Source organism: Nymphaea colorata, chromosome 7, assembly GCF_008831285.2.
Source record: "Nymphaea colorata isolate Beijing-Zhang1983 chromosome 7, ASM883128v2, whole genome shotgun sequence".
Classification (NCBI taxonomy): Eukaryota; Viridiplantae; Streptophyta; class Magnoliopsida; order Nymphaeales; family Nymphaeaceae; genus Nymphaea; species Nymphaea colorata.
The window spans coordinates 17,341,571-17,396,587 of NC_045144.1; the positions used below are offsets into that span (position 1 = coordinate 17,341,571).

Below are 55,017 nucleotides of genomic sequence, written 5' to 3' on the forward strand. Positions count from 1 at the left end.
CAAAAGCCCACATTTCCGCCGAAAATCCATTGCCTGCTGCGAGTTCTGTGATCACAAATGCCTGGACCAATACATAACACGAGATACATCAGTGAGGGGTTGCAGTTAACATGGAGATCATAGAGGCCATGGAGGCACTAGTACTTTAAGGACAGGCTTGCTGAAAATGGCCTGCATTGCTTGAATGGTTGTGACGATAAAAGACAGTAACTGAATAGAAGTCTTGATCCTTTTCAATTCAACGGGTACTTTAGTCAATGATGAGCCCCACGGCGCTGCCCACATCGTCCAAAAGGGTCCCTACGGATGGCCAAACAATGAATCATATCCAGCCAGAAGGAATCATGGTTAAATGTTTCTTCTGCTTGCTTGGGGAGAAAAAGGATTAACCGAGTAGCAGTGATCCGCAACCACACCCTCTTTCTTTTGCCTATAAAAGGGGCTCCGGAGCTCACATTGAAAGCAAGGGATCTGAACATTCCTTGGGTGGTGCACTGGTGGTACTAAGCCTTTCTTTCTTTCCCCTTTTCTTTTCATGGGTAACCTCCTTTTTTATCTCTTTCATCTAACATACGTGTGTCTGCAACCCTTTGTTTCTTCTACCAGGTTAGGCGAAATGAAGCAAAAAATGGCATCTGCTCTCACTGTCATGTTCTTGGGCTTGTTTGTTCTGCCTTCTGTCATCGATGCCTTCGTTCCTCGGAGGCCTATCGATGTGCCATTTCAAAAAAATTATGTGCCAACTTGGGCGCAGGACCATATCAAGTACATCAATGGGGGTTCTGAAGTGCAACTCATGCTAGACAAGTACACAGGTGAAAGGGGGTTGACTGCATGAAAACAACAAATCTCAGCTTCAAATCAGTCGACTTTGCTCATTGGCGCTTACTAGTCTTCTCTCATTTTCCCACTTGAACAACAGGTACCGGTTTCCAGTCTAGGGGCTCATACTTGTTCGGCCACTTCAGTATGCAAATAAAGCTGGTCCCCGGGGACTCTGCAGGAACAGTTACTGCTTTCTATGTGAGTGAATGTCTTCCCATGCCAGATTTCTTCTCAAGCCTTGCCACATTTTTCTCCATCCTGCAGTGCCTAATGTTTGTATGCGCGTCTCTTCTGTAGCTCTCCTCTCAAAACTCGGAGCACGATGAGATAGACTTCGAGTTCTTGGGGAACAGGACCAATCAGCCATACATATTACAGACCAACGTCTTCACTGGTGGCAAGGGAGATAGAGAACAGAGGATCTACCTCTGGTTTGACCCCACCAAAGACTACCACTCTTACTCTGTTTTGTGGAACACGTACCAGATTGTGTATGCTATCTCTCTCAAATACCATCTTCTCCAAACCCTTCTTTGTCCATTGCTTTCTTTTTGTTTTAACCTTCGGTGTTGAAGCAAGTGAATGACTAGTGATGCTTCCGCTGCATCAGTTTCTTTGTAGATGATGTGCCCATCAGGATATTCAAGAACTGCAAGGACATAGGAGTCAGATTCCCCTTCGAGCAACCAATGAAAATATACTCCAGCCTCTGGAACGCCGATGACTGGGCAACAAGAGGTGGGCTGGAGAAGACGGATTGGAGTAAGGCACCATTTGTGGCATCGTACAGGAGTTTCCACATCGATGGCTGTGAAGCATCTGTAAACGAGAAGGTCTGCGCGACACAGGGCATGAGGTGGTGGGACCAAAAGGAGTTTCAGGATCTTGATGGCTTGCAGTATAGGAAGCTAAGCTGGGTCAGGCAGAAATACACCATCTACAATTACTGCACAGACAGGGCCAGGATTCATACAATGCCACCAGAGTGTGCCAGGGATAAGGATGTGTAGCAATGTGATGCTCTCCTCAAGCTGTCCTTTTCTACAATATACGTTACATCCTATTGGTTTGTGGGTCTTTCAATAGAGGGCCTTATGTGCCGTGTTGTATTATGATTTTATGAAGGTGGGTGTGGTTCGCAGCCTCTGTTTGGCTCTTGTGTCGACGGAAAACTGTCTTTGGATCTTCCTAATGCAAATAGCATGTGGTTATCCTATTCATGTGCCATTTACAGTAAAGCTTTTAGTGTATTGTTTCTCTGTCACGCAACTCCTTTGAACGGGACCTCAGATTCTAATTTCTAGGATTCTCAATGGGCTCTACAAGATCCTGTACTAGTGGCTGTTTGGTACTCTGTAATAAAGTTGAATGATGTCACAAAAATGTTGAACAATTCTCGGGGATGAGATATCGATGGTTCATCCTTTTTAATAATCAGGAAAGTGCTAACACTCACAACAGAGAGCAGATCGGACCCAATCTAATCGGTGAGGTAAATGCGCACATAGAAGAAAGGAGTGCTAAGAGGTCTGGTCTCTAAAGGGGTGTGGGACCGCAAGGTGCTCCTTTTCTTTATGATCGGACGAGCCATGGCCGTGCCTTTGATTTTCTTGACAAGTTAGGAATTAGGACAATTGAGATATTGAACCAAGCTTGAGGCTTCGGTGGGAGGCTCCTCCTCCTAGCCTTGAATCATCTTGTTTCTGCTTTGAGCTTTGATGGTCGATGTCCTGGTTCATAAATTAAATTAAATATCTGTTAATCTAAAAGCTTTCCTGTAGGAGCTCAACCTTTAACCAAGTCTCCAAAATATGTTTGGCTTTTTGAGACTTTCTTATATAGGTTACAGTTTTGCTGACCTGAGGTTCATATTAAAAAATGTGCAAAGTTTTACACATTATGTAAGGTTCTTCCTTGAAAAAGGAAAGCCTTTGTAGTTTTTTGCTAGCCAAAAATTTCTAGCTGAAAGGGCCATATACATTTAAATTTAAAAATTTTAAGGGGTACTAATATGCAAATGAAAAGAATAGTCCCGATGTATCAATATAGAAATAAACATTTTTGTGAATCTATGCCCTTCACCAAATAGCTACTAGAGCTTTCCGTTTGTTTGTGCGGTCCATATAATACCTTGCAGGGTGAGTGTTAAGTTTTTAATTAACTCAGAACTAACTAATGGTTGGGAGATCGTCTTTTTTGTGTGGGCAACTTTATAACTTGAAAGAATGCTTCATAAGAATTAAACCCCTCCTTTTTATGACTTCAGCCATCTTGCCTTCTCTCTCTCTCTTCCCAGTCGTTCCAGCAACGTCTTCCAACGCATGCAATTTAGTGGCACCAATTTGTGATGACGGGCTGAATCAAGTAAACGGGCCCAATGGTGGACCTAGTTGATTAAAGCACCACATACATAGACTTGATTGAACTGCACGGGCATTTAATTGTCTTAGATACTGAAGTCTGAAAGGGATAGAAACTGCAGTGTATTTGTCATGGGCAGCCACTCTGTATGTAAGTATTCATGATGGTGAAAGACCACCTAAGAGCCACCTCTCTTCGATTGTGCTATGCAGAGGCTTTTCTAGTAGAAAGGACGTGAAACAACAGGTGGTGGGCCGGGTATTGAATTTCCCATCTCTAGAAGATATGCCATTTTTGAACAATCACGGGCACGCCAGCGAGAAAGCAGGTAAAGCGAAAGCTCGTTCATTAGAGAGCTGCAAAACAAGTATTTGTCGATGCACATCTAGTGGGCCAGAGGAAAGGATCTAGTAAACGAACTGACTATTCAATATCGTTCATTTTTCTTTTTTTCTTATAAAAAACAGTACGATTAGTCGATGGGCGAAGAATGATTAACCGAGCGCACATACTCTTGTTTGATTCGCACGATTTTCAAGTACACTGATTTTCAAAGACAACCTCGTCGTTTATAATCAGCTGTTTCTACCTTCTATTAACAACAGTTTATGATTGCATGGTAAAAAAATGTTTACTTGGCCTAATGGCCCTATTTTACAATGTGGGGATGTTTTTCAAAATCTGTCATAATCGGGGGGTGTTTGCTATCAACTCTAAGATGTCATGCCAGGAGTAAACGATCTGAGTTCCTGTAGGAAAGCCAAATCAAGATTGCCGAGGTGAGAGCCAATTTCTTCACATTTTCTACCTTCTGGACAATACAGTACTTGCTGTTGCTGCTGCTGCTGTGACTACAATTTAATAATCCATCCACTTTGATTAAAGAAACAAGCATTTATTTTGTCTGAATTTTTTTTTTAGCTTCCCTGACTTGCAGTGCGTGATAACTGCACGTCGCTGCTGCTTCCAGACTTGCATATACCTAGCAGTATAACAACTCGCCTTGCATAAGACACTTGCCAATTAATGCAAGCCATAAAAAGCGGGGATCCATTATTCAAATGGGGGGTTGGCCATTGAATTCAAGGTTACTGGAACTTCCTTTTTGTTTGTGTGTTTGTGTGCGCGGGCGCACGCTCATGTGTGTGCAAAAGTTTTTATATTTATCGGCTTTTCCTGCTTTGCCAAAGGAAAGAACCAAAAACCAAAAACAACTGAAAAGGTCGAGCGCTCGATAGGTAACCAGCTGAACTACATTGTAGATAGTTAATAACGTCTACATGTTCCAACAACTGAGCATAACATAGAATTGATCCAACTAGTTCGTGGCTTAAATTACTTCAACTTGTGCCATGCCCATCTGATCAACTCAGTTCAACAAGTTAATGGGTTAAACGTAATCAATCAACTCAAGAGAACTAGTGAATTGGGCACAAAAATGTTCCCTTTGTTCAAACATAGATTATTTAAGCTCGTTGCTTACTTGAGTTACTAATAAGTTGCTTGATTGTGTGTATTTTTTGTGTGTAAACATAGAGCCCAAAGATTATGTGTTCATGTTACATGTTCTGCACTAGTACATGCTTTTATTTGTTAGATCAATAATTTTTGTCAATTCGCATAAAGTCAAAAGCCAACCTAAAATTTTATATAAGATTTGAATTGTACGTATTGTACAAAAGCTTCAATCGAGTTTTAGCTCCACTCATTGTATTAATCAAGCAGTTTGCAGGCCAAGCTTGAGGGAAGCTATACGATGGCTAATCCAATTGAAACCCTGCCAGCAGCGGAAGCACTTCGCTAACGTGGACCTTTGAGGAGTCCCACCGGGTTCTTAATATAAACGTTTATGAAAATTTTTGAACGCTAAAAGTAGGACCAGTTCCAAAAGATGAACACATTTTGGACCATAATTGTTGTAGTTCTTTAAATGTCGGCATATAAAACCAATTAAATCACACCACTTAATCTATATTAACGGAAAAAAGGCATTATTCTCTATGTTTTAGGCTTAACTGAAGGTCATATTTTCCCTTGGTCATTGGTTGCTTCTACCATTTAATGTCTTAGATTTCTCACCTGTCCCCTTCAATCTGTAATTTATGAGCCAAAGTAGCTTACATTTGTCAAGTTGTGATATCAGCTGCGTCAGAAAGCACGCCTTAATGAAAGCTCAACCAACCGACAAGCAAATTCGAAACACCTAATATTCCAATCAAGATTTCCGTCTGCAGGAAGAAAACACGTCGAATTGACTAAGATCGACAAATGCAGGTATGTTACTACACATGCCTCTTTTGTTCTGGGGGATGCCACAAGTGTAATGCAATTAAGCTGCTCATGAATGTCCAGTAGGTAAGATAAAAGCAGGAGCAGAAGTGAAAAAAAAGCTTGGAGGATAGTTCATACAGTCACCTTCCCCACATCACACCCAAAATCTGCATGGCATAATCTGATTAAAACCCTTCTTAAAACAAAGGAGCAAGCCAGTCATACGGCATTAAAATAACAAAAAACCAGGTTCATGTTTGCAGTAATGTATAATTATGTGCAGGCTTACACCTCTCTGACAGAGACTTTAGAATGCTTCCATGCGTCTTGACTTTGTGCCGCAGATGTTACCTTCCCCACAGTGAGCTACAGCGTTGAGTACCAACTCCTTATAAAGTACGCCATCTGCAGCTCCTTAAATTCATGATAGATCATACAAAAGCTTCTTCTACATTCTCCCTCCTCCTTGTTTGCTCCCACTTTTCACTCCTGCTCAACTGATGGCTCAGATGATCAGGGGGGCCTACTGTTATGCCAAACTCGAAGGAAACCACGAGGATGAAGAGGAGAAGAGGCACCGTCGGGCACAGTACTTGATATACAAGACCATGGAAAAAGCAGACTCCTTGCTTCGCAAGAGGCCGCTACCCCTGAGGATAAGAGTCTGCAGACGGAAAATGAGTAAGAAAATGAAGCGGCTGAGGAGCAGACTACAGTTTGCTGTTTCCTTCCTCAAAGTTGGTTTCTACGGGCAGCTCACGGAGGCAATAGCTAGCCTTAACCCTGCATGCTACTAGTCTTTCCTAGATACACTTAAAATCGAGAGTAAGCACTTTGCTTTATGGAAAAGTATGTTAAATGTTTTACGAAAGAATGAAATGTGCAGGAGAACTGGAAAATAAACGAGCATCTGACGAACTTCAAGAGTTGTGCAGTGAAGCTATTTTGGTTCTGTATTCCCAGATAAAAATGAAGAAATAGTGGTTACAATGGATGGGAAGATGTGATTATCAACGACCTTCTGTCCTTTTCATTGATCTTAGTTTCTGTCTTTGTTGGCGACCGCGGGCCGCCCCTTGAATTCGCTGGGTTGTTCGCCCGGGCGGTGAACCACAGATATTTTTCTGGTCTTTGGAGTAGTTCAGAACTTGCAAGCTGGTGGATCTAACAATTCCCCAATGTAGTTGTGCCGACCTGTCTTTGTTCCATCGCCTCATTACTTCAAACAGATATTGCAATAACCAATAGCCTCAGAACCAAAAACTGTTAAAATTGTGGCGAACGAAAGAGCAGAGTATAAATTTTTAAGCCTTGGCGAAAATGGCCTGTCTGACAGCTTCAATACAAAAACTGTTCTAAATATGGTCAACGAAACAGTAGCGTATAGATAAAACCTTTACGCCTTAGGCAAGATACCCCCTAGCTTAGAACTCATGCACGCTTTTTATTAGGTTTTTGTTTAAACTTAAAAATGAACATTTTCCAGTGAGATGAGGTTCATAAAGTATTCTTACCGGGGCAGAAATTACAGGGGAAAGTAGTGAAACCAGCGGGAAATGAACAAGGCCAAAGGACGTCCAACCTAGGGAAGCTCACTTTCAGAAATCCGAGTCAGAACACTTCCATGTCACCGATTAAGCTCGTGAAAAAATTGATAATATGGCCAGTGGTTGCGCTCCACCTTGTGCCTGTTATCTTCTTAAAATAATGCAAAAAGAATCAGATCTTCAATTTTCCAGGAAAATCAAGTTAGGAAACCATGTGAGACACCAATAAACGTTTGATATTATTGAGAATCAAGTCAATAGGTTTCTTAGACGAGTTGTTTTCCCACCCATTCGCAAGCTATGAAAAATTAAAAATCCTGTTCCGCTTAAACCGCTGGAAGTTTGGCTTCAGAGGTTGGCTTAAAGAGTATAATCTTTCATGATCACTTTGCTCAAAGGGTACCAACGGCTTCTTCATAGAGGCACAGGGTGGTCCAGTCATCTGCTTCTTGAGATTATCAACTGCCACATTCGGTGAGGATGGACTCGGCGTCTGGCTTCTTGGAGGCTCTAATCTTTCTAGAATACTTGAAGTTTTCTCAGCAAGAGACTCATCGGGCGATCTGACCTCGAGCTCTCCGACTGACCGCAAAGCAGGGGATAGGCTACCATTCAGTTCGTTAACGACCAATTGCTCCCACTCATCGTCACATGCTTTGCGCCCTTCATCGGTGAGTTGCGTTAGCATATGTCCGTCCTCATCAAATTGGCTCTCTAGCATAGTGGGTATTGGACTTTGTTCTACGGCTCTCCGAAAATCAGGCTTAGAGATTGGCTTACTTCGTCTGGGTACTATTGCCCTGTAAAGAATGATTCGCCGTAACCGCTTGAAGGAATAAGTTTGGTTTAATTTGAGAAACGGAAAAGAGAAGGAATCCTGATAAGATCACTATTACCCGATTTGTAGGCTTTCCTTTACAAGGGCGTTCAGCTTCATGTGAAATCCAAGCTCATGCTGTAAAGGGTTGTAGTCTCTCAGTCCAATCTAAATCAACAAAACAAGTGAAAGGTGACTTAAAATTCTGCAAGCAGAAATAGCATCACGTCTGCAACTTTATGCTCTCCGGTTAATCACTGATTCCAGAGTGCGTATGCATAGTCACATTGACTATTATCGACATGGATCAGGCCAAGCCCGACCTGACCCAAATTTGTTTGTTCCCATAACTTGGATCACTTAGCAAAAGCAAGAGTCCCATCCAGGCTCTGGCTTGGACCAAAGTAATCTGAACTTTCAGTAGACTACTAGCCATTATTGAAGAATTTGACTTTGTGAGGACTACAGGATGTAAAACAGGGTATGGAACTATTTTCAGGCACCAACAGGCCTTACCAGTTCATCGTGCATTTTGAATTGATATCAAGTCATCTGGTGCTTTATACAGCTTGCACCCGTAGACCACACGCGTGGTCACGATAAGCTTGTTAGTGCATCTTGTCAGTGCGCCAAGTTCCAACGATGGTCTCGGTGATATTCCGCATTGCTTACTTAAACGACCAGGTATAACCTGATCTGCAAGAATTTCTGTACCCGGAGGGAGGGAGCAGAATTCGTCGAATGATTTTAGAACCTCAAGGAGAACTGAGAAAGATCCCCAAAAAAAGGTCCTCCCTTGATCTGGGTAAGATGTGGTAGAGGTTTTCACATCCTATTCCTGTAAAGAATGCCAGCATGTGCTGTCATGTTCTCCGGTTTCTCTAATGAAAACAGTATGCTCTATATAAACAACTTCCGTCTTCTGGAGTTAGCATGAATCCTATTTGATGCAAGCGTTGAAGTATCTATACGTGTTTTCAATTTTTGGACAGAAAGGATGACAAAGAACGCGTTCTGTTGTACTCTAGTAACTATCAGACAATTAGAAATTATGGAGTACCTTTAGTAAGTTGGCTTGAATGGAGCTCTCAATTTGTGTCACCTCACTGGATGGCGATAGTCCATCACGCTCAGGAATAGTCAAAATTTCCTCCGACCCAGCCAGCTTCTGCAAGTCCAATTTCATTGAGCTCAAACCAATCACTGTTAATGGTCCAACAGTAAAGTTGAGATGCAGAAAATAAAAGATAGCTGTACCCGTAAAAGCATGGGTCCTTTGTCCGAGGGTTGAAGTAGATAAAAAAAAGTGAAGATTGATTCTCTCATTGTATCCGTATTGCAAGTTGATGTGCAAACTAACCCTTGGTCTAGAGAATGCAGTGCTCCACAAATGCCATGAAAGACTGCTAGTTTGTGGCATGATCAAAAGCAGATGTCAGTAAAAAACGAATGACAACACAGCAGAGTAGGATTAGTTTTTGCAAGTATTTCCCTACGCTGTGTGTTCAGATTTTGTTTCCCACATTCAGCCGAAGATAACTCAGCATCATTACAAGGAACTGCAAAATATGAAGTTCCTAGTATTACACCTGCCAAAATTAGAAAAAGGAAATCATGATAAGAAGCCACTTGCAAATGATATTTTCATCAAGCACAAGTAACCACAGTCCAGTGACAATGAGAGAACCCAAATCACCAAATCTTGTTAAGATTATGTATTTCTTACAATATTAAAACACAACGGAGATGATGATATGCTGATATACCTTCACTAAGGGAACATAAGCTGGTCCGTTCAATGACGTTAAATCTGATGTGCCCATGAACCCTTTGAGGCTCTGAGTAGCTTTGGAAAGAGGGGAGGTGCAAAATCGTTCGTTCTCCAACCTTTATTCCTATCTCACTTAATTCACTTAAAGCAAGTTCTTGGTTTGCGACTGGACAGGACATACTCGTTCTACCAGCAGCACTGCCAGCAGGCAAGCCATGACACCTGCATGTCTACTAATAAAATTTCAAACATCTGAAGTCAACTTTAGTATCTTTGGCAAGTCGTTAATTGTGTAGCCTTTGTGTTTTGAAGTTCAAGAAGCGCATATTGCAGCTACCCATTGGAAACAGTTAAAATTCCTTTTGTCTAGCCCAGTGGGTCAGAGATTGTCGCAATGGTGGTCATGCTGGAAAAACAGAGTCAAAGAAGCAAAAGAACCACCCATAGGTGAGGAGGATTTATGGACACAGGCATGTCTTCTGATTCCCACTTAGAGAACACCAGGGAGCACTTCTAGGAAGAGCTGCATGACCTTCTAATCATTCTTTTGGAATTTAGGTTGCGGTTAATCAAACACCCCTCAGTATGAAATTCTAGACTTTAGCATTTGTCTAGGAAGCTGGATCTAATTTTTCATTTTCAGAAAATGATATTTACTCATGAAAAAATTAATGAGGAAATATGATTTTCCATTTTCATAAAATTCAACAGAAAAAAAAATGTTTTCCAGTTCAACAAATTTGCATGCTTGTTTCGACAAGGTATTCGACTAACCTGGCAAGGAACAAATCCATCCACCATGTGGACTGCTGATGCAAACAAGTTGCAGGAGAAATGATTGCCTGAGTCCATTATTGTATTCTTGAAGTAGAAAGTTGCCTTCAGTGGTTCCTCGATGTCACCCTTGAGTTCTTGAAGCCAACTTTTGACAAACCCACTGAAGAGCCAGTCATCTGAATATGCAGGTAATATTAAATAGTATCACAAAGTTTGAGAAGCATGGATATTGGATAGTTAGCTTAAGGTTCATTTCATCTCCTATCTAGTCTTGCCTTCTGGAAAAACAAAGGCACTCCATGCTGCTTATTTCTGTGCTATGTCAAGACAGAGAGACAAGGTTATGTCATCTACAATCATTCTTCCAATATCAAGCACTGCCACATTAGACAGCAACAAGCAACAAACCCAAGCGTCGCCAGTATGTCTAATTCACATTTCCATACGCATTCTGACCATGATGCAAAAAACAGTATGTCTAATTCACATTTCCATACGCATTCTAACAATTTATTCCGGAAGGTTCCTTTTCCTTGGGGCTTGGTTAGAAACAGGACAATGAACATAATGCAAAAAACTAGTGCCGCAAGGGAAAAGCTACATGTAAGTAAATTTTTATTGCAACAGATGTTTAACTTTTTAGATAATCTAAGCATGAAACTGCCATTTGTGGGGTTGTTTTAGCAGCCCAATCAACAATGGCTTTTGGATAATATATAATCAACCAGGATTATGACAGTTATTCCCAATAGATCTGCAACCCAATATAGATTTCTTCCAACAGCAACAGTACTCATGAGTCAATATAAGGTATTGCATTCTAAAATCTGAATCAAATAAGCAAATTCATAACTTTTATATTGGTTATTTACGCATTTATATCCAAATCAGACACCTTATGGACCCCTAGGCGTTACCACCATAGTCGAGATATACGAAGCTCAAAGCAACTATTTGATGAGGATTGGTTCTGGTGATTTCTTTTCACATCAACAACAATTCATTTGACTTCACTAAGTTATCTAACTTCTGCAATCTAATGAATTATATTCCAATTTTAGGAAATAAACATAGTATATACGCTTACCCCATGAGTACCTATGGAATACACAGTTTTTCATGTTAGACATGCAGTCAAGAAAATCTTTGACTTTCTCAGATGCTTGGCTGAATAAATTGGTTGTGGTATCCCCTCTTTCGATGAGTATAAATTCAAGCCTAACCTTTTTACTGGCAGCATCCTGCAAGAAGAAATACCCCAGTTATGCAAGATGAATCTGTCCCTGATCTGAAGCAGACTTTGAAGCTAAAGCAACATTTGAAAGTTGCATGATGGGTGGTTTTAGTCTTTACCGCAAGCATCTCTCTTGAATATTCCATACTTTCTAGTAGTAGTGAGCTGATTACAAACACCTTCCTTGCAATATCTTTCCCACCCCAAGAGTAAAGGTAGTCGCCATGGAGAAGCTTTGAGAGTATTGGCCCTGTCAGCAAATCCCAACATGAGAAACCGTGAGGTCCTTTGACTTGATAACTATCAATACGTTGATAAACCCATGTCCTTACAGCCATTTATGATTGGCATAAAAAACCAGTAGTCTTTATGATTTCACTGGATGACGGAATTTCTGGGGGTGATAAGAAGGAGAATATACATCCTAAATGGTACACATGATTTGCAATGAAGGTTCAACTGTCAAAAAGAAAAGAACTCCGAAGAAGTCTAGTAAAAAATACCAAAATGCTTTTTATATTCAAACAAATCTTTGACGGGAAGTTAATACTGAATAAAACATGAAAAAGGAAAACATGGAACGTTATTCTTGGGACGAAGTTCATAGATTATTCACGAAGTATAAAAAAAAACATTTTAAACTTTAGTCAAGGGTACTCATTGTTATTTGGATTGTGACTTTCAATATATCTTTCGAATGGGGAGAACTAACAGAGTTCCCATCTCAGTGCGTCCTCGTAAGAGCGTAGGTCAATCAATAATTCATAATTAGTCCTCAAGGTCTGTGACCTAACAATCGAGAGACCACCTTGTGTGCCACTAAGCTCTACTAAATTACACGAAAGAACTAAGATTATGTAAGAAAATTGTCCCAATTATATTACTGCGTTTAGGTGATGAACAACCACTGACCTTCCGCCTCAGGTATCTTTGACGCATCCAAATCAGAGAGGAAGCAATCTTCTGGCAAGCTGCTTACAGCGTGATGAAAGTCACGAAGGTTAAACTGCCCTCTTGGACTGTATGCAATCTCAAGCTGACAAAAGCTTGTTGTGAATGAGAGAAAGCACGTGAAGAATCTCAAAGATATAGCTATCTTCTCATGCAACATAATTTTTTTGTGAAGAATCTCACAGAGATAGCTATCTTCTCAATGTTCTCATGCAACATAATTTGTTTTAACAAAACTAAGTTTGTTGATTAATTCATCAAATAAAGAGATCATGCTAGCTAGCATCCTTATTTGCCGAAATTAAGAAAAAAAAGCAACTATGATAAGTGTTTCGAAAGAAGACCTGTAAACATGAATAAAATACATTAGAAGGAAAGAACTGAAATACATTGTAGCACATCGTTGTGTTTCTATCTTTAGAAGGACGAAACAGATGTCCTTCTTTTCTTTCTGACAAATGACGAAACCAATCTCATCATTTTATATCGGTAACGAGAATCCGTGTCACTTGACAACTTGAGCATTTTTCACAATTCAAACAACCGCAATAGAGAACTGCAATCAGATTGTCAAGTGCAAGAAGTAAACTTCAGATTGCGTAAAATCGCGTCCAAATGGGCCAGAAACATTAATCATATCTATTCATCCAAATTTGATATTTGTGAAAGGAAGAAAATAAAATCTACTGAATTCGTTCCAACTTCCAACAGACTGAAACAGGCATAAAGGTAAAATCACAGAAACGCCTCAGAAGCCATTAAAAGGACCACAACATTCAATTATGATAGGCTATACAGAAGAATCTAGTTCCAGAACACGAATTTACAGTTTTTATGATCTTACAGCTAGATGTTCCACTGGCATCCACAAAAGTGGAACTAAGTTAGGTACTGCAAATACGAATCACAAAGAAAATTGTAGAATGATAGTCAGAAGCTCCCCTAATTTATTCAGCAAACGCGGTCTTGGAGGCACTACGAGGAAGCGATGCCAGATAAGGAACACATTCAGAAAGTTAATGAAAAAAGATGAGGCACGAAGTACCTCATCAATGTCAGAGGATCGGTTTCTCTGGATGTAGCAAAGTGCGATCAGATCACCAGGAGTTTGAGATCGGCTTCCACGACTAGGCGAAGAGATGGCGTACAGATTCGCGAGTTGGAGCAGGCTCTGGCGGAAATATAAAGAAAGAAAGACGTGCATATCGGAATAGCTATGGCGAGAGAGGGAGAGAAAGAGAGCGAGAGTCTTTACCTGCCTAAAATCCTTCAGCAACGGCAGCGGCAAGCTGCGGAGATCTAACACGAAACAGAGGAACGTCATCGTTCTACGGTCGAGGCCAAAATTCCGGTGGCTCCCCCGGCTAGAAACGTAGTTATAATCTCCCGCGACAGGAGAATACGAAATGCGCGAGGAGGAGGCGACGGTTGCAGTTTTGGACTTTGGATGTTTGGACATGAGAAGGGAACAACCCGGTGATGGAGTTCGAATCGGTTGATCGGGGCGGCGATCTCCCACTCAACCCAACCCGGTGAGGAGTCCCCTCGTAATCAGTGGAGAGAGGGAATCAATCCATGAGTCCGAGTGTGATGACTGATGAGGACACAAGGAAAACGTGACAACCACCTCTTTCTAAATCACTACTGATGCGTAATTCCATTCTCCTCCTACTTGTCGTTCTTCCTTGCAAAAGAAAAAAAAAAAAATTGCAGCAGTTTTCTTTTTCGTGTTTGATGGCTATTATGGAAATAAATTTTCAAATAAATTACTATTGGTGTGTGGAGCCTAATCTATTTCCTAACTTCGACAAATTTTTTTAATAAAAGCATTCATGTAATTTTATGCTTTGAGGGTTTACCTTAATTCTCATGCTTTATGGAGGGTCTTGTATTCTTTTTTAATTCTTCCATGTAGTTGTGAAAATTCTTAAAATCCTTGTGTCGTATGGTAGTGTAGAAGAGTCTCGTTCCTAACAATTGCAACACATAATATTTTTCTGAGAATTCAACACAAAAAATGCTTTTAAACCCTTTTTTTTTCATGTGTAAATCAGGTAGCTGAGTAACATATTCGAGCTTGATAATGTTAGTTGAGAATTCAACACAAAAAATGCTTTTAAACCTTTTTTTTTTTTTCATGTGTAAATCAGGTAGCTGAACAACATATTCGAGCTTGATAATGTTATCAGTGATCCCTTTCGAAGAATATTGCGCATACTTTGTGTAAGATTTCCTACTTAGAAAGGCGGGAAGAAATAAAAGCCGCTGCCCATCATTTGTACTCAGATTCCTCAGTTGGCGATCTTGTCGTTGAGTCTTTTCTTGATAAAATTAAATTGCGCGAACATTAGAGCGCCACCAGTTTCCCGGCACTTTCAAAGAATTTTGTGGGGAAAACGGTGCCGAACAGCTGATGCTTCTTGCCGGTTTCCAGTATCTGAAAGAGATATTTACTGTAGCGAGAACAAGACAAGTGGTAGTAAGTTTGCTCCCTATAAAAGGAATTAGAATCACGGATGACTTCATTTCCTGTGGGCTGGATTGTAACCCTTTGTAAATAAGTTCCGGTTCAATGTCACCACTTTTCGCCTGCTTCTTTGTCCGGATTCTCCATGCCAAACCAATAAGCTGATCTTCTAGAAAAATGTCGTCATTGTGGTGATGCCAAAAGCTTTCCTTACATGTGAAAGACAATGCAGTCGTGGCGGCCCAGAGTAAGCAATTAGGCCTCTCTCCTTATGAACACCACGTATTCTATTTGATTGCAGGAAAGCTGAGGCTCCACTCAAGCCAGTATTGTCGCTGGACGCAGATTTTATCAAACAAAGGACAGAAAGAGCCTGTGAAAGCGTTGTTTGGTTGAAGTAGTTTCTAAGAATTTAAAAAACCTACCTCCCTGCGCAGCAGCACGATAATATGGAGTATCCAACACACGGAGGCAGGTTCTGAGTGTCCTGTGTTTGCCTTGTCTGCAGAGCACGACGTTCACGGATTCAAACATCCTCACCAAATATATATGACAGGACCTGCGTCCGCCCTCTCTCTCTCTTCCCACATATACACACACACCTCGGAGTTTGATCACCTCTGCTTATCTACAAGAAAGGAGAAAAAGAAGGGAGCACAACACAATGAATCTTCATCCCGTAGTGTTACTTAAATCTCATCTATCTTTCCTGTAACCAGGCCTCAAACCGCTCTGAACTGAAGGCGATTGATGAGCAACGCATAGACCATGAAACGATTCCTCCTATCTCCACAAAAGTAACTGGAAATGTGAACAGGTGTGAATACGCGTATGGGCTGACCTACAACACCCTATGAACATCGAACCCAACCTCCTCTGTTTCGTTGTGGACTTCCAAGTTTGAGAGTATTAGAAACTGCTTCTTAGGAGATTAAATGTACCAGAGTTTCTTCATGCATTGAAGATTGAGATGAACCTTGAACAACACACAAATGGGTCACTTAATATATAGATAGAATGTTATGTTCATAACCAAAACTGCAAGAAAGTAGGTTGAAATTTGTCAAACCAAAAACTTGGACGGAGGGTGAATCGAAAGTACCTCGATCCAACACTGTATTAATATTTTTCTCAAGTTTGAGCTGGTTCCCGTCCGATATTTCTCCCTTGATCAGTGGATCATTTAAAAGCAGAATGAATGAATGGGAGGAGAGGTTTAACAAGGAAAAATCCAACAAAAATGTCTCAGTTACTTGACAGATCAGATCCGACTTGCCGATTTTTTTCAAAAAAATAAAGCGTGAGAAAGACTGGCACTAATAGGTTCTGATAGCAACTCCATCGGGTCAACGTCACAAACCAAAATGATATTTAAGCACATTGACATTTCTAATATCCATTCTGAGAGTTGAGAGACCCACCGTGTCCAAAACTCAAATCGAATAGTACCTCCAATGGTTCATTTAGGGGAATTAATATGATGCCACTTTCAAACAAAGTGGTGATATAAAGCTCCACCAATTAGAGATTGAACAAGTGACCTCTAAAGCCAAACCATCCCATGCAAGCAAGTGTCAGTGAGATGCCATAAAAGAGAAAAAGCGGGGGAGGTATGTTGTAACTAGTGTCGGCAATTACCTATATCAACCTATAAAATTTACTTCATTTATATATAAAAACTTCATTAATTTTTAAATTTTTATATAGAAATGTCAACTTTAAAATTTAAAGATAAAATGCTTTTTAACCATATAATTTCTGGTTACCACTGCTCATGTGACACATGGTTCAACCTCGGGGCTTCTTCGTTCCCAAGGCGCTCTAAATAGACAAGCGATGTCTAGCACCCTTCCTCGATCTGTCCACCGCGGAACTGATGTGAAAATTTTCCATGTCCCTTCAGATCCTCTGGCTCTGGCTCGTTGCTACCTGCACCACACCCACGTGAGGCCTTGCGGGCAGTCACCGCTTCTTCCCCGACAGTTCGTCAAAGCCTGTGAATTTCATATGCCAGCCGTCGCCGGCTCTCTCTCTCACGTATCTGTGCGTATGCGTGTGCGTGCATGCATGCAGGAGAGGTGAGAAAGAAGACAGAATAAAGTCGCTTTCAGGCGTCCACACCTGGACTGCATGAGAATTTCTTCACGTGACTACCTCTCTCCGCAGTAATCAAAAGAACAAAAGCTTTGGCGATTTCAAGGAAGGAAATCGGAAGGGGATGGAGGATACGAAAACATCTAAATTTTAACATGCAAATTCATGTCTGTTCGCTCAAGCAGCGAAACATGATAAACTGTGGAAAAGGAAGGGTGTCCGGGAAAACAGAGCAGCACATCAGGGCAGTACTCGCAGTGATTTACAACAGAGTCATATAACAGAAGATCGATCATCAGGAACCGACAAAGTAGCTAGAAGCTCACGTCTCCTTCACCACAAAGTAGCTGCGGTTCTTGACGACGATGTCGTACATGTGGACGGACTTGAACCTGCTGAAGTCCCTGGGCAGGGTGATGAGGTGAATGGAGGAGTGAGCCTTGTGGAACTGCAGCATCTCGGGGTCCTCGTGGTAGCGCTCCCAACCGATGGACGTCAGCTTCCTCTCCAGCGACTCGTAGGAGGTGATGACCTCGCCCGTCGGTATGTGCACCAGCACCGCCTTCCTCGTCGCAGCGAGCTCGGACCCATCGATTGACTCGACGTGTGGGTTGGAGACCAGTCGAGCCACACCATTCCTGAACACCCACACTCCTGACATTCTTACCTTCTAACTGAAACGAAGACCTCCTCCTTCTCCTCTTCTTTGCCTCTCTGGAGATCGATTGGACCAAGGAAACTAGACGTCGAGTATTGATTGTGTTAATGTTTTGAAATCGAGAAGAGGGCCGATGTATGAGAAGAAGTGAACGTGGTAAAGGGTTCTTATATAGAGGGGGAAGGGAGATCGGTAGTGCTGCAGCTGGCTGTATAACGTGTGGTGGGGAAGGCGAAGGTGGTGGTGGTGGTGGTGGTGGTGGTGGTGGTGGGGTTGCTGTGGAAGGCCCACAGAAGAGTTTGAACGGTGGGGTGGTACCTCTCAGCATCTGCAGGGCCACACTTTCATGGAATACGGACAGCAAGGGAAAAGGGCAGGCTTGTGCTTTTCTCCAAGGGACTTGATTCTTTTGTTCTCTCCTTGTCGGGGTTGCACACCTCTCTCTCTCTCTCTCTCTTTTCTATATTTCAGATTTAAAAGAGAGTGTTGGAAGCCGTCTGTGGGAGTCTCTCTTTCACACTTGGACGCACTTATTCCGTACCTTGTAGCAGCTAGCCTATGGTTTTCTGGTTTTCCCTGTCTTTTTCCCTCGCCTATCTGCAAGTAATATGGATTTTCACACACTTGCATTCATGATGCAGCGTTCTCTTAACACATCAAAATTGTTTCTGAAAGTGTTTTTGTTCATGGAAGTTAACTATATGAGTATATCATCACCATTCTCATCATGCATATATACAACCTAGAAATTAGTTTTTCAGTTATATTATGTTGGTATATAGATTAGATTTAACTGGATGTGAGAATCAAGGATATATGTAAAGATTTCATGCTCGCAACATCCCATCCTCAAAAGAAGACAGCCTTTAAGATGAAAGGAATAGGAAATGCAACCATAATGTTAAATTCATAAGGGGGATCTGTCTGTAAAATCATCAATTTAATCCCAACCACCTGTACATGTTCAAGAAAACCAATGCTTTTTCCTCTCAAGCAATATTAGACATCCAAATGGAACTACGTTGAAAACCGTGGGTACCTCCTTGCTAACTGTTATTTCAGCCAGAAGACAAACACATCTTGAGTAACAACTTTACTACTGTCTTCCAACTTGAATCCATGCCTCAAAACTGGCCTCATATATATAGTAATATGGCGTGAAAATCTTTTAGATATGCTGAATTTCTCAAACTCATTCAAGAGAAAATTTATGTTTGGCAGGCTCAGGGTGGGCATGCATGGATAAATACCTGGCCATGCCAAAGGATCTTAGACACATGATACATACATGATCTGAATGTTGGACAAAAGAATATTGTGATACTTGGCTCGAGGAAAAGAACATGCAAGAATGCGACCCTGCACAGGCTTGTGCTTTGTGCGCATAGGCTCCTCCTGTGCATGCCAAATATCCCCAAAAGTGGGTTAAGAATACACTTGGCTTTTTTTTTTTTTTTAAAGGCTGTGCACCATGCACTTAACCAGCTCTTGGTAGAGTTCTGAGATTCGAGAAGGTCACCTGCACTAACCAGATCGAGCATGGTTGGTTGGTTCTTTGTCTATCAAAAGCAGCAAAGCAGAGCACTGTGCTGGTGGGTCTGGTTAAATATATTATTGTGGAGCCTACCAACCACAGAGTATTTTGCACGGAAAAGAAAGTACCCGATACTCATTCAATTCAAGTGCTAGATCCTCTATCATTTTCAACTTTCATCACCACGTACGTCCATGCGTTGACACTTCACCATTGGTGAAAATGAAATATAATTAATGCTTGCATCTCTAGCTGACCTACACCTACAGTTATCGCATAGAGCAGTCATCTCCTGTCATATTTGCCATCATATAGCCGATCACGTTTTGAGGGAGACCGACGTGCTCTGGACCGGTTGCTGGTTGGTTTGGGCCTAAAGAATTTAAGGCCACATTGGAATGGGCCTCCCCCTCTATGACAATAAGATATATCGAATTGATCTTAATGGATGAATACTCGATCCACAGTTCGCCCCATGCTCGGGGACCCATGTTAATATGCGCTCCATTTCGAGTAGCAACGTATGAGAACATTTCTTAGGATGCTCTCTCTCTCTTTCTCTTTGATATACATTCTCATTTTATCGGTTCTCTTTCTCTCTTTATCGGTTCTCTCTCTTTCTCTCAAGTTGCAGAAATTAATAGCATTTAGTTCTTGTTATATTTGATGCCCATCAACGAAGGAGTGGGAATTAGTGCTACATTTTCTTTCTGCGTTGAATTGCCTGCGTAGTTGATTATATAAAAAAAGCTATTCTTCTTAGTCTGCTGTATCATACACTGTCTAACTTAATCTCATATATACATATATATGTATACGCAGACGCACATTTGGTTCTAGTATTTAACATGCGTGCATGCAAACACAAACACACTCACAGGCACATAATAATGACGTATCTTGCGTCCTTGTAATTGGGTTTATGACGTATCTTGTGTCCTTGTAATCGGAAAGTGGAAAGGGAATATGGAGATGCAATTGGAATATGGAACAGGCACGTGAAAGGCGTCCCTACGCACTCGTTGGTTGAAGAAGCGAGGGGCCAAACCCATCACTAATCAATCTCCCATCCCATGCTCATCGTTCGTTCATTCGAGGGGCCTTCGCTCCACTAGCACACACACCCTCTCATTCATTTGTTCTCATCACATATATTCTGCACGCATCGATCGATGAACTGCATTCCACTTGAAATTGTCGTACGTCCATTTCATCTTCATTCTCAGCTTTTGAAGCGAGAGAAATTCCTACGGACCCGCTCAATTTTCCATGCCTCTGCAACCAACTGCCCATTGTTACAACAAGTCCACATCTTAACATCTTCTTTTGTGGTTATAAGCATCTATGTACAGCTCCTGCTTCTATCCACATTTTATTTGTCCACGGCTGGTTATATGTGCATTGAAGTGCACCTTTGGTACATCTTCTTTATTTATCTTTAAGGGATACATGTCATGCATATGGGCCTATATGTGGTACATGGTGCGCATGCCAAATATAACCAGCTTCCCATGTCCTCCCTCTTATTGACACAGGGCCTTGCCTGTTGATGGGCTGTCCCCATCCTGCAAGGCAGAGGGGCCTTTGAAACTTTCATTCAGTGTTGAAACTTTGGTGAATTTGGATCCAATTATATGAGGTTGCCTCACGAGATCTGTCAACTGAAAATTTATTAACCATATATTTATTTTTTGTATAGAAATACATTTTTTACTCCAACCCTGCCATTAAACACATAAACAAACACCCATCTCTCTACAAAGGCAATTTTGTTAAAATATAAAAGAAAAAACAATTCTCTCCTCAATAAATGAAACACGAGCCCACCTCTGCTGCTTTGCATGTAAGTGTTGCACATATAAGGACAAGAATGAGAGAGACGTGTAATAGTAGAAAAACCAACTTTGAAAATGTACCTTGTAAAACTTCAATTACTTCTTATGTATAGTTTTCATGAATTACCTTATAAACTCGAGTACATTGCTTCGAATTTCTCAAACGATTAGCAGCTGTTTGTATATATATATATATATATAAAGAACGGTTATTTTGTAAATTTTGCCAGAGGAGAAGAAAAATAAGTGAGCGATGGAGAGAAAAAAAAGCTTGCACTCAGCACATAGAAGAAAGGCCCAAATAAACTAAGAAAAGCGTTCGTTTCATTTGCCTTTTCAAGCAACCAAAAACAAAAAAGGCAGAGGTTCTGCTTTCTCCTTTGATTAAACATGCCGGAGATGCTCTCCCTTATTTTTATTACAAAAGGGCGGAGAATTTTCGCCAGCATTCGATGCCCTTTGCCTTTCAATCATTTCTAAAAGATGGCTGATCACGCTCGCCGAGCATATATTGCTCATCATGTCAATATAATATTTGAATTGACAAAATTTTGCCGGAGAATATTGGTCCCTCCTCAAAAATATTATTATTATTATTATTACTATTTTCCAAAAAAAAAATTGCAAAAGGCAAAGTCATGTCGGCTTCCCACACACGCCCATCTAGATCGGAGGCTCCTCCGAACATCCAGGCCGTTCATTCACCGAGATCGACGGTACCAGACTCGGAAAAAACACCAAAACACAAGTCCGGCATTCTTCAACCCGTTTGTTTAATTAATTAAGCGTCTTTGTTTGATGGGCATATTGTATAATGTTGTTTCATGATCCCTTATCAACTTACATAATATAAGATGGTTTATTAGGTAGGACCTGTTTCCGAGAATCTCGACTCGGATCGGTCGGTGTTTGAGCCTCGAGAGACATAGCATAGCATAGCGCTGGTGAAAGTCTATATCGTCAGTTTAATTTCGTGTGCCCCTATTTCTTTCTATCAATGGCATGAGAACATTGTAGTAGTAGTTGATGTATATTGAACCTACTTGAAGCATCGATTGAGAAAGTGGAAGCTTCTACCTTCCCTAGCAACCGGACGTGATCACCCGAGACTTAGGCAACATCTGCATGTTGGTTTGTTTTTTGCATCTGGATCAGATATCAAACTTAGATTCAGATTTGGTTATACAACTAAATACTAAATCGGAACCTGATTGGTAATTAGATCCGAGTTCTTTACAGATCTGATTAGATAAAATTTAAATTTGAAGCGATAATCGGATATATATCTGATTGATTTACATTTATGCTCATAACCATTCAGCTGAATTCATTGATTCACTTGACGATAGTTTGCGTTTCCATTTCCAATTTGATGACCTTCATTTTCTATGAAACAGGATTTACACATTCGAAAGCTTAGTTAGTGTTAATTTTGTGAAAAACATTTTTGTAACTGAGATGTTCCTTCCACAGTTTAACGCTGTCGAAAGTATAAGATACGTTTTCTATCTTCTATAAAGTGTGCCTCAAGTATTGTAAGGACACTGGAAAAGAAAAAAAGGAAATACACCTTTTAACCTTTTACTAATTTCGGAAACGAGCTTCATGTTCCCGAATTTCTGTACGGAGCATGCGCTTCTTGATAACTGACCAATGAAGTCCCTCATGTTAATTTATCATGTTCCTTAAGCAAAGAATTATTGTCCTTTTGTTTCAATCACTTCATTCAACTGTACCGAAATACTTTTAACCCATGATGCCCAGAGCATAAACTTTATTTCAATTCTAAATTTTACTGTAGCAGTTTGTTCGTAAATCTATTTACTAGTACTCAATCACTTGATGGTCATTTTCTGTTTAAAGAAAAGATTGAAGAAGATTGTCACTTGGAAAAACCATTTTGTGAAACCTCTGATAAAGGTAAATTGGATAATATTTTCCAGTTGGAAAAAAGTTGATAAATATTAATTAACACTTTATAAACATAGGAAAGAAAACAAAATACCATACATGAGAAGAAGATCGCTTACATTTTTATATTTATTTAGATTTGCTCTAAGTTTCTGCTCCCCTAAATAACATTTCTAGAAGATCAGTAGAGTTACACGCAAGTCATCTTACACTATTAGGCTTTACGCATTTTCTCTGTTGGGAGTTGAATCCTTTTTAAAAGGCAGATCACCTTCGCATCTTCTTTATGGCAACAGACCCCCCTGATATATGCATGCACATGTATACATATATTCCTCATAATTTTGAGAGCATTTGGTACAAGATATCATCAAAATTATTGTAATTATTGAAGTTGCTGGGCACACGGCATGCCTTCTCCAACGCACGTGAAATGCTTCATTATCTGGTAGATATGGTTCTGATCTTTCACAGCAATGTTTCAAGAATCATGTCCGCCGTTGGCCCCTTCCTTGTGGTCTGAAAGCGCTCTTGGCGCCATCGATTGGTTGAATGATGTAACAGGATGGCAGAAAATCTCTTTGTATAATACATGAAATGCTATGACAAATTTCTACAACACGAAATCTTAGATATTTTCAAGTTTTAGCAGACTATGAGTTTCAAATACTTTCCTCGCAGCTCTCTTTTAAAGCTTAATTATTTTATGCTTAATTGCAAAAAGAACTGCATTTTCCATTATAAATCAAACAAACGTCAAAATAAGATGAGAAAATTCTGACCGGGAGAAGTAGGACCGGCAATTTTCTCACCATCACCTTGTTTTGAACGTAAACTAACTGGAAGTGGGTGTGATTCAACATTCTGTTCTTACCAGGCAAGGTGGATGATGTTGGTCCCGCTGTAACGCAAGTGGGTTCTCTTCCTCGATAATGAAACAAACAGCGGCTCATGCTTGTTAGTGAGAAAGACTTTCATTCCAGCTCAGAATCTCCCCATGATTTCATATTAAAGAGAAAAATGCATCAAAGCGCTCGCAGGAAAGCAAACACATTCCCTGGCTCAATGATCAGTTGACACATCCTGTTTCCCTCGAGTAAGAGAATCCAGCCACAAAGACATTTTCCGTCACATTACATCTCTGTTGACCTGGCATGAATGAGAACAACCGAACCATCCACAGTGTGGCCAGTTCTTGCATTTAGATGATCCCTGTTTATTCAGGCCCAGAAAGTCGGCATCTTTCACAGAACACACCAATGATCCTTGATTCATTCACTTTTTTTCTTTAATACCAGCCATCACTAAGTTTGGAGCTTGGATTTGTATCCACTGCCAAAGGCGGCTCTGGCTGTTGCTGGGCAGCATGAGGCAGATGAGTAGAAGTGGGCTGTGGTCTGCTGAGAAAGTTCTAACAAAATAAGAATATAAGCGGTATAAATCCTTTCGTCTTTACGCTTGATCCCCGTGATTCTCCGCAACTTGATTGACAAAGGAAGGTCACAGTGAAAGAGAACATGGTTTGCGCTTCACTCAGAAGTTGGATTTCAATTACAGCTAAAGAATTGGCAGAGACTTTCCAATTCTCCACAGTCATTATCAGTATCTAATAAGCTTCCGTCGACATACAATCTAATCGTTCAGGTCATACTTGTTGGGTCGGGTCCAACCTCAAGACCCGACCCGGCCCGTCACTTAAGTGACGGGCGGGAAAAAGTCCTCACGGTCCTCTCTCACGTCTCTCTCTCTAGTTATCTCTTTTGGGGAAGAAGTCCTCTTGTGGCTGCTCACATCAAGAAGAGAGGAAAAAGAGGAAAGACAAAGAAGAAAGAAAAAATGAAGGGTGATTTCTTTCTTGAATCTTTGGGGCTCTTTCTTTCATTCGCATAAGAGATTGTTATTGCTCTCTTGAGTTCACTGTTTTTCTTAAAACAGTAGGAATATTGTTGCTCGTGTATTTGGCTCCTTTTCTTGATATATAGAAAGTCTCTCTTGCCCATGGTTTTTTACCTCATTATTGGGGGTTTTTCCACGTAAATTGGTGTCTCTTTTTTTTCTGCATCTCTAGCATATATTTTGATATATATTGCTGCAACATTGGTGTTAAAATCTTGATCTTATGCACGTTGCCCTGTAATTCCGTTTTTCAGCAGTTTTGTGGTGGTTTGCCCTATTTTATTGTTGTTGAAGCATTCTTATTGGGGGATACGACTATAACAAAGTGGTATCAGAGACAGGTTAGCACCAAGTTAGCGTCAGGGTAGTTGTGTGCATTCTTATTAAAGGATGGAGTCGACCCCTATTAGAATGGTCTCTTTAAATGGGAACAATTGGACTATATAGAAAGCGAAAATGGAAGATTCGCTGTATTGTAAAGACTTATATGCACCCATTGAGAACCAGAAGCCAGCGAATATAACAGATGAAAAATGAAAGTTATTGGATAGAAAAACCATTGGCACCATCAGACAATGGTTAGATGACTGTGTTTTTCATTTGGTATCCGTAGAGACGAGCGCGAAGTCGTTATGGCAGAAGTTGCATGATCTTTACGAGATGAAAACAGCTGGGAACAAGGCTTTCTTGATTAGGCAGTTGGTAAATCTGAAACTTAGAGAGGGAAAACCAGTGTCAGAGCATTTGAATGAAGTGCAGAGCATAATCAATCAGTTGTCAGCCATGAAAATGATATTAGATGATGAGTTACAGGCACTCTTGTTGCTTAGTTCTCTTCCCGACAGTTGGGAGACTTTAGTTGTTTCTTTGAGCAACTCTGCTCCAGATGGTGTGCTTACGATGAAGCATGTAACCAGCAGCATTCTAAATGAAGAAACAATGAGAAAGTCTCTTGGTACTGGTAGCTCGCAAGTGCTAGTGATGGGAGACAGGGGCATACAGAAGAACCGTAACAAATGGCATGATAGGTCAAACTCTAGGTCCAAATCAAGACCCAAGATGACAGGTAAATGTTTTCACTGTGGTATTCCAAGGCATAAGAAGATTGATTGCAGGAAATTGAAAGAAGAAAAAGAGCAGAAAAAGAAGACTCAAAAGAATGTGAAGCCAAAAGAGTACACTGCAGTTGCTTCATATGATGAGGTAGTGTTATTTTTATCTGAAGAAAATGATTATTTTACAGTTCAGAATGGTGATTCTACATGGATTTTAGATACAGGGGCATCATATCATGCCACACCATGTAGAGAGTTATTCTTATCATACAGAACAGGTGATTTTGGAGTAGTTCACATAGGCAACAGTGACACTTCGAAGATTGTTGGGATAGGAGATGTTTGCATTCAGACGAGCACAGGATGCAAGTTGACTTTAAGAGATGTGAGACATGTTCCAGACTTGAGAATGAATTTGATTTCTGCAGGAAGACTAAGTGAAGATGGATATTGTATTTCGTTTAGTCAGACAGGTTGAAAACTTACCAAGGGGGCACTAGTGTTGGCTAGAGGTGACAGATTTGGCTCTTTGTATGGGATGAAGTCTCGAATCAGTAGTGTAGATGTCAATGCAGTTACTGGTGGTACTTCGTCGGATTTGTGGCATAAGAGGTTATGTCACAGTCAAAGAGGAATCGACTTACTCACCAAGAAGAATTTGTTACCAAAGGCAGATGGTGCACAAATATCTCCATGTGATCATTGTTTGGTTGGTAAGTTGCATCGAGTTTCCTTTCAGAAAAAACACTCTTCAAAAACTAAACATGTTTTAGATTTAGTTTATTCGGATGTATGTGGACCTATAAATGTGACATCTAAAGGTGGAGCATCTTATTTTGTCACATTTATTGATGATGCATCTAGGAAGGGTACAATGAAAAGCAAAAGTGAAGTAAGTGGTATCTTCATGACTTTTCATGCAGCGATTGAGCGCGAGACTGGTAAGAAGATGAAGAGACTGCGTACAGATAACGGTGGTGAGTACATAACATCTTCTTTACGAGAGTATTGTCTAAAACATGGTATTAGACATGAAACGACAGTTTCTTATACTCCACAGCATAATGGAGTTGCAGAAAGGATGAACAGAACAATAATCGAGAGAGTTAGAAGTTTGTTATCTAGCTCTAAGTTGCCTAAGTATTTTTGGGCAGAGGCAATGCGTACTGCAGTTTATTTAATAAACAGGTCTCCTTCAGTGCCTCTAGATGGAGACATTCCACAAAGAGTTTGGTCAGATGAAGAGGTTAAGTATGATCACCTCAGAGTTTTTGGTTGCAAAGCATTTATGCATGTACCTAAAGAATATAGGACCAAATTAGATGATAAAGCTATTCTTCTAATATTTCTTGGTTATGCAGATGATGAATTTGGTTACAGGTTATGGGATCCAAAGAATGACAAAATCTACAGGAGTCGTGATGTTGTCTTCAGAGAGGATCAAACTATTGAAGATGTCATGGGAGACACGAAGTCAGGTGTGAATGCTAGTGGTGTTCATGAGCCAACCTATGCAGAACCTGAAGAACTTTCATCTGAGCATGGTGAGACTGATGAAGATGTAGAGGAAGAGGAAAGAGAGACAGATGAACAGTATACAGATGACAGCCCTATGGAGACTCAAACTGATTATGAGCATGAGTTGGAGGGGGAGCTTCCTTCGCATTCAGAGCCAACTGAGGAGCAATTGGGTAGAGGTAAAAGAACACGTATACCATCTACTAGATATTCTACTGATGAATATATTATGTTTACAGATAGTGGAGAGCCAGAATGCTATGCAGAGGTGCTAGATTATGTGCATAAAGATGAATGGATTAAAGCTATGAAGGATGAGATGAATTCTTTATACAAGACTTTTGATTTGGTAGAGCTACCAAAAGGTAAGAAAGTGTTGCAGAACAAGTGGGTCTACAAGCTTAAAAATGAAGGTCAAGGCAAGTTGAGATACAAAGCTCGGTTAGTGGTGAAAGGTTTCAAGCAGGAAAGAGGTATTGATTTTGATGAAATTTTTTCTCCTGTTGTTAAAATGTCATCTATCAGGGTAATACTTGGTTTGGTGGCTTGTCTAGACTTGGAGTTGGAGCAGTTAGATGTAAAAACTACTTTTCTTCATGGAGATCTAGAGGAAGAAATCTACATGACATAACCAGAAGGTTTTGTGGTTGCCAGGAAGAAACACATGGTTTGTAAGTTGAAGAAGAGCTTGTATGGACTTAAACAAGCACCTAGACAGTAGTACAAGAAATTTGATGCATTTATGATAAATCAAAAGTATCGCAAGTCAGCCGTAGATCATTGTGTCTACATCAGAGAGTTCTCATCATGTAGCTTCATTGAAGATCGATATGAGCAAGTTCTTTGATATGAAAGACTTGGGGCCATCACAACAATTGTTAGGCATGAGGATTGTTCGTGATAGGAAGGCCAAGAAGTTGTGGTTATCACAAGAGAAATACATTGAGAAGGTGTTTAGCAAGTTCAACATGAAAGATGCTAAAAATGTAAGTACACCTTTAGCAGCACATTTTAAATTGGGAAATGAGTAATGTCCTTCTTCAGCAGATGAGAAAGAAAGAATGGAGAATGTTCCATATGCCTCCGCAGTAGGGAGTCTCATGTATGCTATGGTTTGCACACGCCTAGACTTGGCTTATGCAGTTGGTGTAGTTAGCAGGTTCTTGTCAAATCCAGGCAAGGAGCATTGGGCAGCAGTGAAGTGGATCCTAAGATATCTGAAAAGTACTTCCACTTACTGTTTATGTTTTGGTAAATCTAATCCAGAGATACAAGGATTTGTTGATGCAGACATGGCAGGTGATTTGAACTCTAAGAAGTCTCTTTCTGGTTATGTTTTTACTTTTGCAGGGAGAGTTGTATCATGGCAGTCCAGGTTGCAGAAGTGTGTTGCTCTTTCCACTACAGAGGCAGAATATATTGCAGCAACTGAAGCTTGTAAAGAGTTGTTGTGGATGAAGAGTTTTCTTCATGATATAGGCCTTAGTCAGAAGACCTATATGTTGCATTGTGATAGCCAAAGCGCTATACACTTGGCAAAGAATTCAGCGTTCCACTCAAGGACTAAGCACATTGATGTCAGATATCATTGGATTCGTGATGTGCTTGAGCAGAAATTGATTCAGTTAGAAAAGATACAGACAGAGAAGAATCCTGCAGATATGATGACGAAGTCTCTACCTAAGGAGAAACATGACGTGTAGAGATTTAGTTGGGATGACTGCCTTTAAGGCAGTGTATTAATTTTGTTTATTTTGCAGGTATGATCCCTCTCTTGAGGCTGGAGGGGGAGTTTGTTGTGTCGGGTCCAGCCTCAAGACCCGACCCGGCCCGTCACTTAAGTGACGGGCGGGAAAAAGGAAGGGCACCCGATGGTGCCCCTTCCTCACGGTCCTCTCTCACGTCTCTCTCTCTAGTTATCTCTTTTGGGAAAAGAAGAAGAGTGTTTTCCTCTTGTGGCTGCTCACATCAAGAGGAGAGGAAGAAGAGGAAGGCAAGGAAGAGAAGAGGAGAAGCAAGGTGCGTGGGTCGATTGGCACGCCAAGAAGAAAGAGGAAAGACAAAGAAGAAAGAGAAAATGAAGGGAGTCTTCATTGGGTGATTTCTTTCTTGAATCTTTGGGGCTCTTTCTTTCATTCGCATAAGAGATTGTTATTGCTCTCTTGAGTTCACTGTTTTTCTTAAAACAGTAGGGATATTATTGCTCGTGTATTTGGCTCCCTTTCTTGATATATAGAAAGTCTCTCTTGCCCGTGGTTTTTTACCCCATTATTGAGGGTTTTTCCACGTAAATTGGTGTCTCCTTTTTTTCTGCATCTCTAGCATATATTTTGATATATATTGCTGCAACATTGGTGTTAAAATCTTGATCTTATGCACGCTGCCCTGTAATTCCGTTTTTCAGCAGTTTTGTGGTGGTTTGCCCTATTTTATTGTTGTTGAAGCATTCTTATTGGGGGATACGACTATAACAATACTTCGTCTTCCCTGTTATGCTACCTCAACAGCTTGCTTGAAATACCAGAAGGGACCACCGGGGCCGAATGTCCTGAACTTCTTTGAGGACATATGCATAGACGGAATAGTTTCATAATGCAAAAGGAAAAATATCTGAACTTAAAATTTACTTCCAGGTAGTCGATCAATGCTTGCCTCTTTAATAAGAAAAAAGTGCAAGATCAAACCAAGTTAGTGCCTGTTCTTTCACCCGCCTTGCCCAATAAAGCCTTAGGCCAATTACAGGTATTGTCGATGGCTGTTGCTTTTCAAAAACCAATGGGACGAACGTTTGAAACTCCTCATGATATCTTGGCGGCCAGATTAATGACCCATTGCACAGCTTTTAAGGTCAACCCAGATTTTCCAAGCTCAGGCTTTGGAAGCAATGGCTTCACAAACAACAGTGCTAACGGAAGTTTTCTGCAAAACCAACCACATGTACGCAGTTACTCCTGGAAGGAAGAAATCCTCCGTAGAACAAATATTTGCAGCAGCTAATTTTCAGTTGTTTATATACCACGGATATGCCCGTGCCAGTGGAAAAGATCCCAAAACAATGCTCATACGAAAGACCCCAAAATCAGTGGGATAACAAGATGAAAAAGTATATATATATATATATATATATATATATATATATATATATATATACAAGAAACTACACTTCGATGTTTACACCTCACGCGCTTCCAAAAAATGACTTGAAATTTTCACGTTGACATCGCAATTGATGTTCTTGTCCAACTAAACCAGCAGGAGCAAGCTTTCAGGATCAGGATGACAAGATTATCCCTTACCACTGTTAAAGGCAGCCATCCATGGAGGTGCAACTGTCTAGCTGCAAAGCAAGCCTGTCTAAAGTTTCATAGATACGCCTAGACAAGGGATGTGACTTGTCCCCTCGAACGAATTCGTGTAGAACACCACCTAATTCAATTGAACTACAGCCTGATCTTCTCTCAATCCTCGGATCTTTCATCATCTTCCTCACACACTCCACATCATCCCACCTATTAGTCTCCGCATACAAATTTGATAAAAGCACATAATTCCCACTATTCTCTGGCTCCAATGTTAATAGCTCCCTCAGTGCTCTCTCCCCTACATCAAGGTTCCCTAGGAGTTTACAAGCGCCAAGCAAAGCTCCCCAAACCACAGCGTTCGCTTCTATGGGCATTCTCTTAGCCAGTTCCTCTGCTTCAAACAAAAATCCACTACGACCAAGAAGATCCACTAAACAACCGAAGTGCTCAATTGAGGGCTCGATGCCATACTCATTTTTCATACACGTGAAGTAAAATTGACCCAAATCTACCAGACCCATGTGGCTACAAGCTGTTAGAACGGCTATAAAGGTTATTTCGTTGGGGATCAACCCATTTGCTCTCATTTGGTTAAACAACTTCAATGCATCAGTCCCACGTCCATGAAAAGCTAACCCCTGTATCATCGTGTTCCACGAGTATAGATCCCTACGCTTCATGATACCAAAAACCTTAGCAGCACTCTCTATACTTCCACACTTTGAATACATATCCACAAGTGTTGTCCCTACATATTCATCAAGAAACACACCGCTCTTTTCTATGTGCTGATGTATCAGCATCCCATCTCTAAGACTGCCAACATGAGCTGATGCAGACAATGCACTCACAATAGTGACATGGTTAGGCCTCACACAGCGCGTCCTCATCATGTGGTAGAGATTCAATGACTCCCAGTAGTCCCCTTCTTTCGCATATCCACGAATTATAGCGGTCCATCCAACCACATCCCCCTGTGGAGACAGATCAAACACTCGCCTAGCAGCGACGAGGTTGCCCCATTGAAGAAAGGCAACCATCATCGAGTTCCACGCAATTTGATCCTTGCAAGGCATTTCTTCGAATAATCTGAAAGCAGATTCCGTGTAGCCTTCCCGAGAGGCATACGCTGACACCATGGTTGTCCAAGACACCAAATCTCTCATGGACATTTCCTCAAACACTTGGCGAGCAGAATGCACGTCGCCGCAATCAGCGAGAAGCTTGAGCAGGTGGGTCTGCGTAAGAACGTCCGCCCCAAACCCATGCTTGATGATATGGCCCTGGACTTGGCGTCCTTCTGCAACAGCCAAAACCTTGCGGCACGCAGTGAGCACAAAAGGAAAGGTGTACGAATCATGACAGATCCCATCTCCACAGAGCCGACGGTAGAATAAGATGCCTAGACGAGCATTGTTGCTGTTGCAGCAAGCTCTGATGGTAGTGTTGTAAAGAAACACGTTGGGAGTTCGTACTTGGTTGAAAATGGCCATCGCATATTGCATGCATCCCGAGATCGAGCAGACCACCAGCATTTTGGCAACAAGAATGAAATTCTGAGCCAGTCCATTTTTGATAACTCGACCATGGATAGGGAGCAGGTCCGCCAAACCAGTGCAACCTTCCACCAAAGACGCCAAGTATTGGGGAGTCGTCGACATGCATGTTGGTTCGCTGCTTCAGACGAAAAAAAACGATTCGAAGGCGTGTTTCTGTGTCACTGCCTCGTCAAAAACAAACGCACACACAGATGCTCATCTAAGGTGGAATTCTTGTCTTGTTACGTGCTCAAGCTCCTGCGAATCACGAATTAAAGAAGCCGAGTGGGAAAGATTTTATAGTGCTTGGAACTTTCAGTACTTTGAACCAAGTTCCAACTAACCAATTCACTAAACAAATCACATTAAAGAAGGTCAATTTTTTAACTTTTCCATGATAAGATTATTGTAGAATTAAAACATGTGAGTTGCAAGTCAAACACTTCAATGTCTATACTACGTCATGCAGATATGCATAATCCATAATTTTCTACTCAGTAGCATAGTTGTAAACGGAACGAAGGCGGAATAAATAATTAAGTCACTTAATGTTGAATATTGTATTTAATCAATGTCAAATACAAATAAACCCACATATTGTTTTGCCTTAAATCAGGATAAGTGTTCACTACTTTCGGTATATTAGACGATGACTGTTTTCAATTTGCTATCGCTCAGGACGAATTAAGATATAGACTATCTCCCTCTCTCTCTGGTTAAATTGCAAATTCACTTTGCGGTGGGGCAGGATCACATCAAGGAGCCACAAAGTCAAGAGGGCGTCTCCTGCAAACACGTCGATATCTCCTGCAACACAACCTATTCTCGCCATCACTGTTATATCCTGCCACAAAATGAACATACAAAACGAAATAAAAATTCCCAAAGAACGTCTCTCCTCTCGTTCTTCTTACATTTACCAACTTCTTGTGCCACGGGAGAAATTCAGAAAACAATTCGGCCTTCTCCACCTATTAGGAGGTTCATAGCATAGAATTCACAAGAGCAAAAAATTTTCTTAGTGATAATTTATAAAACTTGGAGATCGAGAAGAATATAATAACCACCCTTCTTGAATCGCCAAACATCAACTCTTGAAAGTTTCCTACATATTAATATTCAAAAGACAGCATGTAACTACTTAAAGAAGAGTTTGTGATCGCACTAAAATGCAGACTCTAACTGCGTTTGAGTATATCAATCTGCTGCAGACCCAAGTTTGCTAGTCCAAGCCACACTACCATCAATGCTCTCAAGTATATCCTCCACAAACTTTATCAACGAACACAATCCTCCCAAAAAGTTGTGATCAATCACTCCTTCCCCATCCACAACATGGGCGAAATCCACAAGCTTCACAGAAGCCACCACCGGTCGGCTACCGTCGGTCTCATCCTGGCCATACATCAACAGCACCGACTTCGAGTAGAAGTGGAAGAACGTCTGCTTCTCGAACCACTGCTTCAGTTCCAGCAACTGCGCCAAAACTCCGGTCGGACCGCCAAAGACGGCAGGTGCATGCGCGCAATCTGGCGAACTTGAAGAAGCGTTCGATGAAACGAACACCCTCAGAACCGATCTGACTTGATCAGCACTGAGAATGGCCTTCACCCAACGTCTCCCAGGCTTCCATAAACCCGGTTCTTCACTCGGATACACCTGCAACCCAGAAATCCTAAACCCCAGTTTCAAACTGGTGGAAGTCCGGTCCTTCTCCACGCATTTGCCCACGTACTCATCCGATGCGCCGGGATACCACGTTCTGGACCCGATTTTGACGTCAATCACAGAGGGACGATAAAGGGATGAGACGACGTCGTCGATGACAAGGTGCTCGCGGGGACCGGAACCATCCGAAGCTTCTAGAAGTTGGGTACCGTAGAAGGACGGGAAGAATCGATGGACATTCGGTGGCAACTGGGAGTTCGACCAAAAGGATCGGTAAAACCCCACCTCCTTCGACCCCCGATCATGGTCTTGCAGCGGCCTGCGCCGTCGATAAGGAGTCCGAGATTTCCTTCGGCCGCTTGGTGATCGGCGACCTGGTGCGGTGGGGCTTTTAGCAACATCTCCTTCCCTTCTGCTTCCCTCCTCCCTCAAGAACCCGGCATAGCAACGGAAACCGGCACCAGCTTTTCCGCCTTGGGTTCGACAGAAGATGTCGACCCAATATAAACGAAGGAATAATCCACCACCAGTTTTTCTGCCTATTCGATGGAAGATGCCGCACTGCCCGCACCAACACAAAGGAAGAGGAACCGCGTCTCGCCGCGTTGTTTGTCTTGATGACAAGTACCGTATGGCAAAGAACCAGCACACCACCCGGAACACCGTGGCTTTACGGTGTGTTGATGAACCCTCGAAAGAGATCCGAAGATCTGAAGGAGCGGGCATTTCAAAGATGCACTTCAGTTGAGAACCTACATTTTGTTCTTAATCCCAGACATGAGTTCACGTTCTCAAAACTTCTGTTCTACATGACTTCATGTTACTCAATTTAATGACGGCAGTCATTACAACTTTTGGAGGCGCCGATAATTCTTTAGACAGCAGCAACTGCGTCTGCCGATAGCAATAGCTACACAGTAGAAGAGTGGTGACAGGACTGCAGTAACCACAACTTCAATGGTGGAGTTTATTGGTGATTGTCAAGCAGTACCAATAATGATGATTTGACTTGGTACTTGGTAGGATAATGAATTAATATAGCGATGGGAATGGCAGAGGCAGCAGCAGTATGGTAGCTGTTGGTAATGGGAAGGTGGTAGCTGCTAAGTGCTAATAGTGAGGGCGAAGGTGGCCCATTTGCATAAGGAAAGCAACGTGAAACATAATGCTACGTCTCTTTTACTGTAAAAATGGGTCCGGAATTTAGAGGCAAGAGGCTCCAACAACGACCATTACTGTCAACACAACAAGAGTGCCAACTGCACTGATAAGTGCCCACCGGGAAAGCAGACACATCAAGCATGCATGTTGAGAAACCCTGCACGTTCTGGTTAGGCCGTGAACTTGCAAATGACTTCACAAAACCTGATTTTTCAAGCCCTTCAACCGTTTCAGCTGTCCTGCCAGAAGCCTCACCCCTCATATACTGCAGTAATTCTTCATTTAAGTTCATCATTTCTTCAGTCTCCCAAGCTTGAAAACCTACACTCACTTGTTTCACATCCTCAGCATCTACCAGACAATCAGATGGTCGAGCTGCAACAATGCAGAACATCTTCACAATGCCAGTATGCAGCTTAGGTGGTACGTTTTTCATTTGAACGCAGAGATTAAGATGAAGCCAACAGCCTTGAGCAGTCGACTGTACAAAATCCTTGCTTCCTGAATTTGAAAAGATCTCCGCACCAATACAACGCCTACAACACAACCAAGTACAAATTTGATTAATGACGATTGAGAAATACCTCAAAAGCAATGGCAGTCTCATTTATACAACAAAAGGATTGGCGACAGCAGTTTAATACATACGATCGAAATAAACAGCTAGCTTATCCTATATGGAAATGAAGTTCTAGTAGTACGTGATGTAAAACTATGACTCATACCCATATGACTCTCTTGTAGCACTTTTTTGCAAGTAATGCAGAAGAATGCCACAAGAGGTTGGAAATTATTTCTCAAAAATGCGGAGAAAGGAAGAAACTCTTGTAGGAGAAGATTTAATTTAAGGGTCCTGGAGCTCATGAAGTGGATGCAATTTTCAAGTGCTACGGCATCCTTTATGCCAACCTAAAACAGAGCACGATGAGCAGCACTAATGCTCAGAAGCATCCAAATTACATGAAGAAGTTGTTGCTTCTATTCCATGATGCGACATCAATATTCAACACAGGTAAGGTTCAAAAGCATTTATTGTATGTGAGAAGGTACCTTGTTTGGAAAAAAAAGCTTGGGATATGGAAAGGCAGGTGAATCCATCTTCCCAATACTTCTGACAGATGGTCCACCCCAGTCATCACTGGATCGACTCGGTCAATGTTACTGTTTTCCCCAACTGCACCCTTTTGCAACCTAAGCACCCGTGGTATAGCAAACCTGCAAATTTCGAGTGATCCCCCCAAGACATAGTCATAGCTAAAAAACTGTGTTCCAGAAGGCAAGAAGAATACGTTCCCAAAAGTTCTTAAGAACAAAAACAGTTCTTCACTGATCTCTGTATCTGCATGCCACAATCGCTCAGCCAGATCATGTACCAGCTTTGCATGAAGCTGCTTTCTTGAACTCCTAGAGCTCAACACATCAAATTCATTATCTGGCAGTTCAGGAAAAAAGACAACAAAGGCAGCACAGAAGGCTAATAAGGAACAATTAAGTGCAAGAATCGAGATATATCTAAAGCTTTCCATGTCGATGTCCATGAATGACATGGCTAGAAGATCAAACTCTTTGGCTAAACTTCTGAACTGAAATGACACGTGAGTGAGCTGATATGTCAGTGCATCCACAATTTGGGCATTGTGAAAGCTCATCCTGACATTCTTTTCAGCATGTTCTTCATTTCTGACGCTCCTTTTATCACAAGTGAAAAGTTCCAACATGCCTAACATGTCCGACAAATATTCAAGGGTCTTTGCTCTTAGCTTCAGAAACCATCTCTGAAAATAAAAAGTAGGTTCTAATGTAGCAGCAGTAGATAACATTACCTCTGCAAGACAAATTTTTCTGTGCACTTCTGCAATTTTAATTCCATATTCTTGCATGTTGGGTACTTTGGAGCAAAAATCAGTGGCTTCCATTGCAAATATCCTGCTAAAGTTCCTGTCGTCATTTATCTTTACCCAGTCAAGAAATTGGATGGTTTTTTCATCAAAAAAGAGGCTATGGAGTTCACTTTCAGCACAGGTAAAATCTGAAACTGTTCTCAACCAACAATAACAAGAATCTGATTGCACTCCTCCAGGACAAAGCAACTGGCTGAATATGAATGAAGTTGCAAACCAAGCACCTTTAATAGCAGCATATTTACCAATCTTGTAGACTATCCAAAATTCCTTATTCCTAATCATTTTTTTTGCAAAATCCAAAGTGAAGCATTCATGTTTAACCCAGAAAGAATCATGGTAGTTTTTCATGCAATCATTTTCATGATTAGTTTCTGTCAGGCCACCAGTCCTTTTTCCACCATCACCGACCAGACATTGGCAGCTCTCTGGTTGATTAAAACCTTCAGGTCCCTCCTGCCTACTGGAGAGTACACCCACCTTCAACCTTGTGTGAAGAGATGTCCCTCTTGAACTTTGAACTTGTGATTGCCCATCAACTTGGTCATATTCATAAATTGCCCCTACCGAATAAGAGGAACTATTCTGGGAATTTTGTTTCAGACATTCATGCCTGCTGAAGGTCGAATTCTGATTTGGTTTTTTCAATAAATTGAGCTTTACATGAAAATGCAGAAAGAATGAAAGGATCATACACGTCCCAGAATTATGACTGAAGTTATCTTTCCAGACACATTCCATAAGCAAACTAACAGTATCGCTAATATTAGCATCAATGGCATCGGCTGCATCAAGAAAATCAAGACATGTGCAAGAAAATCTGCATAAAGAAAACAACAGACTTGCAATTGATGAATCCAGCATCCTTCCTTCAATTGTAGAGACTTCACCACTAGATGATTGAGAATTTTCTTGATTATCATAGCCTTTGCTCATTTCTTTGAAAATGACAACAGAATCACCATTTAATTTTCCTTGAACACCAACCAAGGTTTCTACCAAGCCTTTGACCCTGCAAAGTGCTAGGTGAGATACCATAGGATACTCCTTCATGAGAACCCTAACAAGTCCAAGTAAATGTTGAAATTCTTGCTCTAGCTCCCCATGCAATTCTTCCTTTGATCCACATATGGCTACTCCTGACTTGATCTCAGCAGCCCCCTTCTCACAAAGCAAAGTAATTTCATCCATTATCAACAGTGTCAGACGACATGGGAGAATTTGTAGGTTATTTTCACCAGATAAGGGGCTTGTGCTTTCTGGATTGGTTTGATAGCACTTGGACATGATCAAGCATTCATCAAATTTATCACACCTAGTTTCTGGGATAATCTTCCTAATGCAGAAAGCTAGATCCACTAGAAGGCCAAAAGCGACATGTTTGACTGCCAGATTATGAGAACGAGCAGCAATTTCTACAACCTTTATCAAATCAACCACAATAGACTGATCCAGAGATGGTAGAGAAAAACGGAAAATCTGTCAAGTAACAATGAAATTTTCAGTTATATAGTGAAAGGATAATTATTATTTTTTTCTCCTAATGTGTTTGTGATGAAGGTATGAGAATGAGTGAGATGAACATGCATACACACAGACAGATGGAGAGAGGGGGAGGGGAGAGAGTAACCTTGCGCAAAACTCTCATGGCCTCACATCGCAAATTCACAGGACTATCAGCCTTCTCTAAAAGTCCAAGAAGAGCTCTCAATGCATTCTCATGAACAGGAATACATGAAATTGCTTTCGGTGAAAGAAGCCAAAAGCATTTCAATGCTGTTATATGTGAATCGGATGGCAGATCAACGCTCAGAAATGAAAGGAGCAAATCCATCTGAGGCCAAGGAAAAGAAGAGCACCAATTAATGCCAGAAAAAGGATTTTTTGATGATCTTATGACAACAACAAAGCACCTAAAAGAAAATCCACCAGACTAAAGCAGCAGACTACTAGTGGCATATGAATACTCTAATGGCCAAAAAAGTGTCCGGTAAAAGCCGGCAATAGCACTAGAAGAAGCACTTTAAGAGCATAACCAAAAGTATCCACCTGTCAATATTGATAACCACAATAGCCAGCATAAATAGAAGCAACTACTTGTCTAGAAGGACAACAAAACTATACAAGCAGAAAAAAATAAGTCAACCATAGCCTGGTTTCCCATACTAGTATAAAAAATAATGCAGCTCAACTGGATGCTTACCTGGTCAGAAATGAGAACTGATGATTTGGAAGCAAGTTTTGTAAGTGCTAGAAGCATGTCAGCCACAATTTCAGCATTTTGAGAATCCATAGTCAATTTTTTTCCAGTCTACCAAACATAAGACAAAAGTTATCCAGTCAAAGGATGAACATGTATCCACTCTTCGTATTAGAACTTCAAAAGCGGTGCATAGGTGCTCTGAAAAAAGAGCCAATGATAACAAAAAAAGCTAAATGCAATTGCAAAGCTCAACAGCACTATATATAGTTACATGCACCAGCATGCATGATTTCTGCCACTTGCTTTCTTGCTATCCAGCAATAAATAATTTACAATGGGAAGCAGGACACACATATGAAAGAAAACCCATACAATACAAACCAGACCCTCATAAGCCATTGATTAAAAAGGAGATGAGCTGGAGAATTGAGATATATGGACAGGGCAAAAAGATCGTCGGTTCAGGACAGAAAGGCATAAGAAAATGAGGAAAGCGTGGTATCATGAGGAAGAGGCTGGGTAACGTAAAACAAATAATTGCTTTAGAACAACTGAAGGACAATGTTTCATGTCATGTGAAGACTAACCCAGAAAGTCTTCAAGCAGAAGAGAATCATGTTCTACTAACCTCATAAGCTCTACAAGCAATGGCATACGAACTTCCCATTTTAGCAAAAACATGTGTCGCTGCCCTCTTTACAGCATAACATGCCCTTTTTGAAGCCAAAAGGCTGACCACCATCTCCAACACAACAAACGCAAAGCCCTCTGACAATTCACAAATGTGACCAGCAGCAAACAATGAAGCCTTTAGCTGCATTAAACAAGGTAAAAGGAGCATTTCATAAATAGCGTTTTGGGATGTCTCTGTGTGAATAGATATCAGACAACTAATCAGTATGACCATGTCAGCAAATGGGGACAATCCAACAAAAAATTAAGATAAATAGCACCCAGTTAGAGGCTGGAATAAACAGGATCCACAACTTTGTTAAACTCACAAAGGCTAAATAAACAGGCAAACTATTGTAACATTCTAAACCAAGAGGAAATGGCTACTGACCTAACCTCCATTACATGCGACGACTCCAACAGCGTGGACACTACCATATAACGTATCTCGGCACTATCCTTTCCAAAGTCTGCAAAGCAGCCAATCACTCGTAAAGCCAATGCTCTCGATTCCACGTCGCCCTTGTCAAAAACAACCTTAATCCTTCTGAGCACTTCCATATGATTAGGCACTCTCTTCTTGGCCAGAATACCATCATACCTTGATCCCCTCCTTCTTCTTGACTTCATCTCCATCAGAAGAACCTTCAAAACAGAAGCTTTAATGATCTTATCACCAGACATGAACGCATCTGCAAGACGAAGGATAATCGCATTTGCAAAGGCTCTGTCTTCCCCCAGGACCAAACCAAACATATGGGCCATAGATGCTGGGATATTCGACTCCTCACTCCACCTCACAAGCCTAGGCCCCATACACAAAATTGCCTCAACAGCACGCCCTAAGGAAAGATGTAAAGAAAGGAACCACAATAAGGGAAAACCTTCAATGTGATTATCTAAATAGAGAAAAGAGTAAAATGCAGAAACAAGCAACATAATCGAAGACATAGCAGACCTGGTTTCTTCGATCGGAGGCCTTTATCGAGCTCGATGCACCATTTCATTGCTTGAGCCGCTGGAATCGGTTCCATCCGCAGCTGAGAAAATAAGGATCTTTTCAAATCTTCGCCCTATTACAGAAGTATAAAACAGGTTTCTTTTTCCCAAAAAAACACGTTTTCTACGACTATGGTTTTGATACTAGAGGTTGGAAGCTGCAAAGGATGAGATACTAGGCAACTCCTTCTCTTTCCTCTTTTTTCCAACAAGAAGGTGCAAAACCCATGATTCAATGGCCGACCATTAGCGTATTCTCCATCAAACAACCACGACGATATGAAAACAACCACAAGCAATGCTTCCATTCAAAAAAAGCATTTGATACATGACAGGCAATCTGACAACAGTGTCAATAATCGGCTTTCTCTCCTCTATGAATGGAAAATAGGAGAGGGAAATTGAGGAAGGACTGACACTATGTCCGGATGGAGGGAAAATAAAGGATACTAAGGTGTAAAACCCATGATTCAATTGAAAACTTGGTTTTTTAACTAGTTTTCAAAGCCTGGTTTGTGTATTTGAGTGACATGAAAAAAACCAGTTTTCAAGGTTACATTTTTTGAAACCTGGTTTTTGTTTGGATCACAAACATGAATATCTAAAGCTTAGATGACAATTATATTATGCATGATAGAAGGAAGAACTTCCACTCATCTTTTGACGCTTTACTACATCACAGTTGATGTGTGTGTACCCATATTTTTGTGCACTTAGATACCAGTGCTACTATCAACAAGTGACCTGGGTTTAACAAATGGACATCTAACAACTACACTCATGACCATTCTCCCCAAATGTGTACCCACAAAAGAAGTAGAAAGTGTAGGAATCATAACGATATTTGTTTCAATCATCCTACTAGTGAAATCAGGCTGTTCGAAGACAGGAAGCGGCTAACCCTTTACATCCTACTCCTTATGAACGATCAATTAGTTTAAACAATATATCCAGCAAGATCAAAAAAATCAAAATGAAGCAAAATAAGCAAGTGAATGTGGCCGACCTGAACTGAGAACTATGACGCTCGATTGAGCAGAAACAATGGATACCCGCTCGAGTTGAGCAAATGGCATCGGCTACAAGTACAAGAGGTAGAGGGAGTGAAGGCGGTCTTCTTCTCTCCTTTCCTCCTACCGCTGCCAGACGGAGAGAAATGTAGAGAGAGGGGCCGGCGGCCTGCAATCCAAAGAAAGATACTTGCAAGTTGCAAATTACAATCTGAGTGAGAGAGAGAGAGAACAGCGAACGTGCGATTGTTGTTGAAACTGGGTTTCTGGAAAACCCACCTTCGACGGCGTCGACACGCTCCCTGAACAGGGTTTGCAAAAAAAAAAAAAAAAAACGTTTGCGTATGGTGCCAACGGATCCTGATCACCATCGGGGTTGGTCCCACTACAGTCCGATGAGACCCGAATTCAACAATTCAGATCCAGCTTCTTCTTTAAAATCTCATTTCATGATCACCATAGAGATGTCGATATATTTCATTTGAACTGGATATTCAATTGAACCGATTCTATTCGAAAAAATCGGATATGAAATAAAATTAATATCCTATTAAAAATTGGGATCCGATTCAGATTTAAGAAATAACAGTGGTACGGATTCGGATAGGATTTGTTTTGAACAAATATCCTATATCTAATGTCGAAAGTTGGCGTTCAAAATTCGGATTTGGATTTAGACATAAACATAAAAAATGGATTAGGTAGGGCTTCAGATTGTAAAATCAGATTTTGGATATGGATACAACTTTTTTTCATTCATATTTGAATCTGAATTAGAACTGAAATATCAAAAATGTAGATATGGTTAAATGTAGTATATCTAATTCAAATATGATCCTTTCACATCTACTCCACCAAACTACACTCCTTTTTTTTTTAACAGTCATGTGATTGGCAGAAACTCTTTTCCCCACTCCTCCTCTCTCTGTTTCTTCATCTTCTTCTTCATTCTCCTCCACTTGTCAGATTTGCTACGCAATGGATTACCGGCGCTTCTGCTCTGATGCCGCCTGCCAAGATCACATCACCAATTTGTCGCCGTTGAGGTACTGCTGTATCCTTCTCTGTTGCTCCAATGCAACCGACGGCCATCTGCCATTCCCACGGCCACCACAGTTCCGCACCCAGCAACAACTTCCTACCATATTCATTCAAGTCTCGCTCAATCACCTCGAATTCGCCATCTGCTCACTGTGTTCAAGCATCGCAATCACCAAGAGAATTTTTCTCCTCCTTGTTCATAATTCAGTAGCCTATATTAGCTAGGAGGGCAAAGGATAGGTAAATAAAAACAGCAACAACATTGTAATCACATCCTATCCTTTAATGGTGTAATTTTACCTTTATAGATTCTGTAGGGAGCCAAATAATGCTTGTTCGTTTAGTTGAGTCAACTTAGAGCTAACATGCAATAAGAACACCGTGTAGTGTTTCATGAATATCATCGAGTTAGATTTATGGTTCCCAAATGCATAACTGATCAAGTTACAATCAAATCCAACAAAAAATGATAAAACATTTTCCCAGTTGGTCAAATCAAATTCAAACGTTAGCATTTTTCTCATTATATAACGAATGCAGAGCGTCTTTTCTGGAAAATTTATCGGTTCTTGTAAGACCGCATTTCATCCCTGCCACATTTTTTGTATGTTTACTTTTCGAAAACACTCCAAGACTGAGAGAAGGTGTTGCTCACTGAAGATGTAAAACTCCCAAAGCTATTCAGGGATTCGGCCCTTATGGTTCGATTGGCTTGCACAAGGATAGATGCTCATGCTCATGAGATTAGAATTAGTGACTCATTATGATTTGTCAGTAAATTTATGAAATAGTAACAAAAAAGAAAATGTAACGTGTTGCCAACCAGCCACTTAACGTTAATGCTGCTGTGAAGAAAGGACACCACCAGATCCGCCACGTCTCCCTATTTTTAGACCCTCACGTCATGTCGCTACTGCACTTCCATATTCGCCAACAAACATTATCAACACAATTTGTCTGTATTGGACATATTTTAGTTTTAAATAAATATATTTTTCCACTGAAATTTAACTCACTCATATCGATAACGTTCAAAAGAAGTATTTTAATTGCTTGCAAATAAAAAACAAATAGGAAAAGCGAAAGCAGTAAAAGGAAATTAACTCTAATCAAAACTAGTTTTAAATTTTTTGAAGATTTTAAATTCATCATCTTTGCTTTGATGTTAGATAAGATCATTTACTAATAATATAAACAAGTAAAAATAAGAATCTCAAATAATGAAAACTACGGTTGGCAGTTGTTAATTTAATGCCATAAATACTAGCGTAACGCATTAAACATCCGACCCATGACTCACCGTCACGAGAACGCGCAATTAGTTACCCAACTCCAAATCAGGAGCCCGCCCCATCACCGGGTAAGCCTGAAAACAAGGGCTCTCCCATCCCACACGAGCCAATGAATGGGCCATTTATCATATTTGTGATTCATGATAAAGTGAAACCATTCCGGCCAAGTCGTCATTTCAAGTTGAGCCAATTTTTCAATAGTTTCGATGTAATTGAAAAATCTGTTTTCTTTTTTCCTAATTCATTTTAATACTAAATTTAAGTCTTTGGAGCAATAATTTCTTTTTCCGAAATTAGAGTTTTGAAGACAAAAGGCCTGCATTTGAGTTTTGATGCCAGAAAAAGAAAAAAAAAAAAAAGGAAAAGTTCATCTGAAGTTTGCTGCATCTGTTTCAATATTATCTTTCATCACTAAATTACATTTTTAACGTGTTCTATTTCGCATGCTAAGTTTGTTTCAAGTCTTTACCTTTGTAGTTTCATGCAAAAAAAAAAAAGAAGCTTCTATTATTTTTCCGAAGTCTTAAAACTTTTTCGAAATGCGAAAATGGAGACCAGATGCATTTATTTGCTCGCTTACTGCCATGTATTAATTTGATTTTCTTCTTAAAGCACGATACTTTTTCTAGAAAATATCGCCTCTATCTGTTCCTAGATTACGACCACGCCACAACGAGGCGCTGCGTATCTTCAAGGCGAACACGTGGGCTACTACAAGTTAAATGTTTCATTTAACCCTCTCTTAATTTGTAATAAATGTTTCTACCCACATCATGGTTGTATATTTTACATTTAACACGAATAAAACTAGAAAAATACGACAATTGAAGAAGCTTAAACCACTTTTTTTTTATTATTATTGCATGGAAGTTAAGTTAATCACATCACATTTGAGATGCTTTATATTGATCTTGGCCTACTTTTGAGATTTTTTTTTTGTCGTCTTTTCTTAATGAAGGCCATCGTGTTTGTTTAAAAACATGCAAGAATAGTCACTTTTTTAAAATTACAGGCAAACGTAAGCTGAACAATGAAATTTCGCTTGCCAATATTATATTCTAACACGTCCTACCAAAATCCGGAGCAGAAAGTCAAAGCCTCGGTGCCGCGGAAGGCAGAACCGAACCGACTCTCCGTGCCGACCCCACGCGGTGGTGCAGGAAGTCAAACTAGATCGACTCAACTGTGTCCGAGTCTCCGGACTGCACCCTGCTCCAAAGCTCAGGCCAAGTCAAGTGGGTCCAGTCGCCTTCCGTGCTACATTGAGCTCGCTAGTGGGTTGCCCCGGAAGTGTCTCGTATCGGTAAGGGGTCCGAATCGGATCGGTTTGTAGTCTCGTTCCAATTTAGGGAGGAGATCGTGCTTGTTGGGTCCGGGTGGCGGTACTGCGGTTGCGTTTTGGATATCCTTACGAGGAAAAAGAGCTTCAATCAGTTACCCGCCATTAACTTACCAATATTACCGAACCCGCACCTTTTTGTTTCTGGTGTCGACATTCGAAGAGTGGGCAATCATAGTTGTCGGTAAACGGGCCTACAAAGCGGAGCCTTTTCGAAATAATTGAAATAACGGGCACTAGTTGATTATTTTCTGCTTTGGTTTCCCTAAATAGAGAGGAAGAGGGAGGGAGAAGGCCTCTCGCTGCGACAAATCTAAGCGGAGGGGAGGATTTCGGTGGAGCGGCTATCGACGCCTTCCGTCGCTGTCTCTCGGAGATTTGAAGAACAGATCGGCGTATTCTTCCTTTCCATTTGATCTGTTCTTCTTCGATCTCTAGGCGAGATCGAGGTTCTCTCTCTTCTCTCCCTCTCGCTTTCTTGAATTTGATAGAATTTATGGTGTGTTGACGTCTGATGTTTGAAGATCTGGATCTTTTTCCGGAAGCAGACTCACAGATCCTCCTTTTTTGCGATTAGATTGACCTTCTACGCGTAAAAAGGATATTTTTCCGCCTTTCCTTTCCTTGGGATTTTCTTTTACTTGTGGGATCGGATGTTTAGATTTGGATCACTTCCGGTGATGTTGTTGTGAATAGGTGGGACTTTTGCTTGATTTAATAACGGTGACTTTGGTGCAGATCGTCGGGATCCGGCATGGCGTCGAGTGCCGGGGCCACTGGATGGTTGAGAGGGAGAGTGAAGGCCGTCCCCTCGGGCGATTGCCTTGTCATCATGGGGAGCACCAAGGCGGAGATCCCACCGGAGAAGACGGTCACTCTGTCCTCTCTCATCGCTCCGAGATTGGTACGGCTGCAGAGCATGGTTGATCTTTTTTCACTTTTTGCCTTTATTTTTCTGGTGGTGTGATCTGGTGAAACAGACTCGCTTTAGAGAAAAGGACTGAAAACCATAAATTCAAATGTTTGTTGGCAAACTTTCTTGTGGAATTTCCCGTTATTAGTTTAGTTTCCAGAATAACAAAAAGATCTGCTCTGCGGGGACGGGACTTGTTGGTTGCTATTTGAGGTTTTCTTTTTTTTTTAGTCTATCCTGCTTTTGTGACGACCACTATCAGATCCATATTTATAACTCGTTTATTGAATGGTGCTTCATTCATAGGCTCGCAGAGGCGGCGTTGATGAGCCGTTCGCCTGGGCTAGTAGAGAGTATTTGAGGAAGCTCTGCATTGGAAAGGTGTCTTTTTGCGTTTTCCGCTTTCTTGATTTATTTATCGATTTGCATTTATGCTTTCTATACCTTGCATGCTTATTGATTATGGTCATACCTATATCTGTATTTTTTATGATGGTGGGATTTGGTTTTCTTACTCTTTCGAGCAGGAGGTTACCTTCAGAGTTGATTACACTGTTCCATCCATTGGCCGGGAATTTGGTTCTGTGTTTCTCGGCGACGAAAATCTAGCCTTACTTGTAGTTGCCAAAGGCTGGGCAAAGGTCATATACGAGTCCACTTACTTACTGTCGGAGTTGAAAAAGAACCACTCGTTTTATGAATCTCATTGTTGTCGTTACATTCCATTGCTGCAGGTTAGGGAACAAGGTCAGCAGAAAGGAGAAGCAAGCCCTTTTCTGTCTGAACTTTTGCGTCTTGAGGAGCAGGCGAAGCAACAGGGCTTAGGCCGTTGGAGCAAGGCTAGTCTGCTCTCCTTAGTCATACTGTTTTCTCCTGAGAATCTAAAAGCGTCTTTTTTAAGTGGATTATTTGTCTGAAAGCCACAGAAATAGGGTTTTCGTAGGTTATTCATTCTTGTTTACTCAAATGCAGGAACCCGGTGCCTCGGAGGCATCCATTAGGAATTTGCCACCTTCTGCAATTGGGGATCCCAGTAACCTGGACGCAATGGGTCTTTTGGGTGCCAATAAAGGTAGACCTATGCAGGGCATTGTTGAGCAGGTCCGCGATGGAAGCACCATAAGAGTCTATCTACTGCCTGAGTTTCAGTTTGTTCAAGTGTTCGTGGCAGGTATCCAGGTGAGGTTTTACTTTCTTATACCAAATATCGGTTACTAGGTTCTACATTTTGCCTTTGTATATATATCTGAGTAATCACTACATAACAGGCTCCTTCAATGGGGAGACGAGCTGCAGTGGAAGCAACGATCGAGCCTGAGGTTACTTCCACAGAGACAAATGGAGATGCTCCTGCAGAAAGTCAAGTGCCACTAACTTCTGCACAGAAGCTTGCTGCATCGGCAGCAGTATCTGGGGAAGTCCAGCCAGACCCATTTGGAAGGGAAGCAAAGCATTTCACTGAAACTCGTGTTCTGAACAGAGAAGTGAGTGTTTGTTTTTTATCCAATCAATCCCGCCCATTTAGGTTTTATTTTTTCGTTTATTCTCTCTAATTCTTAGTTCAAATGCAGGTGCGCATTGTACTGGAAGGTGTAGACAAATTCAGCAATTTAATTGGATCGGTGTATTACCCTGATGGAGATTCAGCAAAGGATCTAGCGCTGGAGCTTGTAGAAAATGTGAGTTTCTTTAATATTTTTATATACATAAAAATATCATTGTACTGAAAAAGAGGCACTGAGTAAAAAAAGGAGGCTGACAAGTGGAGTGTTATCGTCCTTTTCATGGTTTGCATGTGCAAGCTCATAGGAATGCAGAGGTTCATGGAATGCTACAGACCATCTGGTTGAGTCATTAGAATCTGTTTCCCGGGAGAAGTTGGATCAAGTAAAAAGGACAGGTTCAAGGTCCAACTAGGAACTCTGTAAGCTCCTCTGGAATGATGTTGGATGCTTCAGTCTTGACAGTTGAGTTCCATTTTGAAGGACTATCACTTCATCTTCAGAGTTCAGACAGATCAATGTTGTTTACACTTTACATAATTGCAAACTTCTGCCAACGAAGTTTGTAGCTAGTGTTCATTAGCCAGTGTAAAACCGCCAGAGGCCAATACAATTACACAGATTGACAGTCAAGTGTTGTGCTGGGTGTCATAACTATCTTAAGGAAAAAGAGAGTTAAAACTTTAAATCTAATCAAAAGGGAGTGTGCCAACAGCATACTTCTTTAACCCCAATTGTATATATTGTTTTTAATTGTTAACTTTATAGTTTATCCTATAGTTGCCTACTCATCTGTACTCATACTCCATTCTTATCTATGTCATATAGGTACGGGTACCGGTGCGCGTACCGGTGGGGGTACGGGTACTGACTCTTTTCAAAAAACTTGGGTGCGGGGGTACGGCCGTATATATATATAAACAATAAGAAATACTTAGAAAATATGTATCAAAATAAAGAATATACATCAACATAAACAAATAAATAACATAAAAAATATATATCAACGGCTCTTACAGCAGTGTGTTTTAAGAAACCTATGAAAAACTTTAAACATATGGACAACCAAGCAGCCCCCTAGTCAAATATGAACATCAATCGAATTTTCACATCCAAAGAATAGAATAAAAAGTAAGGTGAAATAGAATAAAAAGTAAGGTCGAAAAAATTAAATCAAAATAAAATTAAGCAGTTTGGATCTATAGGTATCCAAGTATCAAAGTACCCATTTTGGGTACGGGTACGGCGACACGGGTACGTGGACCTTACTGAAGTACTCATGTGACTTAGATTCTTATACATCTGGGTACTCATAGTCCATTCAGATAGGTCTATTTTTTCCCCTGTTTCAAGCCCCTATTGGAGTCACGTGGGTACCTTTGTAAGGTTCCCATCATAGGCAGTACTTGGACACACATAGGCATTCTTTGCATCGAAACTGATCCAAACTACTATTTCTATTTGATTCAGCTTGGATCTAACTCAGTATTCATTCTGTTTTTGTTTGTTATTGGTCATTAACATGTGTTTTTTTTTATTTGTCTATTTAAATGTTACTTTTATTTTAAAACTTTGTGGTACTTTGCATATATGCATATATATACCAGACCCTACCCCCTTTATCCACATTTTCTAAAATTGATGTGCCCGTACCTATATCTCTATACCTGAACCCATACCTGCACCCATATGACTTTGGGATTGTTTGTTGAATTTTAGCAGCAATCAGCATCTTAAGTGCCTACTTCTCTCATTTACAGTTTTGGTTGCCAGTTATTCTCTCTACCTTCTCTAAAGGATCTCAGACTGCTGACTGGTTAGGGCTTGTTTACAAAGTAAGGACCTCAATGACATGAGGAAGTTTGGCACTGAGGATAGCAAAATTGATCATTCTTCTGGTCTAACATTCGAATTGTTGCTTAGAAAATCTGCGAAAGTAATTTGCAGGGGTGTGAAGCACATTTCCATGTGAAAATGGATCTCTCCTCCCCTGATTAATTTTCATGTTCATCTTCCATTCTCAACGAAATAGCCATCTCTCTGACTCTTTCGAATGGATAAATTTTCTGCAATGCAACAAAAGGCCATGAATAGCACACGAACCCAAAAATGGAAAGGGGAGTCCTTTGCCCAGAGTACCATACTAGGAAATTTTGGAAATCTTCAGCTTCATAACTTTTTGGAAAGGGGAGTCCATTTCCTGTGTTTTTTTGAAGCATATATGCTTTAAAGCATAATGCTAGTGATTCCTGCTGATATAGGTTCAATTAGACTCGACTAATTAATCCTGTTGAGCCTGTTTTAGAAGCTCATTTTTATTGTCCCGCATTTCATTGGTTAGTTCACATGATGCAGTTTTCTGAATACCATCATTTTCCTGTACAGGGTTTAGCAAAATATGTGGAATGGAGTGCAAACATGATGGAAGATGATGCCAAAAGGCGGTTAAAAGCTGCTGAGCTTCAAGCCAAGAAGGACAGGTTGAAAATTTGGACAAATTATGTCCCTCCAGTCACAAATTCGAAGGCAATCCATGACCAAAACTTCACTGGAAAAGTATGCAGTTACTTAAATAGTATCTTTTATGCTGGACACCTGACCTATGATCTGAACTTTATACTCATCCCATGATTTGTCAAATCAACAGGTTGTGGAGGTTGTGAGTGGGGATTGCATAATTGTTGCTGATGATGCTGTTCCATATGGTAGCCCATCAGCTGAACGAAGGGTCAATCTTTCTAGTATCAGGGCTCCTAAAATGGGTAACCCACGTAGGGATGAGAAACCTGCTTCATATGCTCGAGAAGCCAAAGAGTTCTTGCGGACTCGCCTTATTGGTCGGCAAGTATGCACTTCTGGGTCTAAAATTTGTACTAATAATTTATCAAGTGGTAGGAGCGGTTTCATTATAATTTATGCTGTCTTTAGGTCAAGGTATGCATGGAATACTCCAGAAAGGTCGGCATTGCTGACGGGCCAAATCCAGTGCCAGCAACAAGCTCAGCGGATTCGAGAATCATGGATTTTGGCTCTGTTTTCCTGGTGTCTCCATCAAAACCTGAAGGTGATGAAGTTACATCTACTGCTGCTGGAGGTAGCCACCCAGATGGAATAAATGTTGCTGAACTTGTGGTAGCTCGTGGTTTTGCCACCGTGATCAGGCATCGTGATTTTGAAGAGCGATCAAATCATTATGATTCTTTACTAGCAGCAGAATCTCGTGCTATAAGTGGCAAAAAGGGGATCCATTCGGCCAAGGACCCTCCTGTGATGCATATCACTGACCTTGTGACATCTGTAAGTCTCTTGATCTACAGGGTAGATATCTCTGTAAATGCTTAAATCTACTTACGTACCTTTTGTTTCTTTCAGTCTGCTAAAAAGGCAAAAGACTTTTTACCATTTCTTCAACGAAGTAGACGGCATCCAGCTGTGGTTGAATACGTCCTGAGCGGTCATCGATTTAAGTTGCTAATTCCAAAGGAGACATGCAGCATTGCTTTCTCCTTTTCTGGTGTTAGATGTCCTGGTAGAGATGAGCCATACTCTGATGAGGCTATTGCTTTCATGAGAAGAAAAATACTACAGAGGGATGTTGAGGTTTGTTTTTTTCTCCTTTGCAGGTTCTTGGTCACAGCTTTTATTCAGTTACATTGCTTTATGATTCTGCAATCTTGCTTTTGCAATGCAGATTGAAGTGGAAACAGTTGACAGGACTGGAACATTCTTGGGGTCTCTATGGGAATCAAGGACTAACATGGCTGTGTCACTTCTGGAAGCAGGACTTGCTAGGTTTCAATCTGCCTTTGGTGCTGACCGTATCCCAGATTCACACCTCCTCTTGCAGGCTGAACAAAGTGCGAAGAAACAGCAGCTTAAAGTGCGTAGCATACTTGTACATTTTTTCTCTGATTTTCCTTAGGTTTCTTACTCACCTTTTGATTTCAGATATGGGAGAACTATGTTGAAGGGCAGGAAGTTGCTAATGGTACCACCTCTGACACAAAGCAGAAGGAAGTGCTAAAGGTGCTTGTTAATGATACCATCTCATTAATTGTTTTTGCTTTTCTCTCCCCGACTTTGTTTATGCCTTTATTTGAACAGATCTATGTTTTGGCAGGTTGTGGTTACTGAAGTACTGGGTGGTGGTAGGTTCTACATCCAGTCTGTTGCTGACAAGAAGCTGGCGTCCATCCAGCAGCAGCTTGCCTCCTTGAACCTCCAAGCCCCTTCCATCATAGGAGTTTTCAGCCCAAAGAAGGGAGAAATTGTCCTTGCACAGTATACAGCAGACAATTCCTGGAACAGGGCAATGGTAAGAGCAACTATTGCACCATTTGCCACTCTCCATCGTTTATTCTGTTGAAGAATGAATGCATCAAAATCTGTGTGGTCTGCGAATTAGTGTTTATGTTTTGTCCATGGTTTATCTTCTTCTACGACTGTAGAATCAGATAGTAGATACAGTCTGCAATGATTGCACTGTGTGTCACATATATGTGTGGATCACAAAAGTTGATCACCGTGTTCATTTGTGCTGCCTAGGAATCTGGTTAGTGAGGTTACTTCAATATACTTATGGATCATTAAAGTTGATCTCCATGTCATTTTTGCTGCATAACAATCTGGTTAGTTAGGTTTCTTGAATTCAGTTGTACAAGATAGTTATTTAAGCTGGCTCAGATTAAAATGTAAAGTTATGTCATTCACCTGTAGAAAGCTTGTTCTGGTCAATTTTCTATAGGATCCAATATTGCTTCAGGTGGTTTGGTTCTGGATTCATCTCATTCACATTGATCTGATTACGATCCACATTTAGATTTTCATTTGGTAGTGACAGTTTGTTTCAGCTCCGGTATGCCATGATATGTCCTGGACCCCTCTGCTAGAATTGTTGAATGTGATTAAACAAGTTTCTTTGGCTGTTACTGATTTTTCTTGTCTTTACCAGATTGTGAATGCTCCCCGAGGAGCAGTTCAGTCACCTGATGATGTTTTTGAGGTGTTTTACATTGATTATGGCAACCAAGAGGCAATCCCTTACAGTCGGTTGCGGCCTCTAGATCCCTCCGTCTCTTCAGCACCAGGACTTGCTCAGTTATGTAGCCTTGCTTACATAAAAGTACCGACATTAGAGGAGGACTTCGGTCATGAAGCAGCTCAATATCTAAGTGAATGCACCCTTGGTAGTTCCAAGGAGCTTATGGCAAGGGTGGAAGACAGAGACACCTCAGGAGGAAAGGTCAAGGGGCAAGGAACTGGTACGGTTCTCATAGTAACATTGGTCGATGCGGAAGAAGATTCCAGTATCAATGCTGCTATGCTGCGGGTAAAAATCATGCCCTCTGTGCGTGCGTGTGTGTGAGAGAGAGAGAGAGACAGAGAGAGAGAGAGAGAGCACTCTTGAAATTTGAAAAGAATTTTCTACATTATCCATGAATTCTGACATGCTTAAGAAAGGCTGGCATTTTTGCGTTGTTTTTAGGTCTTCAACAGATGGAAGCGTGGACTAGTTAGTATGACACTCCAATGTTTATGTCTAAATTGTTCATCAAGTGTTTGCAACCAATTCATCAAGTGTTTGCAACCAACCTTTTTTTTTTGTTTGGAAAATTGTGCCCTGCCAACAAGTGTTTCATTTTCTGGGAAAGGTTGTTGGACCTAAGATCTTCAAGCTGAAGACGTTTCAAGTGTTATCTGTCGTCCCTGAACAAGTGGAATCTTGTGGTTCCTTTTTCCAATTCTGCCATACATATTATTTGCCTCATAACTGGATTAACAATTTTTCGTCTTTTCTTGTGAAAAATCAGGAAGGGCTTGCTAAACTAGAAAGGAGGAAAAGATGGGATACAAAAGAGAGGCAGGCGGCACTTGATAATCTAGAAGAGCATCAGGCAAAGGCAAAGCGTGAAAGGCTCAACATATGGCAGTATGGTGATGTCATGTCTGATGAGGAGGAGTCTGATATGCCTGCAAGCAGGGGTGGTCGTCGATGAACAATGTCGTGAGTTATTATCGGTTGGTGTGAGTCAGCTTAAGGATTCTAACGGGGGACTATCCAGCTGAAACTTGCCGAGGAAGAGTTATGGTATTATCCTCCCATATTTTCTATCTTTTTTCCTTGGGTCTTCTTCAACTCTCTCTTTACGGGATATTTGTTTTCAAATTTTTTGAATAAGGGAAGTTTAGAAACGTGTCCCTCCCTCAAGGAGGTCGGCGGTTACAGTCACCTAATTTATTTTTGTAGGAAAATTTCCAATTTTAGTTAGTTGGTACTTTTTTGGCAGGTGAGGTCAAGTTGTAGCAGACAATATTACAATGGATTATATAATGTCTTGTTTCGACCTTGAATGTTCTTTTTAAGCAGTTTCATTCAGTGCTTGTTATACAAAATGGCTTTTTGTTCTTTGAATTCGGCCAAAGCCCATGATCTAAGATGCATGCGCCTGGTTTACTTGTAAACAGCCCCTGGCCGCAACTGATCCTAATCAGTTCCATCGGAGGGTATTTCTTAAGAGGAATATTTTGGAACACATGTTCCCAGATCTTATATTTCAAAATTGTCAAATTCTTATTGAAGGAAACGTAGTGTGATCATCTTTAGCGCTTGGCTGTTGGAATTAGTAATAAAATATATAATCACATATATTCCTGTAACAGAGCATGTCTTTGAAACATGTATTTTAAGAACATGCGTTCTAAGGCCACATTCTAACCTTTCAACAGCCTGCGTGAGGTTTGAAAACTCTGGTCGTCTACTTATACCAGCTACCACCAATTCCGCGATTAATCACAAATGTAAAGGATTTCTTTTTCTTAACTTTTTAACCTCGGCTTCTTTCTCCCCGCAATTGGAGTCCTGCATTATTTTTTCCATCTTGCAGTTTGGGAATCCTTCTGATTTCGATGGCAATTGTATGTCATTCATGTTGATCTTGACCGTTTATGTAATGA

At 40.9% G+C, this 55,017-nt stretch overlaps 7 protein-coding genes across 10 annotated transcripts; 2 read left to right on the forward strand and 5 right to left on the reverse strand.

Moving 5' to 3' along the window:
- The first annotated feature begins 342 nt into the window (after positions 1 to 342).
- LOC116258143 (xyloglucan endotransglucosylase protein 34-like) lies at positions 343 to 2,089 on the forward strand. 2 transcript variants are annotated; one of them, XM_031635281.2, is made up of 5 exons: positions 343 to 500; positions 607 to 815; positions 923 to 1,023; positions 1,123 to 1,316; positions 1,436 to 2,089. In XM_031635281.2, the coding sequence occupies exons 2-5, from the start codon at positions 617 to 619 to the stop codon at positions 1,833 to 1,835; spliced, it is 894 nt and encodes a 297-aa protein (XP_031491141.1). In that variant the 5' UTR covers positions 343 to 500; positions 607 to 616; the 3' UTR covers positions 1,836 to 2,089. The 2 variants fall into 2 exon arrangements, with proteins under 2 accessions (XP_031491141.1, XP_031491142.1); XM_031635282.2 differs by having other exon boundaries at positions 453 to 497.
- A 4,184-nt stretch (positions 2,090 to 6,273) lies between these two features.
- On the reverse strand, positions 6,274 to 13,931 carry LOC116257172 (uncharacterized). The gene is made up of 12 exons (XM_050078854.1): positions 13,810 to 13,931; positions 13,600 to 13,725; positions 12,516 to 12,639; positions 11,723 to 11,853; positions 11,457 to 11,610; positions 10,367 to 10,545; positions 9,588 to 9,822; positions 9,318 to 9,410; positions 9,079 to 9,227; positions 8,882 to 8,989; positions 7,901 to 7,989; positions 6,274 to 7,804 (listed from the first exon to the last, which is right to left on the reverse strand). The coding sequence occupies exons 1-12, from the start codon at positions 13,876 to 13,878 to the stop codon at positions 7,303 to 7,305; spliced, it is 1,959 nt and encodes a 652-aa protein (XP_049934811.1). The 5' UTR covers positions 13,879 to 13,931; the 3' UTR covers positions 6,274 to 7,302.
- A 3,328-nt stretch (positions 13,932 to 17,259) lies between these two features.
- On the reverse strand, positions 17,260 to 17,907 carry LOC116257881 (flowering-promoting factor 1-like protein 1). The gene has a single exon (XM_031634894.2). The coding sequence runs from the start codon at positions 17,774 to 17,776 to the stop codon at positions 17,438 to 17,440; it is 339 nt and encodes a 112-aa protein (XP_031490754.1). The 5' UTR covers positions 17,777 to 17,907; the 3' UTR covers positions 17,260 to 17,437.
- A 12,394-nt stretch (positions 17,908 to 30,301) lies between these two features.
- On the reverse strand, positions 30,302 to 32,667 carry LOC116257821 (pentatricopeptide repeat-containing protein At5g15300-like). Its single transcript, XM_031634816.2, has 2 exons — positions 30,819 to 32,667; positions 30,302 to 30,441 (listed from the first exon to the last, which is right to left on the reverse strand). Exon 1 carries the CDS (start codon positions 32,483 to 32,485, stop codon positions 30,824 to 30,826), a length of 1,662 nt encoding a protein of 553 aa, XP_031490676.1. The 5' UTR covers positions 32,486 to 32,667; the 3' UTR covers positions 30,302 to 30,441; positions 30,819 to 30,823.
- Positions 32,668 to 33,358: 691 nt separating this feature from the next.
- On the reverse strand, positions 33,359 to 34,770 carry LOC116257516 (inositol polyphosphate multikinase beta-like). The gene has a single exon (XM_031634352.2). The coding sequence runs from the start codon at positions 34,754 to 34,756 to the stop codon at positions 33,560 to 33,562; it is 1,197 nt and encodes a 398-aa protein (XP_031490212.1). The 5' UTR covers positions 34,757 to 34,770; the 3' UTR covers positions 33,359 to 33,559.
- A 425-nt stretch (positions 34,771 to 35,195) lies between these two features.
- On the reverse strand, positions 35,196 to 42,287 carry LOC116257515 (uncharacterized). Of its 3 annotated transcripts, XM_031634349.2 has the most exons (9): positions 42,256 to 42,287; positions 41,973 to 42,145; positions 40,926 to 41,007; positions 40,364 to 40,809; positions 39,924 to 40,109; positions 39,296 to 39,403; positions 38,723 to 38,926; positions 36,242 to 38,571; positions 35,196 to 35,727 (listed from the first exon to the last, which is right to left on the reverse strand). In XM_031634349.2, the coding sequence occupies exons 3-9, from the start codon at positions 40,999 to 41,001 to the stop codon at positions 35,199 to 35,201; spliced, it is 3,879 nt and encodes a 1,292-aa protein (XP_031490209.1). In that variant the 5' UTR covers positions 41,002 to 41,007; positions 41,973 to 42,145; positions 42,256 to 42,287; the 3' UTR covers positions 35,196 to 35,198. The 3 variants fall into 3 exon arrangements, with proteins under 3 accessions (XP_031490209.1, XP_049934749.1, XP_031490211.1); XM_050078792.1 differs by lacking the exon at positions 42,256 to 42,287 and having other exon boundaries at positions 41,973 to 42,248; XM_031634351.2 differs by lacking the exons at positions 40,926 to 41,007; positions 41,973 to 42,145; positions 42,256 to 42,287 and having other exon boundaries at positions 40,359 to 40,481.
- A 3,646-nt stretch (positions 42,288 to 45,933) lies between these two features.
- Positions 45,934 to 54,407, forward strand: LOC116257576 (ribonuclease TUDOR 1). The gene is made up of 17 exons (XM_031634464.2): positions 45,934 to 46,097; positions 46,387 to 46,552; positions 46,868 to 46,942; positions 47,089 to 47,202; positions 47,296 to 47,400; positions 47,534 to 47,740; positions 47,830 to 48,045; positions 48,133 to 48,240; positions 50,449 to 50,619; positions 50,711 to 50,908; positions 50,992 to 51,360; positions 51,436 to 51,663; positions 51,755 to 51,943; positions 52,012 to 52,089; positions 52,184 to 52,378; positions 53,015 to 53,392; positions 53,874 to 54,407. The coding sequence occupies exons 2-17, from the start codon at positions 46,403 to 46,405 to the stop codon at positions 54,057 to 54,059; spliced, it is 2,967 nt and encodes a 988-aa protein (XP_031490324.1). The 5' UTR covers positions 45,934 to 46,097; positions 46,387 to 46,402; the 3' UTR covers positions 54,060 to 54,407.
- The last annotated feature ends 610 nt before the right edge of the window (positions 54,408 to 55,017 follow it).

Bases quoted from the DNA above. Each gene is read 5' to 3' on its own strand.
- LOC116258143 (XM_031635281.2), top strand. From the start codon at position 617: ATGAAGCAAAAAATGGCATCTGCTCTCACTGTCATGTTCTTGGGCTTG. The intron at 816-922 runs GTGAAAGGGGGT...CTTGAACAACAG, and splicing joins CATGCTAGACAAGTACACAG to GTACCGGTTTCCAGTCTAGG. The intron at 1,317-1,435 runs GTATGCTATCTC...CCGCTGCATCAG, and splicing joins TGGAACACGTACCAGATTGT to TTTCTTTGTAGATGATGTGC.
- LOC116257172 (XM_050078854.1), bottom strand. From the start codon at position 13,878: ATGACGTTCCTCTGTTTCGTGTTAGATCTCCGCAGCTTGCCGCTGCCG. The intron at 11,854-12,515 runs GTCAGTGGTTGT...ATTTGCTGACAG, and splicing joins AAAGATACCTGAGGCGGAAG to GGCCAATACTCTCAAAGCTT. The intron at 9,823-10,366 runs GTTAGTCGAATA...TTTTATTAGTAG, and splicing joins ATGGATTTGTTCCTTGCCAG to ACATGCAGGTGTCATGGCTT.
- LOC116257881 (XM_031634894.2), bottom strand. From the start codon at position 17,776: ATGTCAGGAGTGTGGGTGTTCAGGAATGGTGTGGCTCGACTGGTCTCC.
- LOC116257821 (XM_031634816.2), bottom strand. From the start codon at position 32,485: ATGTCGACGACTCCCCAATACTTGGCGTCTTTGGTGGAAGGTTGCACT.
- LOC116257516 (XM_031634352.2), bottom strand. From the start codon at position 34,756: ATGCCCGCTCCTTCAGATCTTCGGATCTCTTTCGAGGGTTCATCAACA.
- LOC116257515 (XM_031634349.2), bottom strand. From the start codon at position 41,001: ATGGAACCGATTCCAGCGGCTCAAGCAATGAAATGGTGCATCGAGCTC. The intron at 40,810-40,925 runs GTCTGCTATGTC...ATCTTTCCTTAG, and splicing joins CCTCCGATCGAAGAAACCAG to GGCGTGCTGTTGAGGCAATT. The intron at 38,927-39,295 runs GTAAGCATCCAG...CCTTGGCCTCAG, and splicing joins CAGTTCTCATTTCTGACCAG to ATGGATTTGCTCCTTTCATT.
- LOC116257576 (XM_031634464.2), top strand. From the start codon at position 46,403: ATGGCGTCGAGTGCCGGGGCCACTGGATGGTTGAGAGGGAGAGTGAAG. The intron at 47,741-47,829 runs GTGAGGTTTTAC...ACTACATAACAG, and splicing joins TGTTCGTGGCAGGTATCCAG to GCTCCTTCAATGGGGAGACG. The intron at 52,090-52,183 runs GTGCTTGTTAAT...ATGTTTTGGCAG, and splicing joins AGCAGAAGGAAGTGCTAAAG to GTTGTGGTTACTGAAGTACT.